The following is a 72,089-nucleotide window of genomic DNA, read 5'->3' as shown; positions in this document are numbered from 1 at the left end:
AAAATGTCCAAAAAGTATAATAAAAAATAGAATCAGCATAAAATTTTCTTCAATTTTTCTTAAGGCCATCCTAACTTTCTGTGGTATTGCTGGTACCTTAGCTCATGGAATCTATTTTACCTAGTTACTTGTTCTTAGCTAATTTTGATGAATAATGGGGGAAAGAGTCGAGGACATTGACAGAAAGTAGTAAGTGGGCTGTGATAATGAAAAGTACATTGGAGTGGAGTGGTAAAAAAGTAGGTGTTAAGGTAAGTACTTGTAAACAAAGTGTTGCAGTATGGAGAAGAATTAAGTCCAAATTAGCAATTGCAACTGTATCGTAGATGAAAAGAAAAACTTTTTTGTATTCTTTTAATGTTAGAATAAGTTGTGTTCACACAGTTGATCCTGAGTCAATCTAGTTTATTGTCTACATGTTGCACCTTAACTTTATTTAATATATCCACTCCACCATCACTTTATCAGAGTCCAGTCACACCAAGTGATAGTCATCGAGGGGTATTTGTAAATTAAACTCAATAATGCTGGCCTTGTTGTGGTGGGGCAAAGGCCTCGCTTTGCAAGCTGAAGGTCATGGGTTCAAGAACTGCCTGAGATGGTTATCCTCTCCAGTGCATGGGTAGTTGTTATTGTACATAATTAGGGTAAGCGGTAGGTGCGGGGGCCCTCCGCCAGAAAAAAATTAAGGTAAACGGTTCAAAAGGTTGAGTTTTTCTGCCCTCTGAGGGATATTTTGTTAATCATCACACTATTCTGTAAGCAATATTAATCCAATCGAGTAACATAGATTTAACCCTTAACCAGTGACGTGCAATTCTTGTTACACTACCAGTGACCGCAATAAATAAAAAATTCATAAAATATTGCTACGCCATTTTTATTGTTTTGTTCAATTTTTTTTGAATGCTTAACTATTTTAAAACTTATATTAAATTTTTTACACTCCCAATACGAACCAATTTGTCATAAAAAATTTTGATTTGAAGCAGGATCAAAAAACTGATGCCAAAAACACTTGAGTTATAATTATTGTATTTATGCTTGTTGTATTTAAGTTGGAAGGCTAAGTAGTGAGTAGCCATGAAATTTATCCCGTTTATTCCTTTTCTTGATGCATTCTTAGTAAGTGACGTGCGGTCTCACAGACCGCTAATCGAGTTCAATTGCAAATTTACAGAAATTAATAAAAGGAACGTTAAATTTAAGAGTGGGATGTCCTTGTTATGCAAGATTATGAAGCTAACGAGAATTATAGATACTTTGAAAATTATTTATTTTGAAAGTATTCATAATTTTAGAAACGCAGTGGTCTCTCAGACCGCACGTCACCGGTTAAGGGTTAACTTAAAAATTTCTCTGAGCTCTGGGTGGTGGTTTATCCCCTAACCCCCCCCCCCCCCTTAGCTGCGTTACTGGCTGGGATATCTGGCAAATATGCTTAGTTTCCCGTGAAAGAGATAGGGAAGTGGAGGAATATGCCGAGGGCAAATCACTTCATTCCGTGATTTACCATATGGGTTCGTTTCTGTATGTATTTTTGTATGTGATTTTTTTCCGCTGCTAGAATCTTTCCTGCTCCGAAAACCACTATAAAATAAAATCAATGAACTGCTTTGGTTTCATTTCGTGGATACAATTATTAATTTGGAGCAAAGCATCGTAATTACCGTACCCATTCTTCACCAATACCTTTCACCGTTAAATTTTCATCGATTACGAGTATCAGTCGTGTTTCGTTTTTGTTTAGAGAGCGTGGTAGCAGTGGGCAGAGCGCTTGACTTGTGATCGAAGGGTCTCGGGTTCGAATCTCTGGTAAATACTTCGAAAAACCTTATTGCCAAAGCAAGAGTTGGCCGAGGGAAATAAACTGCTCTCCTGCACTGAAAATGCGAAATTCATAAAACACGCTCCAAATTCAACTCTGTTTTCATTTCCGAAGTCCTTATGAGTCATAACTACAAATATTTTTCTTTTACTCCATGGGCGTACCCAGAGAGGGGCAGGAGAGGGCAGCTGCCCCCCCTAGAAGCAAAAATCCCCGATTTCTTTAAAGAAAATAATATTTTTTCAAGTAAATAATTAAAAAAAACTAATAAGGAACTGTTGCTTGGGCAGCGGTTTTGTTGTTTTTAAAATGCTGGCCAGATTTGGTGGTCTTTTAAAGACGAGGGAAGGGCATCGCGGGAAAAATCTGGAAGTGGTTGTATTGTCTGAGAGGATGGGGATCCTGCATTAGATATAATCTTGCATATTTGTCTACCTAAGCTTCCCAAAAACAAACACCAATTCGAAATCGTCGGCGTACTGCCGCCTTCACGCAGACAAAATACGGCAGGTTCAGTTTTTCCGCGAGCACGCAGCGAACTGGAGACATGAAGTCATCAATTCTCAAAGACAGGCTCTGATTGACTCGCTAGCCGCGGCGTCAACGCAACGCGTAAGTAAGTAAGGCAGTAAAGTAAGTCAGGCAGGGCACCAGCTGTTGTTTCCGCACGCGCAAATGCTAGCGATTACTCATAAAGCTTTACCCGTTGCACTGTGCCCCTAAATAACTTACTTCTTCTTGACCTAGGATGGGCACTCAAAAAAAACTTAGTGAGGTAGTAAAAAACTAAACATAGAATGAAAATATGTATCTTACGGGGTTGCTCTAATATTCGATGAGACGTAACCCATATTTCTCAAGAGAGGAGCCGCTAGAGAAACTTTTCATCTAGCATCTACTCGTCTGTAATATCACCACTAGTCCATAGGCAACCGCCCTCTGATCCTCCTTCTTACGGTATACAGATATATTCCATAATGTCGGCCAATTGCCAACGATGAATTTAACTTTAGGTTTTATTCAAGCGAAACATACTGCCAATTTAATGGCATTTTTTTGTTTCCCAAAGGAACCGGATTTCCATGTAAAAAACAGTATATGGAACGCGCATACCACACCGGCATCCCAAAGCATATTTTTGGAAAAATTTATCCGCGTTCTAGTTCGATTTGAATTTAGATCATATTATGTTTCAACATAGTATTTTAGATGGTTGAGCAATAGTCCATGCTTTTATTTTTTAAAGTATTAATAATAGAGTTCATTATGATTCTGGAAAGAAGTGATCAAGATGAGCCTCTTTTTTACTATTATCATATTTCTCCCTACATTATCAGTGCTAAATCATAATTTGTGACATAATGGATTACTCTTTCTACTCTCCTTCGTATATTTCTATTGATACTAATTCAAGTTTGGATTGAGAGTTGTAAATCATCGAATTACAAGTAAATATGTATAGAATCTGTATTTTTTCATCATTGCAATCTATGGAGGAACCATGTAAAATATTAAATATTGAGGCTTTATGAAAGAGGTTCAGATCAGGGGAAAGTCCAGGATTTTTTTCTGGAGGACAGCAAGGGTGTCTAATAGGTCTCCTCATATTTGAGATTTAAAAACAAAATACAACAATTACCGCAGAGAGTATTAATTCTCTTAATTTTGATATGAATGTTATTAATATTAAATTAAATGATTGAGTCTCCGCGATACACAAAAGAAAACGAACGTAATGATGACCGTATTAAAAATCTTGTATATATATTTTTTTAAGAGTTTGGGGGCGGGGTGGCATGTCCCCCTATGCCCCCTCCTAAATCCGCCAATGCCATCCGTCAGTCCTCTTCTCTAACATCCGTGTTTCCAAAAATACGTAGACGACCACGAGCCCCACTTAACTGATGGGGTCGGGTAGGAAGAGACTTGGAAGGTTGGCACATGAAGAACTTTTTCCTTTGCCTTCACGAAACCAACAGCCGACGAGGACGGACGCGACTGAGCTACCGAAGCTGTAGTCAAACTCCACGAGCTAAAGGCCTATCGGATTTCATATAAGCGGATAGAATGCACTGAGGCGACTCCCCTCCACGCACGCGTTGGGCCGTAGGTTTGTATACTTTCGGGCTCCGTGGCGAGGTTATTCCTCTCTTTAGATTCATATTTGGGCTCACCATTTATGTCTCACTGATACGAGGCACTGCAGCCGATTAGTTCTTTTCTGTGCGCGGTAGATGTTGTAAAGTTCTGGGAGGGTTCGAGTCCGAAGTAATCATAATTTATCCATTTTTAAATAGAATACATCTTAACATCAACATACTCTATGCAGATGGCTAAACGAAAAGATAATATCGAATTTTCTAAACGGCTTAATTATTAAAATGATGAATCTATCTACGTTACCACATTCATTTCTACACAGATTCATTCAAGCAGTGGAAATAAGGAGAAATAAATTGGTAAATGAACTCTTTACTCTACTTAATCCAACGACTATTTATATTAATTCATTAATTACCGAAATAATGATCACCTTTGTCTCCCAACCGTTTATTCAAGCTAGTCCGTGATTTTACTGTGATATATTTTTTCGGTGTAGAATTTTCACCTGGCTCTTATAGCTATTATCGTAACAGATCGTGAAATATTAAAACTAATGCGGAAAAAGTTGAGAAATTAATCAATGGGCCCTGATAATATGTCCATCGATAAATTGAAACTAGGGGACGAGGTAATATATTAGAATAATGTTTTTCGTCACCCTAATAATGGGTACTTGCCCTGCGATAGGAAAATGGCTACCGTCACACCCATTTTCAAGGGGGTGATAAAACTAAATTAGAATGTTATAAACCAATCAAGACTAATGTCAGTAGTGTGGAATTCAATTGAAAAGGTTATCGCTAGGTACTAGTGCGAATTCTAGGATTAAAATGTCAGGCTATTCTTGTATCACTATTGTTTCAGGAAGGGCTTTTTTAAGTTACCCAGTTACTGATGTTATCGCAAGACATTGCTAAAGTCCTGTATCAAGACAGTGAAATTGATGCAGCGATCATTGATTTCAAAAAAGCTTATGATACGGTGTCACATGGTCAATTGATATATAAAATAAATTGGATAGACAGATACACATACAGACAGACAGATTGATTAACTATGGATAAGAGAATTTTTGAAAGATAGATACCGGAGGGTAGGAGTAATTGTTGGATATTCCTTGGAGATAGCGATAATATCAGGGGTCCCGCAAGGAAGCATAGAAGTGGGAACAGAGTCAAAGTTATGCCAGGGTTTTTGGGATGGAAACCTCAATGGTGAGAGCCATTAATAGGTTATGTGGTGTCTTCAAAGCCTTTACAAAAGAGCGGAGTTGGACGGAAATAGGAAGGAACGATCATAAATTCAAAATTAAGTTCAAGAAGCGGAAAACAGATATTTTGTAAAAAAACCCTACAAAGAGGAATAAAGGAGTGGATTAACGTCCCTGAAGATATTTTAAAGATATTCCCCGTAAATACAACAATTTTAAGAATAAGTGCTCATCGATTCTTGTTTGATGACATTGCGGTTTATTATGGCGAGTTTGAAATAGGTTTATTTTTGGTCAATGTTCACATTTTAGTTATTTGATAGTAGAATTAATGTCTTTTTAAATAATATTTGTGTATTTTCTGTCAATTTATTCGTTATTGCATTGGTAAACGTTCATTTATTTGTTTAAATCTAATGCTGCCATCAGAAAAAAGCCTAATTGCAGTAATTAGTAATAAGTAAGTAAAATGTGGTCTCACACAGTTAGGAAAGCGTTTGTTCTTTCATTCACGTAAATTCACACAATTTTTTTCGTAATTAAGTACTAGACATTTGAAAACTATAATTATCGATTGAATTACAATTAATTTTCTTACGATACGGAATTCAAAACGATTTTACCTATGAATGTCTCTGGTTATTTACTAAGAAATGTAGTTAATATGAGTAAGAATTATTCTCAACTTAGATTGGACAGTAGTTAGGCGAAAGGACACGAAGATGCTACCTCTGCCACTTCCTCTGCTTATTTATTCTCAGTGAATTAATCTGCCTCGAAGTAAATGTATTTTAACGTAGATAGTCATTATTTTAATAAATTTGGTCGTTTAAAAAAATTCGGTATTATTTACGTATTGAGTTTACTGTGTATAATATGCTGATTTTAAGAATGATTCTTTTACAAAATGAAGAAAATATAATTACTTCGAATTCGAACCCGCCAAAAACTCAAGCGCTACTAATCCGCTTGAAATTAACCTACTCAGCTACGGAGCCACATCTATCTCACATTTAAACGTTGAGTCCAAATATGAATCTAAAATGAGGAATAACTTTGCCAGTGGGCCCTAATGAAAACACTTCGACGGCCAAAACATGAGCGATGCTAAGGTTGGTTACCTTTATAGATATTGAATCTCCCTTTTTTGCACGGAGTGCCAGCTTTACAGCACGGAGGTATCGTTTAGATTGCAACAGGTGTTCGTTGCGAAGGAAAATCAAGTTTTCATTGTTACTTATACTAAAAAAATAACAATGTTGATGCGAGTAAACGGAGAGGTGGTGAGAACTGAATCTCAGAACATTCGCAGCACTAAATTTTTGGCGCAGGGCGTATCACTATTCGAATGTATTCGTATCGACCGGCTTAACATTATGGTGTTAAACGAAGTCAAGTTAGGATGACGTTTACCGTCGTACTATGGTAGACGTGATCACGAGGCGAGAGTAAAGGAACAGACTGCAAAACGGAGAGACTTAAAATGCCATTTTACTCGTACTATTACGTATAGCAACGGTGTCTATGAATTAATAGAATTAATGGCGTTATTCGCTATGACGACTTATTGCATGTTTTCTCCATAGTTCTAACCTTGCAATGGATTTGCTATAGGAACTACAAACCACTGGAAAGTTTTGTCTTTGCATGAGGTTTCACCCATATTTTGCTATAATTCGTAATATTTCAATAACCGTGTGGTGTGCATGTTGGAGTCCAATTGCATGCTGCATGCTGAAAAATGATCATCCCCTGCCAAACACCCTAGTGGTGGCTTACAGGGTATCATGTAGGATAAATTTGAGCCAATTAGGGTTACATGCACGATAAAAGCTTGTGGAATCAGGATTTCCCATGCTCGGAATGACTCATTTTAGTCAGTTAGCACCTCACACTTCATTATTCCTCCCTTATCCAGGCCCAGAAAAGAAGTCGCTGGTCACCGAGTAGGGACTACTTTGGCTCAGTTTCCTCATGTACCCCAAGGAGAGGACACCGGTGGCAAAAAGGCCTGCTGAGCGTGGCTCGCGACTATCTTGGGAATTAGGAACGAATTGGCGGAAATGCGATGCAAACAATGACTTTTAAGTCGACGTTCTAGAACCAACAGAGAATTGAGAAAACTAACGTATGAGCTAAATATTCTTATATCTAACGTTCAATCTCAAGTAAGTGTCTCAGAGGTCTCAAGTAAGTGTATAAAATTCTCGATGTAAGTGAATTGAATAGTAAGTGCTTAATCATTTGACATTAGTAAATTGATAATATCGTTAGTCATTGCAACCCAATATTTGTGGGAAAATAACTACTGCTTAACCCTTAAACAGCGGAGTTTTTTTTTCGGAGTTTTATTTTGTTTTTCCGTTATAAACTGCTTAATTACTGCCCAAGCATTCAGAATAACGCTTAGTTTTAAAATTCTGTTGATTCGTTCTTTCTAGAGGGGGTGTGCCCATATGGGCACGATAGCCGTTCCGGCCACCGGTCTGCATTCTGAAGAAGAATCACTCGAACCATCATAATTCTCATTTTTATTGTGTAATACGCCATATATTTTTGCATTTACCTATAGTACTTGTTTTATTTGACAATTTGAAGTAATTTCATATCATTATACTTTATTTTTTTCGGTTTAAACATTTTTTTTGGCAGTCCATAGAAATTAACAGTATAAAACTCAGTTTTGAATACAGTTATTGAATGAAAAAAACATGTTATCAATGAGTTTATTAACAAAATTAGTCCTATATTGCTGGTACAGTCTTTGACAACTATAAATTGGGTTTTCAATTGCAGAGTATGATAGTCAGAATTCCATTGAAGGCAAATACCTGGGCACTTTTTGAGCATATTCTGAGCGCGCGCGGGAAGAATATTTTTCATAAGAAAATCGGCGTCTATGAAACGGGACAAATTGGTTATCTCTGTCTTAATACCTTATGTCATCAGACTTTCTATGATTAGTTGCACTTGATTGGGAATGTTAAATACGACCACCAGGTCTGGGAAAGGTACATCTTCGTTACAAAAACACTTGTGCAATCTCTCGCCTAAGGCTTCCTGCGGTATATTTGAACTAGAATTTTCCGTACAGATCCAGGCATTTACAATGACAGCATCAAGGAGATAGCTTCATGTGGACCATCACCATTTTTTCCTCTGATAACATTCCTGTATCTGTTGATATTTTGATCCGTGGGATCAGTGCCGCCCATCTAAATATTGTAGCGACTACTGCTGGCTGCCTAACTTGTACAGTTTTTGAGGTAACACGTGGAAATCTCGTGACCTTTGTGAGTGGGTGTACACATTGGCAAGGTGACTTGACAGTCACTACCGAATAGTCATTCTATCTAGCAACAACAATATTCCTTTCTTTCTCCCGTGCGAAAGCATGGGAGCAGCGGGGCTGCTTAGCTAGCTGTTTTTTCGATTAATGGGAAACTTTTGGGTATCCTTTTTCTCAGAACCCTCCCAGTGCCCTCATATCCTTGAGATTTTAACTGAATTATGAGAGGGAAGCTAGTAAACCAATTGTCAAAATAAATGGAAAACATTTATTGCTTGCTCTAGTAAATTGTCCAACATGATAAGCAAATACGAAGAGAATTTACCTACGAATTTATGGTAGTTATTTTTCTCTTCAACACTCAGTCCCTGCTATATGCTGAAGTCCACCAAGTAATCTTGAGGAGTATTCAAGCACCTAATACTATATTTTAAAGCCGAAACTTATAGGTTCACCCCGTATGAACTGTTTGCAGCCATGATTGCCAAAATTATTATCATGGATTTATGGTATTTTAGCTCGGAGGTTGGCATATAGTTTTCTGAACAAACGTACTGTATCATATTTATGAATGGCCTAAGTGTGCACATTTTTTCGCTGTTATCGTAGTGATTATCAGCTGCACAGTGAAAAACCCTCATTATATTTTGCAACCTTGTGAATGGCATTATACACCACAGTGTTTCGGACATAATCGCCACTCTCCCAAAAATTCTCTTCCTGCAGACAGCAATAACCACTCAGAAAAGAATTGAATAGAATAGAGAAAAAATAATTTCTTCCGTCATGAACATTTCGGAAACCTCAACTAGGAATTTACCGGAAATTCGGCGAAATTCATTTCGAGGAATATATTCTCAGCGGATGACACGTCATCTCGTGCTTATGTGTACGTCTCGGTCATTTTACTGTCTCCTTCATCCTTTTCAGGACTAACCCCTGACGGAGCTTGAAATGGTTGCTTGTTAACTTTCACCTTGATTGTCTCCTTGCGACTTACAACCAGGAATTGGACTAAGTTGGAAAATTTGACCACGAGTTCAATGTGGTTGATGTGATCAAGGTTCAATCTACTTTTTATTGTTACAAAGTTTTATATGCGATACAAAGCGGTTCACAATGAGCTTCATCATTGTATTTATCAAACATCCTTTCCCCTTCCACCATGCCCTTGTTTTTTGGGTATGTATACCAGTGGTAGAAAATAGCCCAATCATTATTCATATATAGTTGAGTAAAGTATAACGCAAGCACGATGAATAAAAGTGTTGAATAGTAAAAAATGTATTTTTTGTACTAAAAATTAATGGAAATATTACAAAAAAATATTGATGCCTATAAAATCAAGTGACATAAGAAAAAAATGAAAGATTGACAAAAACTTAGCGTTTTAGCGAAATTTTGTTTCGAAAGGCGATATCCGTGGAATACAAAATGAATTGTCGTCATGAAAAATTTTACAACGACAGCAGTGGTATAATAATATTCGTTTAAAGTGGGTAAGACAAATTAATTCCTGCCATCGCAAAAATATGTTCCTGCCGTCGCACGTCTCAGAAAAAAATTCTTCAGAGAGATTCGAAAAATCCGAATTCATATTGCTACATCCTCTACTTAAACACCAAGCCACCATACTCACTGATTCATATAGTGCCTCAATACGAGCTTTCCTAAGTCATGCAAGGGAACCAAACAGTTCTCTCTTGTTTATGAAGAAAACTGACTTTTAACACACAGTGGCATCATTTGCAGTTATATTGAGGCGGATATTTGATACATACGAGGGGCATATAGAAAAATAGCGTTCAAACATCGTTTTACGTTCGATGCGATATCTAATCACGAGGAGAATTCCAAATTTCGCGTATTTGTTTCCATTTAGAATGTCTACCAAACTGCATTACGATGAAGTAGTGCTATAAACAGGAGTGACATAAACAGATCTTAAGACAAGATACCGTACATCTTCGGTCAGTATCCTTTACTTCGATCTGATTTCTGAAGTCCGTAATACGAGACAAAATATCTAATTTGAGTAATCGCTACCTCTTACTACGACCGTGTTTTTCTCTCTTCTGATTTTTGAAACCACTGTTACATTTTATCCCCATTCGTTTTATTTAGTTACTTCGCGATTTTTTAAATTTAATATAAAGTTATGGATTTTAAACGAAATTCCGAATTGTGCCTTACCACACCGATTACTCAAGGGGTGTCATGTTGCGCGAAGTCTTTACAAGCGAATATCTCTCGAACCCGGGCCTATGTGGAAGCAAGCCGTGACACTTTTTCTACCTTACCTGTATAGTTTCAGAAAATAACATCCATATCCTGATCCTGAACATCACTTTGGCGACGTCTCCTAGTTAGCATACAATACGGTGGTTTCCCATTATTTTTTATTGTCTAAATCGAAAGATTATTACTCCTGGAGAACGTTCATAGGGTCCTCACTCCTGGAGAGGGTTCATAAGATAAAATGTGAAGTAAAAAATCCAAAATAGTTCATAAGATATTTTCACCTTTAATCGTCTTTGTTTCTTGAAAAATGCGACGACGGAGCTATTCTCTTGTTTGCCGTTTCATCACTCTCCGTAGCAAGAACCCATCATCGAAGGGTTCCAGTGACCTTGGTAACGGCGTTCCATGGTAAGAATGTCTTGGTGAAAGTGTTCACCATGCTCATCGCTTACGGTTCCCAAATTTTCCGGGAAGAAATCAAGATGAGAATGTAAAAAGTGAATTTTAAGCGACATTCTACACCCCATGTTCTTATAGTTGTCCAACAGATCATTCACAGTAGCAACATAGTTTATGTCTTTTCTGTTACCCAAAAAGCCCTTCACGATTGCTTTGAAAGAAGACAAAGCAGGTAATTGGATATCTGTGAGTTTGGTATCAAAGATTGGATCTTTCAGCGATTTTCTTGTTTGTGGTCCAACAAATATACCCTCTTTCAGCTTTGCCTCATAATTATAATTGTAAAACAATAACTATACAACATATCTTGTACGCTATGTACTAATAATGAATATAATTTTTTCACTGTGATTGTAGAAGATTTCTCAAGTAAAATTGAGGGTATTTCTATGGTCTATAAAACATTAAAAATTACTGTAATTAATTCATCAAATTATAGAAGGTTTGCTCGCGGCTGAGCTTTAAGGCACCGAGTGCGTCCACCGGGTTGCGGATGGTGGGTCAACCTCTAGATATAGAGGTTAGCTGCGATATAAGCAAGTTTACTTGTCGAATAAGCAGTCGTGGACAAAAAGCGGCGGGTATCCGAGGTGGTATGGGTCTATCCCTGGGTGAGATAGGCCATATAAATGATACATTAAACCTGTGAAGATACCGTGACTTGGCGATGAGAGGCCGCCAACAATTATGCCTCATATCACCCGGAGGAGAGGGCAGCAGCTCTTCTTCATATGAGTGAAGGTGGAGATCACGATGGTCAGTACAGCGACACTCATTGCACTTCAGGCGTGGTAACATTTACTTTAACGGCTGTAGTACTGCGATGTGGAAGGCAAGGGGAAACCACCACATTATTATCCCGAGGAGGCGCAGTTACTCCAACTTTAAATTGTATGACATGATGGAATTCTCTCAGGTAAAATTTTCCGGAGGTAAACTAGTCCCCCATTCGGATCTCCGGGCGGGGACTACCCGAGAGGGTACATCGGTCAATTGTGATAAAGTTATGAGGATAGGTACATGGAACGTGAGATCACTCAGGACTTGCGGTAAGCTAGAAAACCTTAAAGTGGAAATGGAGAGATTGAATATCGACGTGCTAGGAATCAGCGAAATGAAATGGCCTGAGGAGGAAGACTTTTGGAGTGAAAGCTATAGGATTATACACACAGGATCCCTGAACGGTAATGCTGGGGTTGGGATAATGCTCAGAAAGAGCGCCGGAATGCGTGTGAAAAGCTTCCTACAGTACAATGAAAGGATAGTTATGGTGAAGATAGAGAGTAAGCCAGTAGATACCGTAGTGGTACAAGTCTACATGCCCACGACAGACTACGAGGATGAAGAAGTTGAAGACGTCTACGATGATGTAAAGGAAGTAATCAAAAAGGTAAGGGGTGAAGAAAACCTTATTGTTTTAGGTGATTGGGACGCTGTCGTCGGCGAAGGCCAGGATGGAAGAATAACCGGAAAATATGGATTAGGAAATAGAAATGAAAGAGGAGAAAGGCTGTTAGAGTTCTGCACAGAACACAAATTAGTGGTTGCCATCACTCTATTTAAGAATCACATGCGAGGAAGATACACATGGAAAATGCCAGGAGACAAAAGGAGATTTCAACTAGACTATATTTTAGTGAAGCAGAGGTTTAGAAACCAGATAAAGGACTGTAAAAGCTACCCGGGGGCAGATATCGACAGTGATCATAATCTAGTGATGATGAAATTCCATCTGAAATTCAAGAAATTGAAGAAATCAGCAAAGAACACCTGGCAATTAGAGAAACTTAAGGAGCCAAAGAATCAACAGACCTTTCAAGAAGTAGTGGAGCGCAAGATAGGACTAGATCAGTCTGAAAACTCAGTTGAGAATAACTGGACTACCTTAAGAAGTGGACTTCAGGAGGCCGCTAGAGAAGTTCTAGGGATAAGAAAATGTGTTAAGAAAAAGCCATGGATCACGGATGAAATCCTAGACCTCATTGAAGAAAGGAGAAAGTATAAGAATACGAATACTGAGGAAGGACAGGCTTGCTACAAGAGAATAAGGAACGAGATTTGCCGCCAAGCGAGGAAAGCCATAGAAGCGTGGATGAGGAACATATGTGAGGACGTACAAAATAACCTCGTAAAAGGGAAAGTGGAACCGGCCTACAGAATAGTGAGGAACCATTTCAAGGAACGAAATACAAAATGTAATAGCACAAGGGACAGGAATGGAAACATTCTAATTGAAAACGAAGACAAAGCCGAGAAATGGAAGGAATACTTGGAGAAATTATACAACGGGAGCAAACTTAGCTCAAAAGTTCTCGAAGAGGAAAGTGAAGTTGAAAAGGATGACATTGGAGCAAGCATCTTAAGATCGCAATTTGACACTGCAGTAAGAGACCTGCGAAAGAATAAGGCCCCAGGAATAGATGACATTCCAGCTGAGTTAATAAAAAATGCAGGAGAAAAGGTCTTAACTCAACTGTATAACACTATATGCGATATGTACTCAACAGGAGATTTACCTAGGGACTTCGAGAAGAACATCATCATTCCCATACCCAAAAAGAAGAGAGCTGAGAAGTGCAAAGAATTTAGGACCATAAGCCTGACGACACATGCGTCGAAGATTCTGACAAGAATCATTTACAGGAGAATTGAACGAAGAGGAGAAGAATTCCTGGATGAGGACCAATTCGGATTTAGGAAAAGCAGGGGCACAAGGGAAGCAATTTTGGCTCTTAGGATGATCATAGAGAAGAGAATGGAGAAAAACAAACCAACCTTCATAGCATTTGTCGATTTAGAGAAGGCCTTTGATAACGTGGAATGGAATTCAATGCTTAGAATTTTGAAAGAAATCGGCGTACTCTGCAATGATCGTAGAATTATTCATAGTTTGTATAAAAACCAAGTAGCTGTGATCAAATGTGGACCAAACGGTGCAGAAGCGAGAATAAGAAAAGGGGTGAGACAAGGCATCAACGAAATCAAGCAGAAAGCTTCGGGTGTCAATATCCACGGAGAAAAAATTAGTATGCTGCGATTTGCTTACGACATAGCAGTCATAGCCGAGACAGAGAAGGATTTGAAGAAGACGTTGACAAACATGGAAAGGACAATGGCCAGATATCAGCTGAAAATCAACAAAAAGAAGACAAAGATATTAGTTTGCAGTAAAAGAGAGGAGGCTAAAACAAACATCAACCTAGGAAAGCATAAGCTTGAAGAGGTGAACGAGTTCTCTTACCTGGGAAGCCGAATTACCAGCGATGGACGGAGCAAGAAAGAAATACACAGTAGAATACCGCAGGCGAAGAGGGCTTTCTACAAAAAGAAGAATCTTCTTACAGCTGAAAATACCAGCATAGAAGTAAGGAAACAATTCATCAGATGCTACATATGGAGTATGTTTCTCTATGGAAGCGAGGCTTGGACGTTGACAGCAGCAGAGAAGTCAAGAGTGGAAGCATTCGAAATGTGGTGCTACCGAAGAATGATGAAGATAAAATGGATTGACCGTGTGAGTAACCAGGAAGTGCTAAGGAGAGTAGGAGAAAAGAGAAGCCTCCTAAAAACATTAAGCAGAAGAAGGGACAACTTAGTTGGCCACATTTTGAGGCACGATGGTCTGATGAAGACAATCGTTGAAGGACAAGTGGAAGGGAAAAAGGGCAAGGGACGGCCCCGAATGAGTTATATCGGACAGGTTATAAAGGATGTAAAAGAGAATAAATATGTAGCTATGAAGAGATTAGCGGATAGGAGAGAGAAATGGAGAGCTGCGTCAAACCAATCTTAGGATTGTTGACTAATGATGACGATAGAAGGTTTGTTGCAGGAGATTTTTCCGAAGAATTTTATCATTTGTGGAGCCAAGAGTGGGGTCTCGAACTTAATATGAGCAAATGCATGCCGATGCATTTTTCGCCGAGTTTGTCCAACTTAACCATGTTTATGGAGTGGATGATGTGGACAGAAGGGCAACAGTCGAAGGTAAGTACGTAGGAGTTAAGATAATCTCGATCTTCTCGTGGGGAACACATAGAAGGCATATTTGCGGCATAACCCTGAAGTGATTAGCATTCGTCAAGCGTATTGTGCGGAGATTTTCGGATGAGAAAATAAAAGAAAGGTGCTATTGCGCACTCGTCCGACCACACCTAGAATATGCAGCGATATCAAATGTTATCCGGTGCAGATATACTTAATCCGCGAACTGCATAAACTATAAAGGAAGGCTACGCGGTTCGTCAAAAAAATTGCTACGGACGTACAGACAGCGTTACTCAGCTGTTAAGCGAACTAGGCTGGGAGCCGCTGGAGACTCGGAGGCCGCGCGCTAGGCTTAGATTGCTTGAACAATAGGGTGGTTTCCTATTATTTTTTTATTGCATAAATCGAAATATTATTACTCCTGGAGTACACATTTCACACTTTTAGATTTTTAAATGACGACATCTATTTTTCGCGATTAAATGAAAAGTGAAATTGTTCAAGCGCGCGAAAACGCGACGGTTAAGTGTGAATGCTGGCAAAACTCCGTGTGACGTCGTTCTGATTCCCGCTTGCGCAATTGAGGTGACCTTGGGGCGACGGTTTGAGCGCTGAAACGACCCAGGATGCTAGTAGGTAGCAGAGTACCCTGCTAGCTAGTAGCGCTTGGCTTAAATAAGGATTATTAATACCTTATCAAACGAAGGAAACTTTTCGACCTTAGCCAGTTTTAATTGGTGATTATTAAGACATGTTTCCCTGAGCTCTGTACCTCATGCATGCATTGGTAACCTCAGACGACGTGAAACTCCTATCCACTCGTATAGAAATTAGGTCCCTGTGACGCAATCCCGTGGATTTTTTCGCATCAATTCATAACTTTTGATGAAATATGGATTTATCACTACACTTCAAAGACAAAATAACAGGTAAAACAATTGAGTTTTGAAGATGAACGGACTCCAAAGCAGGCGACGATGCAGAAATGGGCAAGTCAATTCATGGCGACGATATTTTGGAATTTGTGCTGAATTATCTTCATCGATGAATGGGAAGAGGGAAAAACATTAACAGGAAAGTATTATGCATCGTTTTTGGAACAGTTTGTGGGATAAATCAAGAACAGCGCCCTCATTTGAAGCAGAAAAATGTCTTCCTTCAACAAGAATATGCAGAGTTGCACAACTGTTCAGAGTCAATAGCCAAAATTAGAGAATTTAAGTGTCAAGTATTACACAATTCACCGTATTCACCAGATCTGACCTCTGGTGATATTAATAATTTTACAACTTGAAGAAATGACTTTGCTGACAAAAGTTTGCGTATAAAGAGGAGATCATCCCTAAAAACCAATGACTATTTTGAAGAGATCTCTAAATTATTCTTTTTAAACGGCTTAAAATGTCTGGAAAAATGTTTACAAACCTTTTTGTGGGTGAAATTAAGAAGGCTATAATGAAAAATGAGGCAATAAAATTTGTTTTTATACCTTTTTCTAAAGATTTATTGAACGACCCTTGTAACTGCCTAGAGAATGCTGACTTTTCGGAGAAAGAGAATGAGTTGTGGTTGTGATATTCCAGGATTCGCAAGAGTGAAAAGAGAAGAAGGGAAGCATCGGAAGAGATAAGGAAAGTGAGAAAGCGACGATACTGAAGTTGAATAGAACAACAATTTGACAGTCAAAGGATACCACCAACATTCTAGAGACCATAACGAATTCAACGAATAGTAGCGGGCGGACATATTCCGTAACAACCTTCGTTCTTGAAGGAAGACCTCATTTGAAATTCCCACATCTCTAAGGGCTTGTTTACACGGAACAGTGACCCAAACGAGTTAATGTATTAAAGAATGAACACGAGAATGAACACGAGAATGAACACGAAAATGCATCGTATGTATAACCACACAACTTGTGTGAATGCATTAACGGAAAATAGAGCCTCTTCTAGTTTGGCTTATTCATTCGGGGAAGTTTTTTTTTAATCAGACGAAGTGAAACATATCCTTTGTTTACCGCGTTACTATGCCAGATGCGACCACGAGAAGAAAATATAGGAAATTGACTGAAAAACAGAGAGATTTAAAATAGCATTCTTTTCTCGTACTATTAATGACAGCAACGGTGTCTCGATCAATAAAATTAATTGCGTAAATCGCTAGGACGACTCATTTAATGATTATCCATTTTTATACCCTTGAATGGATATGTTACGTGAATAAATAGCCGTTGATATGGTTTTCCCTTTGCGTGACTGCGGACTTGCATTTTGTTTTGATGCGTAATATTTTTATGACCGTGTGGTGGGCATGTGGAGATGTCTTGTATGCTGGATATTTGCGATTGGTCCAATAATCAATAACAAAAACTAATTCGGCTTGGATCGCGTGGATATTCCGTCACAACCTTGGTAAACGACAGACGGCTTCTCTTGAATGTCTTCATATCATTCCTCAGAAAGATTTACCGTCAGAAGGGAAATCTTTCGATTTTACCACGGAGCGATGATGGCGGTACGGATTTTGCAGAGATACTTTATTTTCCACAATAGTACACAGCGTATAAGGCCGCCAGGGTAGGTGATAATGAGGAAGTGTTATGATAAGTTGGAAATAAGAGAGGTCTTTCAAAAACGTTAAGGAGAAGACGGGATAATGTTATTTGCCACACCATCTACATCTGAATCTACGTACTACCCCGCAAGCCAACTAAAAAACGTGTGGCAGGGGGTGTTAGTACACCAGCCATTTGCACATAAAAAGGAAACTTTCTAACGAAAGTACGACTGGCATTTATTAAAGCCCTTTATGGTTCGGAGGAAAAACGAATTCGCATATCTATCCATTCGGCAAAATATCTCTCCTAATTTATCGCTTCTATCGGACCTGGAAATATAGTGTGGCTCTAATAATTATTATGTTCTCCGTGTCGCTCTTAAATATATATCCATTCTCAATAGCTCAAGCAATATAAGCCTAGCGCGCAGCCTCCGAGCCACCAGCGGCTTCCAGCCTAATTCGATTAAGATCTGGGTAACGTTGCCTGTACGTCCGTAGCGGTTTTTGACTAACCGCAAAGCCTCTCTTTGTATTTTATTCAGTTCGCGGATTAAGTCTTTCTGCAATAAATCCCATACGATTTCGCTGCATATTCTAGGTGCGGTCGGACGAGTGCGAAATAGCACCTTTCTTTTACTTTCTTCTCCGTAAATCTTCCCACAATATGCTTGACGAATCCTGATTTCTTCAGAGCCCTGCATATGAATCCTGAGGGATGATGGCCTGATGAAGAGAATCGTCGAAGGAAAAGTGGATGGAAAGACATGAAAATGAAGGCCCCGAATGAGTTACTTAAGACAAGTAATTAAGAGAAAGTAAAAGAAAATAAATACGTAAATATGAAGAAAAATACTAGACTAGTAAACGCAGTTGAGAAATGAGTCATCCTAATGCTTGGATCCCTAATGATTTTTCACAACGATACTCATTATATAAATGTTCATTGGTGATATTATTATGATGATCCCTGAGGTATTGAGAATATTTCTTCATCCTTCCGTATTCTATGAGAGAAATGTTTAAGAATAAATCAAAAACCACTCTGATAACATCTCGCTTCGGGGACTGTTCTATTTTATATCCAATTCTACGTTCAAATACCTGTCAAAAATCATTTCTCGTTACGACGACGCCTAAATTTTGGGATTCTATCCCTGAGGGTTTAAAACAGAAAGGTTCCAATCATGCTTCCAAATATGAATTCTTAATTAATTATAAATTATATTAACACATTGCTCTAATCAAAGCAGTGCTATATTAAACTCTACTTAACAAAACGCAGCCTACAGATCTCATGCATGTGGCTTAATTATAATTATTGTCTCTTTTTTATGTCATAATAATTTATTTATCATACTGTTACATCGTCATTACTTCTACGGGTTCTTACGAGAGTTCTTCATTAAAATAAAATATTTAAATAACAATGCCTACTTTGTTCAATGCGATGTGCACTCTAATGTCACTAAACCCCTAATGTCTGTTTATTTATGTCAAACGTAATATATCGCATAGCAACAAAGCAAAAGGAACGATATAATATACGAAAGCCTATAAAGCTACAAAATAACTAAACCAAAACAATTAAAACTGTAATTAGCACGCCACACTTGTGTCTGACTGTTCATGAATGTACCGAATGAGCTTTTTTTTAGCCTATCATTGTAAATAGAGTTTTGCTTCAAGGGTGAAGGCCGGAGCATAAATAAGATATTCTATTCTATGCTCAAAGGGACTCATCGCTATCATCTGTTTTTCGTCTTCGAAACCTTTCAGAGTCGATATATCGAAGGAGTTGGTTTGGACTAGGAGTGAATTGGCACGAAAGAAAAGAGAAAATGCGAAGCATAGAAAGATGTGAGCAGAGCGAGAAAGATATGAAATGGAAGTCGAATGGAACGAATATTTTACTAATAAATACATCGACAGCACCTGTATTGCACCGACTATAACACGAATTAAGCTTGGAGCGGGTAGCACATTCCGTCTCAACCTTAGGTGGCATTGACTGCATTTGAACTTCCTTCATCTCGTTTTAATAGAAATAAATAGCGTCCGAAGGGAAACCAATTTTCCCACACAACCGTGTTAGCGGTGGAACGAATTTTTGCGGGATACGTTTTTTCCTCAATAGTCCATAGCCTATAATAAGGCCGTCGCTGAGATCAAAGCGTAGCAATCGCTAAAGGAGATGATATTCCAAAGAAGATATAATTTATATCCTCAACTAGAGGATTAACTAGTCTATATTAATGTGACTAATGTATGTAGGAACCCTATTACAAGGTTCTGCAGTAAAAAAAAACGAGAAAAATAAAAAGGAAATAGTCTGCAAAACAGTGAGACAGTTCACAAACGGCACGTGAAGAGTTGTTTTGGAAGAAAATTGTAGAATATATATTATACTCGTATCAACAATTGGAAATCAATCGCTGTTCTCCACTCTTTTTGATTCCATTATATTTACTCGCAAAGATAAGGTAAGTGAATATTCCATTTCATTAAAATACATTTCACAGTATATGAATGCGATAGTTTATTTTAACGCAAAACGATCATGACCAAATATTTCACCAAATAGTTTTTAAAGAAATGAAGCTATAAATTTACAGGTTTTTGATATTTTTCGGAGTCACGGGCTTTTCTGGAGATCCGGACGATCATCCTATTTTTCATTGAACGGTCGCTCAACTGTTAACAAATCATCAGTACCTATCTAAAGGCTCCCGAGAAGAATCTTGTTGGTAAGTTATGCTTATACTTCTCCCCGAAAGTGAAAAAGCAATTCTTATACGTAAAACATATTGCTTCGCGGTCATCATTTTCCTTTCCTAATCCGTGTGGTGCCGAAATTTCCACTAATATCCAATCATAAAAATTAGGATGGAATTGCAAGGAATGAGTCCATATTGCAACATAAAAGTGAATGTACTACGTAAAAGTGCTTCGTGTTGCGACACCCATAATCACGTAATTGAAACTAGGCTTCCGTGTGAAAAATGGAAAAAACATCTGACGCTTCCGAATTGCAGAAAAATATTTCCACGCAGAAAAATAAAACTGTCATCGGAAATCATGGAAATAATGAAGAATTGCAGGCTTTTGTGTAACGAAAGGTGGAAACAAATGATGAAAAAAATTTGCCCCTTCCAAGAATCGAATATACGACCACCGGGCAGGACTCGAATACGGTAAACACGGAGGTACCGCTCTTAGTTAGTGAAATTTCATTGCTAAGGGAATATATAGACCTTTAAATGCTTAACTGTGCCTTTTGTTTAAACTATTAATTATATAACCGCATGATGGGGAATGATTCGTGAACAGCTCCCGAAGGACTACAGCACTACAAAGTATAATTGAAATCTGAGACCCACTTTTGCGACAATACCCTTGTAATAGAGCCATTTACTTAAATATTGTTTCATAAAATGTATAAACAGTTCTAACCCACTATTAGGAGTTGACCACTAATGCTTCTGTACCCAAGTTAGTAACTAGCGTCAATGACACAAAAACGATGCAACTTATTAAGGGTTGTTACTTTTGGTTTGAGAAAGAATAAAGTTAGAGCCTTAGACTTGCTGGTTCTTACTCATTTCGACCCTTGATAATTAAAGAATAGGTTTCGAGAAGTAGCGGACTAGTAGTAGTAGTAGTTCGCGAAGTAGAGTAGTAGTTAGGGGTATCGTATCGAGGGAGTTGATCGTTCATTGCAATGTGGAATAATATGTTCGTATATCCAATATAATCAGAAAACAACTCACTTGGGCAACTGACGAATTTAAAGAGTAGAGGAAGAAATGTCTGGAGCTTTCCTGGCGAATTTTCTGGATTAAGTTCTTTCGGGCTTTCATTCGGGTGAGGTAATTCACCTGGTCCAGCGATTAGAGAACCATTACATTCTCCTTCCTCACGGAATGATCCGTGAATACCCCAATTCATCATCAAAAGGGTGGTCTCCTATTATTATAAGTCGAATTGCCTAAATCGAAAGATTATTACTCCTGGAGTACGTATTTCACGCTTCTAGATTTTTAAATAACGATATCTATTTTTCGCAATTACACGAAAAGTGAAAATTTTCAAGCGCGCGAAAACATGACGGCTATGTATGAATGCTGTGAAAAGTTCGTGTGACGTATTTCTGAGTCCCGCTGCCGCTGTGTGAGGCCACCTTGTAGCGAGGCTATGCGCGCCGCTGCGATTCAGGTTGCAGAGTACCCTGCTAGCTGGTAGCGCTTGGCTTAAATAAGGAATAATAATGCCCTATCAAACGAAGGAGACTCTGACCATATGCAATTATAATAAGTGATTATCAAGAGAAGTTTCCCAGAGCTCTGTGCCTCATGCATCCATTGGTAATCTCAGACGATGTAAAACTCCTATCTACTCATGTAGAAACTAGGTCCCTGTGACGTCACGTGGAGTGGCATCGCATCGCACACGTAATCCCCGTTCAGTTGAACAAATCATTCCAATCTGTAAAATCTGGTATAGATAAACAGCAGAAAACTCTTAGGTTTAAATACTTCTCAGACTTCGAAATTACGATACTTCCTCCGTGTTATTAAAATATTTAAAAATTAATTTAATGTGCGTAATGTTAGTCATTAATAAAAGTGCTGTGCACATTTTGACGGATTTTATTTCTTTCCAACCAATCATCCTCTCAATATTTCGGATAAAATACAAATATTGTACGGATTCCCGAAGTTTCAAAATGGAAAACTGAGGGTTAACGAACCTCTATCTTTTAATTTTCGCCTAAATTCGAGGAATTTGCCCTTGAAATGGATGAGGAGGATTAAACCGTGATGCATCGCACGTGAAACTAATAATAGTTATAGTGGTACCGAAATAAGGGAATGAAAAATGTGAATTGTGAGTTGAAGTGCTCCAAAAAGCCATGGCGAATTCTGCGTGTCCATTTCACGCCATTCGTCCTTGAACCAAACCGCCTTGACCCACTTAAACGAACACTCACAATTTACTCTTGATTTTAAAGGATGAGCAGAGTTTTCATCTCGGGAAGTGACCATCTCATAGCAACTCATTCGAAAAGTACAATTTCTTCAGCTCAAAGAAATAATTATTATGAATAAAAAGTTTTTTAGCAGAGGAAAATAAGTTGGATAATTCGCCAGTCACGCCGGAAGATGACGAGAGACCATTTCTCACGTTATTTTATCCAACTGTCATAATTCATGCCTGTATCCCATACTGCGCTAGCATTTCGCATTGCCATTGCCAATGAACTACTATCAGCGCCAAAAAGGTAAGAGGCTGAACTCAAAGCCTTATTTTTTTCAATTCTGGCGAACCTCCACAGGGTCTTGTCATACATTGTTATACTCATTGTTTATTCGACTACAAAAATGAATGATTAAACATTGTTTAGACGCAAACGTTTAGCTTCTAGAGTCGAACATGTGAAGACGAACACGCGAAAAACGATGAGAACGGCGTAACAGTCGTCTTCATGTGGGTAAACTTTTCTCAACAGAACCCGGTGGGATTCCCGAGAAAAGTTTACCCACATTATTAAACCCGGCATAAAAGCATAAAATAATATTTTAGTCGTCTTATTCATCTCGTCACGGGCAAAATATTTCATTCGTACTAAGGGGGGAAAAAAGTATCCTGACAAAATCTGTGCCGCCGCTATCGCTCTGCGGGTTGGTGGAATTCCTTTCCAGTGGGTTACTGTTCTTTGGTCAGTGGGGGAAATTCAAAGAAGGCAAACCATTTCCTTTATTCGTTGTCATAACACGCGATTGACTACTGAGTCTCCCGCAACCCAGAGCATGCCTCGCGATGAACTCCGTAGAATAGAGACGCATTCAACGGCATCAGGTGCGCACATTGGGAACGCTCCCCTGAATATTCCTTCGCCTACCTATCTCAACGAAACTACAAAAATCACCACGGGTCACAGCAATCGTTCTCTTAAGGTAAACAAGACAGTAAACGAGAATATTCGATGGGACACGTATTTGAATGCAGTTGGTTTTGAAGAAGTTTTACCTTCTGCGGAAGGACTGCCATGCGCATTGCCAGAACGCGTTTTTCTTTCGATCGAGAAGGATATGTTCCCATCTTGATTTAAGATGCCTTTGTCAGCAGGCGAAAGAGCGAAAAGTAGTCACCTTGTTGGAGGCAGGCTTATCAGTAGCGGACACATAGCAAAGGACGAATAAAAATTGAAGTACCGTATACTACTCGGAGAAACGCAACATGGAGGGTAATGAGGCATTAAACAATCGGAGAAGCCCTCCACATGAGAAGTGACCGATTAGGACGTAGGTGTATAACCGGAGATGTTGATGCTGACATATTATAATACATGGAAGTGCTGCTGAGATTTCGAATTTAATAAAAGGAGAGATATTGTCCCAAGAGAAGTGTGAATTCACTGGAGTATATTTTTCTTTCTTCATTTCACAGTAATTTAGATATTTTATTTGACCCTAAAATACTGTCAAAAGTAATTTGACAGCAAAATGTCGCGCGTTCTTTTAATTTTACAAAACTGGTTTTCAAAGAAATTGAAAAAAGTAAGGTATCAAAATGCAGAAAATAATTTTTTTGTCACTGTCTAGGAAAAAATTTAATGTTAATTTTGTTTTATGATTTAAGGAATTTAACTCGAAAATTGTGTGTCGTCAATTAAATTTGTAGCAATAATGTCCATATCATTGACGAAATTTTCAATGGCAATTGACGCACTAAAACCTTTTAATGTGATAATTGTTTAGGTATCACTTGTCAACATAGGTTTTGTTCTAGAGACGTTGTAAAGTGATCTCAGGCGTATTTTTCGCGCTGATTCAGAATATGTGCTTAGATTCTTTCCATCACATTTAGTTTCTTTAGGACAGCTTAATGTATGTTTTTGCTTCTACGAAAGTAGTAATTTGATTCATTTATATATCGTGATAGCATGAGAGAGTAAAAAGAAAACTTTCCTGCAAAAAGATGTTGTCCTACGATGTCATGCCTTCTTATACTGTAAAAATATGTTTAAAATTGTACTATCTTATCGTTTTGTTCAAAGCAATGCTGCTTCAGCTGTCACTTCACATAAGCATGTCACCAGCTATAGGAGCGAGAAGGCGTTTGCTTTCTCTGAAGATAGTTAGAGAATAGGATGGTTTCCTATTTTTTTTAATTGGCTAAATCGAAATATTATTATTCCTGGAGTAAATACTTAACGCTTTTAGATTTTTAAATGACGACATTAATTTTTCGCGAATAAGTGAAAAGTAAAAAATTTCAATCACGCGAAAATGCGACGGGTAAGTATGAATGCCAGAAAAACTCCGTGTGACGTCGTTCTGGTTCCCCGTAAGTAAGGTGACCTTGGGGCGAAGCTCTGAGCGCTGCTACGACGCAGGGTGCTAGCAGGTAGCAGAGTACCATGCTAGCTGGTTGCGCTTGGCTTAAATAAGGATAATTAATACCTTATCAAGCGAAGAAAACTTTCCGACCTTAGGCAGTTTTAATAGGTGATTATGAAGACATGTTTCCCTCAGCTCTGTACCTCATGCATGCAATGGTAACTCAGGCCATGTAAAAAACCTATCTAGTCGTGTAGAAACTAGGTCCCTGTGACGTCAGGTGGAGTGGCATCGCATGGGCGCCAATCTGGCCTTTTCAACTGAGGATAAAATTGACCCTCGCCATTCGCCTAAACCGGCATTTCTAAAACCAAATAATTTGTATGTGATGAATACACTAATGGTGGGTAACTAATCGCAATCAATGCCTTTCGTTTTCTTTGATGAAGGAAACTACCATATTTTGTTGCTCGCAGGAAATTACAGCTTATAGCAATGTAATCGCTGAGAAGTGGCTTAAAATTCAGGGAAATATGTTTCCCTGAAGATTTAAAGAAACGTAAGAATGCTCATGTAGCGGTTTTATAGAATAAGCATGGTGCTTCTCAATTGTTTGCTTTTCTTGTTTTCTTTCGCAGGAGGCACCTGGGGAACTCTCCGGAGACAGAATGTTTACAATATTTTGCTTCGCACCACAGTTTTATCACCTCTGATCTCGGCACGGAAAGAATAATTCGAAGCAAGGTTTAGCTAACGACATAAATGTCAGTTTAGGGCTTATTCTCAAAAAGCAGTCAAGTAAAAAAAATGTAAAACGTCCTAAACGAACAAATCTGAATAAGTTGAAACAGATTACAAAAAAATGGAGGAGGTGGCAGACTGGAAAAAATTTACACTCTCCCAGTCTCGAACCCTGGTCTTTCATAACAGAAGCGCGGCACGCTACCACTCGTCCAAAGCAACGTTAATCACAGAGCAAAATTTTTAAAATTCAATTCACCGTGACCATATTTTTAATTTTTTAAATGCTTTTTCCTCTCAAACCCGGGCGTATATAGACAAAACCCTTCAACAGTTTTCCTATCTAAGTGTCTACTTTCAAATAAAAAAGGTTTCATCTTCTTTCTTGACATCCGTAAGGAAAAGTCTCCTTGTTAGCTTTAATCAGCCCTAGATAGTGCGTGAGCCATCCTGTTGACTTTTATTATGCATGCGGTGAAATTACTTTAAACGGCTCAAAGGTGGAAAATTACTCCCTTTTTCAGACAGGGTTATAAGCTTTTTTTGGCTGCCTGTTGGGTGGCCAAGATAAAGGATGGTATCCCCATGTGTTGTGTGGCACCAATGTAGAGCTTCTTACTGGTTGGTGTGGGAAAGCATCATAAGGAATTTTCCGTCCCCATGATTTGGCAGATCAATGTTCAGACTGTTATTTTTGTTAAAAATTAAAGGAATTACTAGTCAAAGCACACTGTAAAATATCCAGACAACTTCGAAACAGCGACATTACCGTTCCCTCACTCCGAAAATTTACAAGTGCCGAAACCAATGGAGTATGTTAATCTTAGCAAATATTCAGAAAGTAATCAAGAACGTGATAATGAAATGTTCGAAGATTCGAAGGACCCAAAAAGTTGGACCGAGTAAAACAGCTGGACCTCTTTTTATAACGCAAGTGGATTTTAATGATCTACTGCACGATTTAAATTTTATCAAGAAAGCAGGTTAAAATCTTAGGATCACGATTTAAAGGGTTGAAAATTGTTGGATCCAAATTCGAAACTTTTGATGTCCCGCCTTCTCCATGACGAATTTGATTTGGTTTCTTCTCTAAAAAACGATTTGCTTTTTGCAATGATGTTCTCTCTGTTATGGATACTCCTAATTTTGAATTAAACACAGGTTATTAGCGTTTGTTCATTTATTCCCCAAAGGTTATTTTTAAGGCTAATCACTTACATAATGGCAACGAGCTCCCATCAATACTGTTAACTCATGAAACTGAAATGAAATAATCTTACGAGAATATGCAGTTACTTTTAGAAGAAAATCACTACCGAAAATATAAATGGAAAATTTGTGGCCACTTAAAGTAATTGCAATGCTACTAGGATTACAGCTTGGCTATACGAAATGTTGTTGCTTCATCTGTGAATGGGATATCAGAGACAGAAAAAATTATTACTTGAAAAAGTTTGTCCGGAACTCGTCCCTGGATCCAAAAATATCCCATGTCAGCCTTTGGTCGATCAAAAAATAACCTTTTTCCACCTCTACATATTAAATAAGAACTTTTTTAATTTTCTTGAAGCCATGGACAAAAATGGTGCTGGTTTTACTTATTTAAAACAAAAAGCCCTTCAATTAAGTGAGGCAAAGATCAAATAAAGAATATGTATTGGGCCACAGATTAGGGATTAAAGGATTCAGAATTTCAACAGCAAGTGAGGTCAACGGAGAAAAGCGCGTGGAACGCATTTAGAAATGTATCTCAACATTTTTTAGGAAATATCATGGCTGAACATTATCGTGATCTGGTGGCTATATTAATATAATTAAATCGTAACAAAATATGGGCTGCAATATGAATTTAAAAATCTATCTTCTCGACTCAAACCCTGCCATTTTCCACCAAACCTCAGTCTGTTAGAGATGAACACAGTGAGCGTTTCGACAGAAATATTTTACATTTGGAAAAATAGAACCAAGGAAATTTCAGCACCACGTTAGCAGATTACTGTTTGACACTGAACAGGGACTTACCAGATGCTCAATATACGAGATAATCATATGAAAGTAACTATTTTTCACATTTTTAAAATCACGATTTATTTGCATAAATATCCTCGAACCCTTACTTAGTTCGGTTATACTAAAGAAAGTAGACGTGATATAAAATATCTGAGCCTAGATTTGGAATCAGGACGAAAAGCACCTCAAGGATCACCCAACAACATCTCTAGGATAGAAAAAAAGTTTTTTGTTGACTAGTTTATTTAGAGTAATTCCTGCTGATCAAAATCGCTCATCGCCATTGCTGCCTTGCAGATTACGTCTAGCGAATATTTATCCGACAAATTTTCAGAGAAGAGACAATGAGGAAGTGGACGCAGGCTCGCAACTTATTTCACTTTCTTTGTAGTGTCCCAGCCAAAGGCTGTCTACTACTTGTTTCAATTTTTCTTGTTTCAGAGCAGATGTGAGTCATGGCAGTTCCTTTAATTAATTTATGAGGAGGAATGGATATGGCATGGAAGGATAGCGGTTTTTGGGAGTTTATGTTTAGTTTTGTCAGGAAAGTTGTAATCCCAAAGATGAGCGATCAGTACGTTATTTGTTAGTGGCAGCGACTTAGGAAATTTATGAAGAGAGCTCCTTAGACAGTGCAGCAATGGCGTGATCTTCAGGTCCTTTCGTAGGTTCCGGTTGCTGATGAACCACGAAGCGACGATTTTCTGGATGATAACATTGATAGGCTTTCAGTGAGTTTTATTACGAGTGCCGGAGTAGGTGCGAAGAAGGAACGGAAAGGAGGGTTAGTTGGAGATAGCGGGTAAAAGGAAGGCACAATCCCTTAGGATATCAAATGCGCCAACATTCTAGAGAGGAATACGAAATACATTAGCTTCGGTTCGAGGCTAGTAAATTCACCGTTACGACCTTGGTGGCTGAAAAATGACCGTATTTGAATTTCCCTCGTCTCATTCCAAATATTCCGTACCGTTAGAAAGGGAATCCATTCTCCTGTGAAGCTATGCTGGCGGCACAAACTCTGTTGGGATATTTTTCCCCCATGGTACACCGTATTTTTTTGTAGAGAGGACGACATCTTCGCATTACATGTAGCATTTTAAAATTAAATTTTACCCATTCCTTGATTTTTTTAATGGCCGGAAGGGAGATTTCAATTTCCAAGGTTTAGAAGGGTACATGAATATTGAAGCTATGTATGCTACACGAAAAAAATATATTTCCAAACTCTTCATGCCAGGAAATGTCTGTATTGTTACTCTTAATTAAAATAAAACCCAAAAAGACGAAAATAGTCTTTTTGGTAGAAGGCATTTCCAGGGTATACGAAATATTCTCTTAATTTTAATGTGAAAGTGTTACTAACGTAGTGTACTGAGGCTCCGTAATACACAAAGCAAAAAGAATTAAATGATAACCACATTAAAATTAATGTATATTTTATAAGCGTCTTGTACTATGTGTCTAGTAAGCGAGAGCTTCTCTGATTAAGGCTAGGATGAGTGCTGCATTCCTTGGTTTGGCAATAGCGTAGTTTCCCTCATCAAAGAAAAATGAAAGGCATTGATTACGATTCGTTACCCACACTTACTTTATTCATAATATACAAGTTATTTGGTTTTAGAAATACCAAATATTGATAAGGTATTAATAATCCTTATTTAAGTCAAGCGCTACCTGCTAGCTGTGTACTCTGCTACCTGCTAGCAGCCTGCATCGTAGCGGCGTTCATAGCCTCGCACCAAGGTGGTCTCACACGGTGGCAGCCGGAACCAGAATTACGTCACGCGGGCTTTTCCCAGCATTCATACTTAGCCGGCGCGTTTTCGCGCGCTGTTTGATGTCGTCATTTAAAAATCTAAAAGCGTTAAGTATTTACTCCAGGAATAATAATCTTTCCATTCAGGCAATTAAAAATAATAGGAAACCTCCCTACTTTGTAATGTGCACTACACGCAACTTCGAAGAAAATGTCCTTCAAATGGTGGAGGAAGCAGAGGCTGTGAAACATCGCATATGAACCGTTAGTGAGACCGTAATAAGGCCTGAAGATGCAGAAAAAGGTGGTAAAAAATCACTCTACAGTCAACCGCCCGCGTGGTTATGTAAGGAAGGAGTTTAACATTTCAACGAATAAATAATCGTTTGAGAATTCAGTAGTCATGCGACATCCCCCACACCACACAACACTTTATGGTTTAGCTCTAGAATAACTTTACACGGACTAAGTAAAATATAGCCTATGCATTTACAGTTAATGACTTACTGTATTTTTCAATACTAACTATAGCTAGTATAACCAACTAGTAGCTTATGCCTATCTATTGCTAGCTATATTTGCATGCTTCTCTTGGCGTATTATAACTCATGCATAAATCTTTTACTACGCTAACATTTAATTTTCCTATTGCTGACTAGTAGATTTATTAGCATGGTATAATGGTCGTATCCTTTGCACTCTCCTTAAGTTTCCTTTCAGACCGCTGTGTTCTTTAGTGCTTGTCCTGTGTCTGGCGAGCGAGCGTGTGTCTGATTGGTGGATAGGATGGGTGCGGCATGCCTGCAGTGAAACACACAACTTGGTGCCTTAGGTGGTGACTTACACGGTACATCGCAGATGTAGATTAATACGAGGTTCCGCTAAGTTTTTTAGATTGGAAAATTGACCCCACATGGTGCGTGCAATACCTCAACCTTCGTCGCCAAGATCTGATCCTTAAAACCTTTCTTGCATGTTACTTGACCCAATCCACAAACTGTTATAGATGGAGTCATTATTTTCTTAACTTTCATCGTTTACATACAGTTTCCACACTTACATTTTTTTGAGAAATGTGAATTTTTTACGGTAATTTTTAAGAATGCCTCTTTTAAAAAACGAATAATGTGTGATTACCTCGGACTCGATCACTCCCAGAACTCTACCACATCTGCTACTCATAGCGTAGATCCAATCGCCTAAGGAACTAATTATTAGTGAGACATGAACAGCAAGACGTAATACGAATCTATAAATATAGAAAAAACCTCGCCACGGAGCCCGAAAGAAAACACTCCGACGTGAGTGTGGACGTGAGTACCTCAGTGCATTCCATCCGATAATCTTAATTCTGATTGGGCTGATGCTCCTGGAGTTTGACTCCTGCTTCGGTAGCTCTGTCGCGTCCGTCCTTGTCGGCTCTAGGTGCCGCGAAGGCTAAGGATATAAGTTGCTTCATGTGCCGACCTCCCACGTATTCACCGACCCGGCTACCTCAGTTAAGTGGGAGTCATTGCTGTCTACATATTATGGAAAACGATAGAACATTCGCATAGTACGAAAAAGGACTTGATGGAGAAGAATAACTATCAGGAAAAGTTTTACGAATTCATCTTGAAATGAGATTTTGTTTCGAATGACGTTATCCGTGGAAAACAAAATGAATTTACGCCGTTCAAAATTTGATAACGAGAGCAGTGATTAATTTGCGTTAGAGTGGATAAGAAAAAATATGGTACTGCCATCATATGCTTCGGAAAAAATTATTTTTCGCAGAGATCAGAATCCGTGACTTCAAATTGCTGCCGTGGAAAGTAATCTTCTTTGCCACTAAGCCAACTCACTCACTGATTTCAATATTGTTTCAGTACGGGCTTTCCGAAATCATGCAAGAGAACGAACCAGTCTTCTAGTGTCATGAAATCAAATTGAATTGGAACTCGCTGTGCCAATACTTGCCGTGATGTTGCGACGAATATTTTATGCGTGTGTTTTGTTCGTTATCTCTCATCTCAAAAGCTACGCAGTTAATTGTAATAAAAATTACTTCGACGGATTGGCCAATTTTACGAGATAAAGTGATTTGAAGTTATGGAGGCGGATGTATTATGAAGCATGAGCTGCATAATTTATGTAGCATTAAAGATTGCTCACATCCCGTGTGCAAAATTCTCTTTTAAGGTGTAATAATGATGAAGATATTGCGGGAGATGGGAACGTTGATCAAATTCTCTCCTATTGGTCAGTGGAGGCTTGCCCATAATGACGCCGCCCCTCCCAAAGATTTGAAAAAGGAAAAAAAAAATGAAATACCCATTCAACTTTAATTATACATATTATTAACCAAAGTATTTTATCAATCGCATACATCGAAAATGTAGAAAAAAAGGAAGAATAGCGCGAGAAGTATTAATTTGTAGCCGCGGGGCGCTGGCCAGAACGTCCCAATCCATATTAACATGCAGCTATATGATATAGTGGTAGTGTTCGGGGCTGCTGGTGCTATGACGCGTTTAAGCTTATGCCTTGTGGAAATGGAAGTTACTGACAGTGCATGGATGGTGTCTCGGATTTAAAACATTAAAATGATAAAGTCAAAAAACAAATTTAGCGAAAAACACATCAATGCCTGGATTAAGTACACCGTGATATACAAAGTTGACATAAGCGTCCAAGTAGATAGTGCGTACAGATTAAGAATTGAAAAGCTTAATGAAGAAGTGTGTAAAAACCGTTACACAAGCATTAGACTCACGAGCCGCCACTGCTACTGCTCCTATAGAAAATAATGAAACTCAATTTCCAAACTGCGGCGAAAGTGGCGCCGCTCAATTCTTTGCAATACTTTTGAATCCGACTGTGGACAGGACTTAGTTTTGTGAAGTTTCCCCGAACATAATATCTAACTATTCCTCTGAGGTCAAAAGAAGCATATATTGTCAGCCAAGAAATCGTTTCATCTAAAAAAAAATGTCTCTCAGTAAATGTCAGGGTTTACGGTACTTTGGTGGGCCTCCAAAAGGCCACAAGTATACGAGACTAAAGCCAGGTGACCAAATTAGTATGGCATTAGCTGCACGAGATATATCACGTAAGTAAATGTCTTTGGAGTGAACGCAATTCTGTTATACATGACGCACTTTTGAGGTGTGTACATTCGGCAGGTTGCTGGATAGTATTCCAATGCAAAGAAATTAGCAAAATTCGAACAAACACTATTCAAGATCTAATTAAGAAACCCAAACGTACCACTACCTTGGATGGGGATCACTATATCCTCAAATAAAAATACAGACAAATGACCGCAATGGAAGATAATTCATCGGATCACAACAATATAATAAATGCTATTCTCCGATAGATATACTATGTAATACGTCACTCATTTCTTATACGCAAGATGTTGACTCGTAACTAAGTGTTTTGAACTTAAAAGGACACAAAATTCACACGAAAAGGCACAAAATATAGATATGTGTAGAGCGTTACGCATTTTTATTCGCAAAATGTTGGTTCGCAACTGAGTCTATCGAACTTAAAATGGCACAAAATGTACATCACAAAGGTAGATGTATTAAAGTTACAAGCAAATTAACATTATTATTTCATGACCGCATTGTAGACACAAAAATCCCTCGTATGAAAAAAGTCGAGAATAAAAAATCATTTCAATCTAAAAATAGGGATTAGAAAAAAACAACAGAAAACGCTCACGGCATAATATTAATCAGATTTCCAAATAACGTACCCTCCATCATAATAATTATAGTCTTCATATGCACATATGTATACATAAAATGTATGCACTTATAATACTTATCTCCTCGCAAAAAAAACACATCACTATGATTTGTCCTGTTTCAATGAAGAATTTCCTGAATAGTTTTTCATGTAGTGTGGATGCTGATGCATGGATATGATTGCGGACAATAAGATAGAAATGGATAACATAAGTGACCAAATTTAAACTTGCAGGAATGTAATTTTGGAGGAGAAGTACAAGAACAAGGTGGACCTACAGAAAACTGATTCTGAAAATACCATATGACGTCCTATTATTGAAGTAATCGATGGAAAAACATCAAAATGAGAACGTATTTGGTTTTACGCAATCACAGCCTAAAAAAGTGGACGACGCTAAATAAGCCGGAACCGTTTTCATAACGATAGTAAAAAAACAAAGGTATCCATGGGCCAAAAGATAAATAATAAATATCTAAACAATATAATAAAGAGTATTTATGTGCGATAAATGCGGGAGAATAAACACATACCCCAACTGAAAGCACAATTCATCTGTCACTCACACAGGCAATATATCACGACAAAGAATATTATAGAAGAAAAAACTAATAGAAAAAGGCCAATGGCGATTGTGAACTTCATTCGTAATAGTCTTGGCGGTATGAATTAAGTGCTCTTCGAAATATAAAATGAAAAAGGAGACATGTTTGAAAATGAAGTTATGCAGGCTGTCATGGCCGATAAATAAGGTCGACCTTTAAAATAACAAACAAATACCAACAGCAAAGCTTCATGAAAGACCTAAAGGTCAACGAGTCTCTATCAAAGATATGTTAGTAAACAAATTAGAATAATTTGATCGTATTTTCAACCACCTTTGGCAGAAATTGTGTTTTCTTAGCTAGGCATAGATTGCTTGAACAATTGAGAATCGATATCTTCAAGAGCGACTCGGAGAACATAATATTAGAGCCCCCACTATATTTCCAAATCCCTCAGAAACGATAAAATTAGAGAAATATTTTGCCGAACGGATGGATTTGGAAATTTGCTTTCGCCCCGAATCATTACGGACTTAAATAAATGACAGGCGTAATTCTGTTTGAAGATTTACTTTTCATATATAAGCGGCTGGTGTTTTAACACCCCATGCCACACGCCTTTTTAGAATAACAACACAAATAATAACAGTCCAAGAGAGAGGAAAATTCATCGGTCAATTAATACGAAAACAAATATTAATGCAGAGTACTAAGGAAGAAATGATTCGTAGAAAAATAAAAAATGACGATGGAGGATTCCATGCGTAAAAGTGTTTGCGATGTAAATGAGATTCACGTCCAACAATGACATCAGAAAGAGAAATAAATTGTTGAAAAAGCAGTTAAATTTGAAGTCATGTCTGCAGCAACAAGGTCGACCTTCAAAAGAAGAAGAACCTAAACCAACCAGTCCTTCGAACCGGCAAAGCTTTTCGAAAGACGAAAATTCGAAGTCAACGTATCTCTATTTCGTAAAGTAGTAAGCAGCCAAGTTATCTTCATTCCCTCGTACTCTCAACCATATATTTTGCTGAACATTATGTTGCCTATTTTATTGTGGAGAAATTAACTCCAAATCTGGCAATATGCGACGAAAGATTGCCCGTTCGAAAGAATGACTTCGTAAAAATATAAAGTGACGGTAGGTTTCTCGTAGTGTAAATGAAAACAGCTAGATAGGTTGTTCAGTCGTTAAACTTGAATATCTATAGCAAGGATTTCCTCATGGCAAATAATCCTTAACTTATTTAATATCTAAATGCATTAGGAAGAAGTGAACGATTAAGTTAGGAGCCTTTGCCATGCTTTCAAACATACAGTAGAGATCAACGCAAGATCTTATCAAAATGTATATCCGTTGCAAAGAATGGAGTTCATTGAAGGCTACTGAGTATGTTTTCAGTAAATGCCAACTAGACAAGACTATTCACATCACTTCATCACGTTAAAATATGATCGAATAACAGCAAGCGAATCAATAAGTAGCATTGAGGCATAAACGTGTTGATGTTGCCAAGGAAACATAATACTATCCACAGATAATAACAGCAGCGAAATGAATAAGGCCAATCCTTCACCAAATGCAAATACAGCCGGAAAAAACCCTTATTAAGCCTATTCACAAGACGCTAATATCCATGACGAATACTCAAGTGTAGGTAAAATTTTAGAATCCACTAAGTGGTAAAATGATTAATTTTGAATCAAGTAAACTCTGCAATGGGAAATTAAAATAATCCGTCTCCTCCATCTTGAGATCCACACAAAAAAACCTAAAATAAGCATAAAAAGCTCTATCGATCTTATTTTGTATTTTCCCTGCGATTATTTCTAATAATTCCATTCACGGAGGAACAACACAAGGAAAAATAAAACCTTCAGTTCGAAGACGAAAGCATAGAATCCCGTGCATGTAAAAAAATAATTGCTTCCATTTGAAGTAAAGGTTACCATATCAATGGCAACTTTTTTGCATATAACATAATGAAAAAATGTACAATATTAATTAATGAAATCCTCTTACCATTTCTTTCCTCAGGATCTCTCTCCGGCGCAATATAATTCCCAGAAATTTCACTCGCATAACTGACACCGCACTATTTTCACACGGAAACAATTTACTGGAAATAATAAGAAATAGACACACATTAACATAATGCTATCATCAAGCAGAAACCAAAAGTACAAAATCCGAATGATTAAATACTATCGAAGCAACGACCGGCTATTGTGAACACGGAAAAGTTTATGTCGGAAATTAAAAATTAGTGAAAAATGATAGTTAATCCACTTAACTATTCAATTCAATTCTTATAATTTGCAACAGTCGTGTGATTCAACGGTAAAGACGAGAAAGTTAGCGAAGAAAACTTGAGAAGTCATTTTCGGTTGAATTCAGACGAAATATCGGAATAACTGCGATAAATTTAAGCGATCACAACTGCTTGCCGACGACAGAAAGGAGAGAGACGTCTACTTCAAATATAAACGCGAATTATATTAAGAAGTTAGTCCAGTAAGATATCCACATAACTCTCGTGACTGAAAACAACTGGGTGTATCAGTCGGTGGTCTAATGGGGCAGCCTTGCAAGTATTCCATCACCTCGGTGACAAGCCCCATTAAACTCGGAATATTCTAGCGGCAATAGCTTCGAAGACGAGAATGCTCGATAATAATAATCGCTTAAACCACACGATGGGGGACGAAATCCTTCGCGTAAGCTATTCTCAAAACCTCTTAAAGAAACCACCGGAGTAGTGAGTACGTATAGCCTTGGGGAAAAGCACTTACGTAAGCAATTCACATATTATCGTAATCGGGCCTAATCAATCAGAATCCGCCATAGTGAAAATAAGATCGCAATATGATCGCTGCAACGGACAATTTACGAACATCTGATATGCGAGACATTCTGACGACATTACTGAAACTGGATCACTAGACATCGAACTCAATTTATGAACAATTTATACTCACAATAACTCTCGAAGTCGTGAAAGCGAATAAGCGGTGAATATAAGGGAGGTATTTTAAATCTAAGAGAAAATATATCCCCAATAACGTCCTATCGTTTGGCAGGAATAATGAAAACACAGAAATCACTGGCAAATGTATCACAATTACGCTACCTTCAAACCTTTGAGGTTCTTTGCATTGGGTAATAAAAATAATTATAGGCGGGATAAATCTCAATTAAGCAGAGAAACTCGCGAATTATTATAAGCACTGATAAAATCAGATTCAATCATATCTTAAACACTAAAATGATATAGCAATGACAAATGTATGACACGATAAAAACGAAAACTTATGTATGGCTTGCTTACTTACGTCTTAACTCCACGGTGGTTAGCAGGACACTGAGAAAGATTGGGGCTCCGTGGATGCGATTCGTCACCTGAGTGAAGGACGTTTATGACGTCACGAAAATTTGAGTCTCATTTATTTCGTAAAAAAATATAAATAGAGTATCAGTGTTCAGCTAATAAGTAATATACATTTTAAATTAAATTTTAAATGTAATATTTTTAAATAAATTCGTTTAAAATAATGTTTAAAACTACAACGCTATTTTTTGATTAACGATTTCGAACACCGATTGGCTTTTGTTTCCCTGACGTCACGTCTGCTTTCCTTGTGCGCGGAACAAGTTCGTCTGTCTCAGTGTCTGGGCCCTTTTGACTCTCCGACGGTTTTTAAATGCTCTATTCAACTTCCATTTTCGTATCCTCCCCACCTCCCTGACTTTCCTCCTCCACCCACAAATCAACGGTCTTCTTAACCGTCATCACACCATATGACTCGTTATCTTTTGTGTCACTTCAAATTGCTTGCACAGTGTTACTATAGCGTAACATTGTCTACATCAACGGACAACTGTTTCTAACTCCATTGACGTCTTTAATACGACACAATGGATACACGCGTGCCGATACGTGATTATTTTTCGTGCACGCAGAGTTTGCTGGAGAAATTTAAAAACAGTGAAATATCCTGTGCATGAGAGGTCAGAGTTGGAAGAAAACCTGGTGCAAACAACGCCTTGCTTGGACGACATTAACGTGATCGGCAGTGTTTGGGTCCGTGAGTAGAATATTATTATTAATGTGTATTATCATTATAATTGGCATCGTATAATATGCATTCCATTGCTTGATTCGTCGTTTTTTGGCAAATTTCCATCAAAATACATTAATGCGAACTGTTGGCATCATATGATTCAATTTGCTGCACTTCTTATCTTGACAACTCATTATAAATCTGGCCACCCTGCGTTTTATCAGCGGGAAAATCGGTTTCCCTTCGAACGGTATTTCTTTCTTAAGGCATATTTAAGCGGTACATTAACACGTACGAGTTCGGTCGATATGAACGGAACATTCACGAATGAATGAACCAAATTACAACAGGTTCTATTTTTTATAGATGCATTCTCTTCAGTATTTTACACGGTGCTTTCCGTTGTTCATTCACGCGTTTAAATACATTCAGACATTAATTCGAAATGGTTGATGTTCCGAGTAAATAGGCCGTAAGTGTTGCAATTGTTCAATGGCGCCCTTTGTGTTGTCTTGTCAATAGGAATCCCTCATTAATAAATTCCATACACTTATCGGGTTGCATAGGATGGGTTATCGACATTGTTTTACACGGTGAATTTTGTTTATGGGATAACCTCCCATAAATTGAATGACAATCAACGTAAAAAATGTAGTCACTTTTGACATATACCTACACGCACCATTTATTTGTTTAATCATCTTATCAGTGAATTCCCTATAAGTGATGTAAATAACGATAATGATATAATATTTATTCAAACTATCGGATTCTTGCAATATATGTTTCATGCATATACTTCAAAAATCCTTTCTAATGCTGTATTTATTCTTTGGTGTGATTTTGCAGTGACGCTGTACCAATCGTTTTCCTGGGCATTGATCCCGGTGTTCGTCTGGGCTGCTGCCAAATATATGAGAAATAAGCAAGGATGGTGTCGGCATTTGGTACGAATATGGCATCGGAGCAGAAATTCTCGGGAAATAACTGTAAACACGTGAGTAAAAAAATGGAATTTTTATTTGAATTTAAGTGAAATTGCAATCTACACAGGGGTGCCAACTCCCCCAACCCCTTGGCTGTACTTCGGCTTACCCTCACTGACGACCAAATCCTGCGAAAACAGATACGACTAACCACGGATGTAAGGGGGGGAAACAGGGTTCATAACCCCCCCAAATTTTATCTAAAACAATTTATAATTATTGGTCCAACAATTTTTGCATCCTTGTAAAGAAGTACTGAGAGTTTTTATAGAGTGAGTTAGTTGGATATTACGAACGCCAACATACTACGGTAGATAAGATTATGAAAATAAAATATGAGAAATAGACTGTGTAGGACACATTGATTCAGAATGTCGGTTTTTCCACGATAGATAAGACGAGACTATAAAGGCAGCGTTAGGAATTACTTAGAAATAGCGTTAGTACACATCTTATGTAGCCTTATAACTTAACTCGGGGTTGCTGCCAAAATCCAATATGACCGTACTTTTCAACTTTCAAATGCATTTTTCCTTCAAACCCGGGCGTATACGGACAAAACCCTTCGACATCATTCGTACCTAAGTGTCTACTAACAAATAAAAATGGTTTCATTTTCTTTCTTGACATTACTTACGTAAAGTCTCCTTTTCAGGAAAAATACGTCATTTTTTTTAAATCGTTCGTTCATCTGCAATCGCTTTCTCTCGCTGTTGGGTGGTTTGGGTCCCCCAAATACTCTCCCCCCGAAAAAGGCCTCTCGCCTTTTCCGGCCACTCTTAATGATATCGTTAAGAAATAGCGCCCCCGGCTTAGCTCGAGCCACCAACCTTTGGGTTAACAGCCGAACGCGCCAGCCGATTTCGCCACGGAGGCGATGTGGGAAGATGATTTCTATTGGTCTAAGGATTTGTGTAGGTGATACCTAACTTTCACTTGATTAAAATTAGATAGAGAATATAGTGATTCTACAAATTTCAGAAGGGGTGGAACCATGATTTTTTTTCGTATTCCGGTTCGTTCACACCAAACATTATTATGAATCAGTCAATCAGAGGTGGGCAGTGGGTTTTATAGTATAAATATGCTACACCATGGCGATAAATAATTCTAAATACCTACACTCAGTGTGATTAATATACCCAATAAAATTTTATTCCCACAAGCAAAAGAATAAATAAATATAATATAATTAGTTTCAAAATATGAAAATTATCCTTACTTGATTTTTCCTTGCAATTGGAGCCGTTAGACGCTTTCCACCAGAAAGAAGCCAAATCGTAAGATCCGAAAATCGTAACTTAGTTGTGAACACAACAAGCTACACAATGCAACACAATCACCACAAGTTGCTTCCACAAGAACACCATCGAACACACTTGACACTATACGCACCATGCGCTCAACCAGTGATTTCCAAATTCGGATTATTTTATTAATCCACATTCACCAATACACTTATTCACTTTGCACCACGAAAGATTAACATCTTAGATGAGTGTAAAACACTTCCTTCATGTTGTCAGAACACGGGAATAATTTCTTCACTAGACAGAAAAGGCACACTCGGGAATAAAATTAGACACTCTCGTCACACGGTTACCCAGCAACTGAACGATATTCAGAGTCGCTTCGCATAGTCGATGCGATATTTTTTCTCCACCCTCAACTCTGAATTGAGTCATCCCAATGCCTTATAGACACGATTCCTTCCTACGGTTAGTACGTGACACAGATCACTGCATTTTAAGCAAACATTGAAGAAAATGCGGCCAGCCGAACGGCAGTAGTTCGCCATGTTCACAGCGAGAGTGAATGATATTAGCCAACATTCACGATGACTCCGTACGGGATCTACAGTTATTCTTTGGGCATGGGTAATGCTATTCTACGCTCCTCAGTGATTGTAGTCTAATCTAGGGTTAACATTTATCTCTCGCTCAATAAATTTTCGAAATATCAACCCTTAATACTTGGAAATAATAGTGAATAACGAAATTAATAGTGTTCCTCATTCCCATAAGAGCCACTCCTGCAGATTTTAGCGCGTATTTAGATGCGCATACCTATAATTTTCCCATAAACAAACACGAATTAGAAATCGCAGGCGTACTGCCGTCTTCACGAAGAGAAAAAAAAACACTATAAGAATTTTCTGCGACGACACACCGAGCTGAACAACAGAGGTTATTCACGACGTCTTCGTATTTGGAATTCAGAGAAATCTTTCCCTTTGATCGCATCGCCAAATAGGTTTTTAAAAGGGCTGAATGTGGTAGTGCACCCCATGGGAGACTGATTTTTATCAATCGACTGATTCACTAACCATAAAAACCTTCATCAATTCAATCACCGTGCATCCTTCAGTAACAGTAGATTTTTTTTTGTAGATTCTGCTGTAGAGGATAGATGTGGGAATAGGGGGGTTACCTATTATTTTTTTATTGCCTGAATTGAAAGATTATTACTCCTGGAGTACGTATTTCACGCATTTAGATTTTTAAATGACGATATCTATTTTTCGCGATTAAATGAAAAGTGAAAATTTTCACCCGCGCGAAAACGCGACGGATAAGTTTGAATGCTGGGAAAACCCCGTGTGACGTCATTCTGGTTCCCGCTGTCGCCGTGTGAGTTGACCTTGGGGTGATGCTATGAGCGCTGATACGATGCAGGATGCTAGCAGGTAGAGCTTGGCTTAAATAAGAATTGTTTATATCTTATCAAACTCTCCGACCATAGGTATTTGAATAGGTGATTTTTAAGAGACGTTTCCCTGAGCTCTGTGCCTCATGCATGCATTGGTAATCTCAGATGATGTAAAACACCTGACGACTCGTATTGAATCTAGATACCTTTGACGTCACTTGGAGTGGCATCGCATGGGCGCCAATCTGGCCTTTTAAAATGAGGATAAAATTGACCATTTACATTCGTCTAAAATTGGATACCCAATACCAAATAATTTTTTTATATTATGAAAACCCTAATGGTGGGTAACGAATAGCAATCAATGCCTTTCGTTTTCTTTGATGAAGGAAACTACCCTATTGTTGCTTGCAAGGGCGCCGACTTATAAAAAATATTGGGGGGGCCCATATCGGGGGTCTTGCCCCGGAAAGAGGTTAAATTCAAAGTGTGTATCAGCACCGTAACACTATCATAATTCACACCACTTGTTTTCAGTTAACCTGCTTTCTACCTTATAATTATTTGTTTTCACATATTGTTGAATGTATTTTAAAAGGTAACTATCTTCAAACATGGGAAAAAAAAAATACCAATATATTTTTGTGATTTCACAAAGCATAATATAACTTAATTATTATCTTGAATTATTAAGGGGGCTCCGCCCCCCCAAACGAAACTTTGAGGGGGCTCGAGCCCGCTCAGGCCCCATGGAGTCGGCGCCGTTGGTTGCTTGCATGTGCATGTGCATTGCCTTTTTGTATAATTAAAGGCTTAGATTGCCTGAACAATTGAGTACTGATATCTAAATCTACATCTGCATAATACCATGCGGGCCACCTCTAGGGTGTTTGGCAGGGGGTGATCAATCACCAGCAAGCAGCATGCAACATGCACACCACACGGTCCAATAAAAGTCACGCATACTAACAAATTACGCTACCACTTCACCAATTTCGGTGAAGCCAAGAGAGTGGTTTCCCTGCCCTAATACGTAAAACTCATACACCCCTTGCTTAGCCTGGAAGGATCTCTATCATATATACAAACGAACCAACCAACCGAGTTAAATCACTGTTTGAATGGTGGGCACACATTTTGTTAATTAAATACAATTCTATTTCATTTTGAACACACAAATAGAGAGGAACACAATAAGAAGCATGCATCACGAGATCCATCCGTTCTAAACGGTTTCGTTTTCAATCACGAGTTGTATACGAAAAGTTTATGCAAATTCATTTCAGCATTGATACTCTTTTAGATACAGCAACCTCTAGGAAAACAAATTTCAAACAATTTCGGGTACTTATACTTGCACGTTTTCTCGAATCAAAAGGGAAATATTATTAACGCTTATATCTATGAATCGATTTTGGATTTTAGACGATCTCCTCATTATAAGAACTAATGCGAAATCATGCGTTCACGGCATGAAACTCACTGGGTTTAAGAAAATATTATTCATAATTATTGTCATCACCCTCCGTTCTACATCTACGTCTACATAATAATCTATTTTAGAGCGACATAGAGAACCGTATGATATTTCCAGGTCCGAAAGAAACGATAATTTAAGAATGATATTTAGCTGAACGGATATATATATGGGAATTCATTTTTTCCTCTTAGCAATAGGCATAGCAACGGGTGATTCGTGTGTTGACAATAAGTGCTATCAAATGATAAATAAAAACATTGCGCAATTGCGTTTCAATTGACCAAACCGAACTAAAAGAAAACTATAAACAAAGCGTATAGTGAAATTACGATGCTATAATCAAATGTCATCAATAATCCTAGTCGTAATTTCGATGGAGTGCTTCTATTTTTATATGAACGGGTTGGTAGCCAAGGGGTACAAGTGATTTCTCTTTTCTACAGAGTGTTAGGAACAGAAATAAGGTATAGAAAACAAACGAGATCAATAGGATGTTTAGTAGTGCATTTGATTTTCCACTCGATGTCAGCACAGAACAGAGACTCGCTCGTTTCCCTTGGCAACCAGGATTTTGTGTATTAATCTAAGAATTAACTTTACCTAACTCTGTTGAGGAAGAAATCACTTGTACCCCTTCGCTTCCAACCCACTATTATCTGATCGGCTCGTGTCTTAACACCCCCTGCCACACGCCTTTTTGCGGCGGCTAATTCCGTGGTAGTATATAGCGGTATTGACTGATATCTCCTATGATAGGTTTTTTAAGGGACATTGAATGTGATTGCTCATCGACCTATCACTTTCTGACTCATCATTCGGTCATTCACATCGACTGCAGTGTTTTGTTAAATCGCTTATTCACTCTGTTTCTGAATTTAGCCCTGTCATTCAATTTATAGCCAATCAAATAGGTGTTACGGTCGCGGTGAGTAGCCGTGCCTTCTGATTGGTTGAAGGACCGTGCCAGCGATGGAATAAGGGGCGTGCCCAATGAAGGGATAAGGGATGGGATTGCCATCCCTATGGAGCATAGGCGGAAAATGGTGATATAAGTGAAACGGTCATTTTTCCACTATCATTGATGCGATCATCGGAGCGATCATTTCAGCCTGTCCCTCGAATAGGATGGAAAAAAATGATAGTGTCATTCAGGCTATACTAAAATAAACAATAGGAATTGTAAGAAAAACTCTGCGAAAGAAATCCCGAAATAATAAATTTTCACCTGCGAATATCAGTGGCCTCCATTCGTACACTTTTTGAGGAAGATTTTCCGTGATTCTGCCGAGTAGGCTCATTTTTGGAGGACAAAAAACTGTTTTAATGATTAATTTTACTAACCGTAAAAAACCTTCATCAATTTAATCACTGCGGAAGCCTCAGTAAAAGTTAACTCTTTGCTACGCCACAGCGAATCTTCACTTTCAAAATTGCCATAAAAAGTATTATTGGTTCTCATATCACACAATTACTATTAATAACACTTCTTTTTTTACAGAGCGCGACCCGGGTTTCAATGAATTACGATTATCTTTAGGCGCAAATTATGATTTGTTTATCTTAGGATTGTTACCAAGTTACCAGATGAATTTTATAACGGACGCCAGAACAGGGGAAAAGGATGGGTAGAGATATTCATTTATAAGAGTACTGCCCTGACTTTCAATAATTTTTAAAGTTTCCAACTGCTTTCTAGAGTCAAATTCAAAATTTAAAAAATTACGATCGATGTAAAATTTTGAAATATTCATTTTAGAATCGCTCCTATGGCAGTATTATATTAAATGTTTAGCAAAATTACTTTTTTCATCTTTGTTATTTTTGTAAGCACTTGAATGATCTTTCTGAATTGTGCAATATCCAAGAAAACTTGTATATCTTATTATTGTTACCTATCCACTATATGAATTTTAAACGGACGCCGGAATAGGGGAAAATGATGGGTAAAGATATTCTTTTATAAACCATGAATCAAACGATCATTTTTTTTCGTCGCGAAAGTGATCACTATCGCGATCACTTTTCCCGTCGCGAAAAGCGATCGCTCTAGTGAAAATTTTTCTGAATCACACGGTCACTCCCGTCGTCATCGGCTTTCGCATCACTTTCAATATCACAGCTCGTTGTCATAGGACCCGCATCACGAAAATATACATCGTGTTTGTTTATGTATGGGCGCGTTCCGTAATTCACTGGCAGTAGTGCTACTGCTGCTGCAAAACGGAACGGAAAACAGTACTGCCACTGTAAGCAAATCAGTGATTTTGGAACGGTCAACAGAAGCTGCTGTTGATAATTTCGCGGGAAATAGTGGACATAGCAACCCCTTTCAAAGAGATTAATTCTAGATATAATTCGGATTTTATGGATTTCAAAATACGGGTTTAATACGTATTTAATACTTTCTGTGTTTGCAGAGAATGAATCGTGCAAATACCACTTTCAAAGTAAATTGAATATATACGTTGTTAGCATGAAATTTCGAAATTGATGGATTGCAGCCTAAATAAATATTTTGAAAAATATCCATTGCAATTGAGGATAGACAAGTAATACCTTTAAAATTAAAAGTACTTCAATCTCAGGTAGACAAATGCCTTCAAACAGTGCGTAAACATAATCAAGAACAATTTACAAGGCGCCAATACAGGAATTAATTAGGTGTACCTCAATATTCATGTTTGAAGAAAATTTAAACGCAATACACTTCACATATTCGTACTTCATGCAATGAATTATATGCATTTTTCGATCGAGTCTCGTCGCTCTCATAAAAAAATATTTTTTCACTTTATGAAAAAATAGTAAAAAAATAGTAAAACTTTCAATTTTTAATTATTTTTTTCATGAAAAAATTATTATAGAATCAATATATTTTTACAGATAATTCTTAGAAAATGTCAATTTTTCAGAAATGATGCTTACAAATCTATAAAAAAAAGCTTATTGACTCACGAGCGAAAGTAAAGACTTGCTATTCGCGAAAATTCCAATTTGAAACTTTTTATTATTTTTTTTCTCATTTTTAAAGGCTTTCTGGTGGCTTTATGGATGAAATAAATATTTAAATGACTATAGTTCTTTAATCCTTAGACATTATATTATCACACTGTTCAATTTTTGCTTTCCAAAAAAGTTGTGAAAAGTTAGGGTTTTGTGAATGTTTTTTTTTAAATTTCCGCCCACTGTGCTCCGTAGAAGAGTGGATTGGCATGAAATATGGTAAAAATTAGTATTTTGGCCAAAAGTTATAATTTTATTTCGTATTAGGGCGATAGTAACTCGACTTCTCTGCTGCTGCCCACACAGCAGAAATACGTCTCGGATACGTCTCTGAGACGTCTCGAATATCGCATGTTACGTCTCAGAGACATACTGAGAGCTTCAGAGACATCTCTGAGACGTCACTATGTCCAAAAAAATGGTCTATGAGATGTCTCAAGAGACGTCTCAGATAAGTCTCTGAGATGTCTCGTAAGAGTTTGTACTCTGGTATGCTTAAAAATGTAAGCAAAAATTAATTAAATGCAAATTATACAGTTGTGACCTACTTATCTCGATCATTTTTAGCGACGAAGTTTTGATGAATGACCTTTTGAAAATAAGAAACCCATATTAAATGTCGTGATTTTAATAATCAAAACTGCGCAATTGCACCGAAAAATAATTTGGAAGGCATTGATGGCGTTTAAATAAGTTTTTTTTTATTTCCTGAACGGCTCACGATTACATCTCTGAGACATTTGCGATATTCGAGACATTCGAGATCATAGTGAGACGTCTCTGAGAGGTTCGTTGCTATGTGGGTGTCAACGTGCAAGATTCGCTTCCATAGAGAAACATTCTCCATATTTAGCTTCTGATAAATTGCTTCCGTAATTCTATTAAGCATCGCCGTGAATAAAAATAACTTCTTTTGATTCCTGTAAACGCTTCGCAAATATCCCTTCATACCTTCTAGGTTTACCTTTCCTTGACATATCGTAGCAAAGGAACGCTTTGATCAGAATCGAGGGCCGTTTCTTTTTTCAACCTGCGATAGCCCATCAAAAACAGAATACAAGCGACGTGCGGGCACTGCGCGAATAGGGCAACTGCATGTCCTCCACTCCACACGCTCAAGTCATTTCTGACCGTAAGTTGTTATTTTAAGGTTACTATAGCAATCTAATTAACTGCACTACATCAATTGATTCTCCCGCCAAGGGTACACTGCGGAGAAACAGACAGTAAAACTCGACGAATGGCTTCAGCATTGACATGTCTTCACCTTTATGCCGATAAAAGAGAATTTCAACGTTAATGCAGCTGCTCATGTTAAAAAAATTACGTCCATTCCCATTCAAAACAAAAGAGGAGACGTGTTGACTTCTGGAAGTGTTCGGATCCATGACAATGTCCGTCATTTCAGCGCTGATGCAGCCCAACTACTCCTTGAGCAATTTCAAAGGGAAATTTTCGATCACCCGCAGTAAAATTCCGATCTATTGCCGCGTGACTTTCGTCTTTACGCTGAATTGAAGAATTGGCTAGGAGGGATTCATTTTAAAACGGGAGATGATTTTCAGGACAAAGGCGTAATTCAATCGAAGTAATTGGCGGCAACCTATCATATAATAATAAACTTGTCCACGGACACAACCTATTCCTCAACCGCCGATGCGATTATGTCGAAATGACACCACAAGTGTACTCAGTATTTAAATAAATGCTCAAAATCGTATTAAAAAAATTAAATCTCGTTTATAAGATTCAGAATAGCGTCAAAATCCATTTTTCGGGCATTTAAAATGATAAAATTTCGCGGGGGGGGGGGGGGGTTGGCGAATCCGCCGCCCCTGGGTGCAACGTGATGCTTAGAAGAGAACGGCATAATTACGTAGAGAAGAGATGTAAGTGTTTGTAGCCAACGAAAAGCGGCGATAATACGTGTTTCATACATGTGAGTACATTTTTTCTTGTGAACAAACAGGCCCTACTTAATGCCTCGTATTTAGGAGAGACACGGAGACTACCATCATATATATTTCCAAGTCCGACATAATAAGGTAGTTTCCTTCATCAAAGAAAACGAAAGGCATTGCTTGCGATTCCTTACCCAACATTAGTGTATTCATAATATACAAATTATTTGGTTTTAGAAATGCCGCGGTTTAGACGAATGGCGATGGTCAATTTTATCCTCATTTGAAAAAAGCCAGATTGGCGCCCATGCGATGCCACTCCACATGACGTCACAGGGACCTAGTTTCTATACGAGTAGATAGGAGTTTTACATCGTCTGAGATTGCCAATGCATTCGTGAGGCACAGAGCTCAGGGAAACGTGTCTTAATAATCACCTATTAAAACTGGCTAAGGTCAGAAAGTTTTCTTCGTTTGATAAGGTATTAATAATCCTTATTTAAGCCAAGCACTACATGCTAGTAGCCAGCATCGCAGCGGCGCACAATATCCTCACCCCAAGGTCACCTCACACGGCGAAAGCGGGATCCAAAATGACGTCAGACGGGCTTTTCCCGGAATTCATACTTAGCCGTCGCGTTTTCGCGCGCTTGAAAATTTTCACTTTTCATTTATTCGCGAAAAATATTTATCGTAATTAAAAAATGTGAAAGCTTGAAATGCGTACTCAATGAGCAATAATCTTTCGATTTAGGCAGTATAAAAATGTAAGGAAACCACCCTATTAAGAGATATTTTCAGCCGAACGCATAGATATGGGAATTCGTTTTCCCCCCTTAGAACAATGTAGGACTTTAATAAATTCTAATCGTACTCTTGTTTGAGTATTTGTTTTTATTACGTGTAAACATCTGGTGTCCTTACACCCCCTGCCACACGCCTTTTCCAGGCTGCTTGCGGCTTAGTTTGTAAATGTGATGATAGAAGAGTTTTCAAAACTAATCCCTCAATCGCCTTCTTCAAAATCGATGGTAATTTTATTATCTCAAAAAGAAAAATCGACTGCTACGATCAGCGTTTAGGTTCCATTCAAATCACAAAACAGACAAATTCGAATTCACTTACAAATTACAATTCAATCCCCATGATATAGAGCGTTCCACATTTAGTTGACAGTATGGGCTCTTATGTAGAATCGTTTCCCATCTTCATAATCTCCGTAAGGCCGGGAGGGCGGTGTTGTCAATAACAACACGAAAATTAATGTTGCGCTATGCACTGATTAACAATTTCATTCTAATGTAGAAAGAGATGCTGAATTCATTGGTGGCAATAGTTTTTCGATGAATATTATAACAAAAGCTATAGAAAGCATTTCCTTAAATTTCCGTTAGACACGTGTATTCTTCTACTTTATCTTCTTCTCGCAATTGTTGCCTGGCCGTGGTCTGTATTGATTTGAATCTGCTTCATAAAATTCTTCATAATACTTTCTCTTTGAAGGTGTACACCAATTTTATCGTGATTGAGTTAAATGATGTAATGCCGACGTAACACCCTCTAGGACACGAAAATTTTGATTTTTGGAAGTTAAAAAGTAGTCGCTTACTAACTTACGTTTCTTGCATTGTATGTCCCTATATGCTGCGTATAAAATTGGAGAAAACTATAAAGTTGTTTTTAGTCCAATAATCATTAGCTTACCTCAATTCTGAAGGGAGCTACAAGGTTTTGATCTTAAGAAAAAATATTACGGCGCCGCTGCGCCGGGCTTCTTGCTTTTTCTTGCGCGCAGAGGGAAAATTCTCGGGCGGAGGTTTTTGTCAATTCATACTATGAAATATATATCTATTCCTTTGATAGTCTGAGCAGAGAATACTCATACATCGTAACAGCAGTGTTTTTATTTCAATATATTGATACGCGAAAGCAAGCAAATTTTAACGGCTGGAAACAAGACGCAAATTTCGCCTTGGGTGTTCCGGTCCCGCCGCAGGAATCAAGAAAGAGAATATCTCATAATCTGTACGAAAAACTACCCCATCCAGTGCACGCCTTTTACAAAAGGGGGCTTGGGCTTTTTCTGAGTTCCTTTCATAGGGTACCATAAAACATCTGCACTAGAAGCGACCCTAGCCGAAGGGGCCGGGGGAAGAATTTACGAAAGCATTTCAGTTTGTCGTTGCATTTTTTGGACTGAACTTGTGTTGTGTGGTCTGCTGAATTTGAGAATTGTGAAGCGTGCTTTACACTTATCTCTGCTGTAACATGCCCAATCACCATGTCCGATACAAAGAAGAGAAGAAAAATGTTGAGAAGCTCAGAAGCCGCGAAAGACAGTTGGTGCTCAAAGTCTTTTCGTACTTCAGGGAATCTCTCAGCTTTAGTGAGGCCTGCCGAGAAACTTCGAAGGTTACTGGGTGCTCGGAGTCCACTATTTACAGAGTGAGAAAGGAAAGCTCCCGTTGTCCATTGGTAACTCCTTCAAAAACTAAAGAAATTAGACAGCCTTACAAAAATTCGAGAGCAGAGATTTTCGACGATTTTGTGAGATCGGGAATTAGAAGGAAGGTACATGAATCCTTCGCGAAAAGTATTCCTCCGACTTTAAAATTCATCTTTATATCGATAAGTATGGATAGTGAACTCCCAGATTACAAAAGGACTACACTATAACGTCTTCTTTTGAACATAGGCTTCCTGTACGAACGCAGGGGGAAAAGAAGCATTCTTATTGAAAGGGATGAAATTATTCGTTGGCGGCACAATTATTTAAGGCAGCTAAAAAATATCGTCGCCAACACAGGACGATTGTATTCACAAACGAAACTTGGTTTAATGTTGGACAAACAGTGAACATGACTTGGCGAGACAAACAAATAGAAAATCCGCGTCAAGCTTTCCTTGCTGGACCAAGTACAGGGCTTAAGGCCCCCACTTCCCGAGGAGGACGATTTGCAATTACACATGCAGGGGCGGAAAAAGAGTTCATAAAAGGAGCATAGCATGTGTTTCTGTACAAAAAGAACTCGATGGATGAGCATGACGAAGTGGATGGCGAGTGTTACGTGAGATGGTTTGAGCACTCACTTCTTGCAAACCTACCCGAAGGATCAATTATAGTGGTAGATAATGCCTCTTATCACTCAAGGAAATTGGAATCCTTGCGGACTACAAGCTGGAGGAAAGATAATATTAAGGAATTAGGATTCCTTAATCCCTGAAGACGATGGGCGAGTTGTCCAGCGAAACGTTGGAAGGAGAAATGGAGGACCTGACCCGGTGTGAAACCCGAGAAAACTTCACTGCATATTAAGGAATGGTTGGCTGGTAAAGAAATTAGCTTTGATGATGACAGCTTCAAAAAGAGATCTTTTATTTACAGTAAACCAAGTACGAGAAAATTTTGAAAATTTGAAGATTGATGAATTAGCCAAGGAGCACGGCTGTACAGTTCTGAGATTACGACCATATATATCATTGCGAATTAAATCCAATTGAGATGGTTTGGGCTCAAGTGAAACATTACGTCGGCATGAATAATTCAACGTTCAAGAAGACTGAAGTGGAAAACTGAGAGCAGAAAGCTTTGATACTATTACTCAGGAGAACTGGAAACACTATGTTGAACACGTCAAGAAAGTGGAAGAAGACATGTGGCATGCAGACAATTTGCAGGATGATATAGAGGAGTTGATTATTCGTCTTCAACATCTCAGTCGACATCGTCTTCAACCGAGGAGCCAGGGCCACAGCCGAGCTCATCCCGCTACATGGAGGGTGTAACGTTACGTCGTAAATCTAGTTGATTTTTCACGTAAGTCCAGACAAGGGAAATACTCCAACCGTCGGTCACATGCTGGATCAGGGAAAAACTCCACAAACAAGAAAAACAGCTCACAAGAAAAAGGTAGCCAAAAATAATTTACGAGTTATTACCGTTCGATATCTATTCAAAAGTAGAGTATTCAAAATCACAAGTATTACAGAAAACAATGATAGTAATTCATGATGCCAAAGGAAACATTACCAGCTAAATACCAGCCGAATAATTGCTCAAAATTTGCCATGTCTCACTAGACATGTGTACCCGACCAGCCCACGAGCAGAAGAGACTTGCCTATTGCGAGACGAGACAGGATTTGAGGGGAGGGGTCTTTCCAAGCGGCGGAGGGGGGTACTCAAGGCGAATTCAACCACTGCGCCACTGCTCCCGTTGACCGGCCGCTCCGCAAAACATCATCCCCTGGGTTCGAGTCAACAGCATACCACCCAGAATCCTCCCCTCAAACTTCTGGGGGGGGGGGGAACACTAAAAAATGCCACATCCTCTGTGGGAAAATGACCACAAAATTTGCTTGAACTTGTGGACCAAGACACCTCCACCAAGAAATCATTAATTAATTAACATTTTCAAGACATCACAGTTCCACTGGTTTTTCACTGGATGAACCCCCACTGTTTAACCCCCATAAATGTCACACAAAAAACATGATTCAGTTGTTAGAATTGAACTGAATATAAAAATGTTCATTGATTTAAACAACAGTTTAGATGAAATATCACTCAAACAATAGTTTTGACAAGAATATACATTTCATCACTCTGTAAACGAAAATTTTAAGACTGAGGTTAGAATTCAACAGAATTCTTAAGTGAGTAACATGGCATAATTACAAGAGTGAGACAAGAAATATTGCTGATTGATATAGAGTAAAATTATTTACTTTTATATATCAAGACAAAGTTAACAATCAATTTCTTATAATTTGATGCTTGTTCGGTGTACCAGAGAAAAAAATTACAAGTAATTACCAACAGTAATAGAAGGAACTGGGAAGATTTTAGTGGAATAACACCAGGAAATCTTTACCAAACACAAATTGTTCCTTCTCTCATCAGAGATATTTTGTGATTTTTAAAACCAAGTAAAGCAATACCATAACCAACCACTTAAAAAATGGGCAACCTTGGGTTGGCAAAACAGTTGGGTTCATGAGAACCCTGGGTTGACCAAACAGTTGGGTTCAACCACCTAATCAAAAAACAACGATTGACAAAAATGGGTTTTTAACTTCTACCCATATTCATATTGCAACCCAAGAGAAAGTTAGGGTCGACCAACAAAATATATGCCCCGTTTTAAATAATCGTTAAGTACAAGTTTATTCAAATATACGGTTATTCACTAAATAATTATTAGTTATCAAAATAGCAGCAGAAATATTCAGCATAATATGTGTCTCACTCAAATGATATACATTGGCATTATTAATTCTCCCTTTAAACCCTCCATGTTTGCAAATATTATCAGTCCATAATTAATTATCAATAAAGAATCCTCCAAACTTCAACAAGATTTACATAAATAACAATAGATTGCACTAATTTCCTCGATTTTCCAATAATTATTAACAATTTACAAGGCAAATGGTATTCATGTAAGATATTGATCAAGTACTGACTAAAAGTAATCAAGATGTGTATATATATCTCTCAGTATTAATTAAACAAGTCAAAAAAGAATCATAGGCGATGCTAACAAAATGAGAACTGCATATTGCATCAACAAAAAAATCACTAAATTTCACTCTTCAATTAACAATAGAAATAGCTTGAAGAGCTACGTGCTGTTTGCGACAGTATGAAAGTTCATATTTGTCGGGCGATGAAGGTCGCAACTCAACGCCAAAAGCCACACTAAAACTCAGTAGGCAGTCTTAAGATCAACTGATCAATTCAATCACTCAGCCATCGATAGAATATCGAACACAGCAAAATCACGACACTTATCACTGTCAAGGATCACTAATTGTGAGAATGTCCATAAAGTCTTGGTGGAGGAAAGGTGACACAAAACACAATTGAATCTTAATAACTGGGGCCACCTCCACAGCTTAACTGGAAACGAGCCATCTCGGGGATTTCCCCCCAAGTTATTCTCCCGTCCTCTCCCTCCAAGCACCCATAAATCCTCCACCTTACCCCATCTCACAACCACTGTAGACCAACACTAAATAACATGAGTGATTAAAGCAGTGAGAATAAGCATGTACAATACAATATTTCAGAACAAAATTTCAATTACAAGCATAGAAATAGACTTATTATTCATTATTCAAAACAATATTATTAGGAATCAATAGAAATACAACGCCGAATCAAGCATCAAATAGTATTTGAGAAGGCAAACATTAGCATTCATAGAAGAAAAAAAAATTAAATAAAAAAAATTCAATGATATTTCTCTCCTTTAATTACTGGAATTAGCAATGCCACCATGATATGCCTTTAAATGAGAAACATGACAGATTTTCTCTTTCCCAGGAGAAACTTCCAGAATAACTGTTACAGGAGAGAGATACTTTTTAAGGACAAAAGGTCCGTTCCACAGAGGTTCCAGTTTTGCCATTTTCTGTTCACCTTTAGAACTGACAGGATGGTTTTTGCAGAGAACAAGATCTCCCACACAGAAAGTGATTTGGGAGTGAGATTTATCATAGGATTCTTTATGCCTATTTCTGGCCTTTTTTAAATTAGCAATAACATGATTCAGGCAGGTTTGTCTGTCATTATCGCTGAGATCATTCTCGAATAAAGATTTTGGAATGTCCCACTGATTAATTAAAGGATGCTTAAGTTCTCTGCCGAAAATTATTTTGGCAGGAGAATATCCACTGCTCTCATGTGAGGCAGTGTTCAGGGCAAAATTTAAGTCAGCCAGCATAGTGTCCCACATATGGTGAGCATTATTGCACAAAATAGCAAGTGCAGATTTTAGATTTCTATGCAATCTCTCTACCTGATTAGAACAGGGATAGTATGGAGAAACAAAAATTTGCTTAACCCCCAGTTGCAAACACATCTCCTTTACAGCATGAGATTTAAAAACTTGTGCATTATCAGAAACCAAATATTTTGGAAAACCGAATTTTGGGAACACTCTTTGAGTGAGTATTGAAACAACCGAACCAGCCGTAGCCTTACGAACTGGCTCAAGAAAACAAAATTTAGAAAAACCATCAATAAGAGAAAGTACATATTGGTGTCCACCTTTAGTCAGAGGTAAAGGTCCCACAAAGTCAATATAAAGTCTTTCCCAAACTTCAGAAGGATTTTTCGATGATAGCATGCCAGGAGGTGGAGCATTTCTGGGTTTACAAGTTTGACACAGATGGCATTTTCTGACCATGTCATAAACCTCTCTTTTCATGTCCTTCCACCAAAAGTGTCTGCTAATCTTATCATAAGTTTAGCCATGCCCAAGTGATCAGACAGACTAGAGCAGTGAAAATATTGAAAAATCATAGGCCTCAAGACTGTAGGCAAAACAGCTCTTCCTCGCTTAATTTTAGAATTCCCATAACATAATAGCTGTCCCTTCAGAAAATAGTTTTTGTCGTTCAAGGAATTATTATTAATCTGATTGAAAATATCCTTTAGAACGAGATCAGTTTCTTGGTGTTTTCGAATGTCGACAAATGACAAAGGCAATTTATGTAACACACAAGAATAAGGAACAGCTGACTCCTTATGAGTGTTAGATTCCACATCTGATTGACTATTTGTAGATGAGGATGGCTGAATGCGAGAAAGACAATCTGCGACAGAATTAGATGATCCTCGAACATGATGCACAGTGAATTTATAAGAGGATAATTTAAGAACCATCCTGCCTAATTTGCCCAACTGCTTAGGATGAGAGAAAAGCCATGTCAAGGCACCATTATCAGTGTACAAGTGAAATGGTTTTACTTGTAAGTAAACACTGAATTTTTGAATTCCAAAATGAATTGCGTGACACTCCAATTCATAAGAAGAAAATTTACGTTCATGTTCCAAGAGTGCCTTACTAGCGAAAGCCACAGGGGCAAAATCACCATTTACTTTGTGATTCAGAACGGCACCAACCGCCAAATTACTGGCATCGACAAATAAATGAAATTCCTCGTCAAATCGAGGGAAAGATAATACTGGTGGATTGGTGAGAGCTTTCTTCAACTGGCAGAAAGCCTCATTTTCAACGGCTGTCCATTGAAAAGGAACATTTTTACGTTTCAAGCGATTCAGTGGCATAGAAATTTCAGAATACCTTGGAATAAACTTGCAGTAAAACCCACAAAGTCCAATGAATCTGGCTACTTCCTTCACATTTCTGGGAACTGGGAATTGATCAATTGGTCTCACTCTCTCAGGATCAACTTGCAAGGTTCCATTTGTGATGAGATGGCCCAGAAAAGTGAGTGATTCCACACCAAGCTTAACCTTGTCCTCGCACACCGTCAAACCGGCACTGCGTAGTTTGTTGAGGACAGCATTAACATGAGATACATGGTCTTCAGCAGATTTTAAGAGGAGAAACAACCAGAAACTGCAAAAAGTGGAGAAATAGTGGAGAATTGTCACCATTGTCCAGCACTCGGAGACCTCGACGAGAGGACAGGAAATCGAACCACAACTCTGCTACCAATGTGTAACGTTACGTCGTAAATCTAGTTGATTTTTCACGTAAGTCCAGACAAGGGAAATACTCCAACCGTCGGTCACATGCTAGATCAGGGAAAAACTCCACAAACAAGAAAAACAGCTCACAAGAAAAAGGTAGCCAAAAATAATTTACGAGTTATTACCGTTCGATATCTATTCAAAAGTAGAGTATTCAAAATCACAAGTATTACAGAAAACAATGATAGTAATTCATGATGCCAAAGGAAACATTACCAGCTAAATACCAGCCGAATAATTGCTCAAAATTTGCCATGTCTCACTAGACATGTGTACCCGACCAGCCCACGAGCAGAAGAGACTTGCCTATTGCGAGACGAGACAGGATTTGAGGGGAGGGGTCTTTCCAAGCGGCGGAGGGGGGTACTCAAGGCGAATTCAACCACTGCGCCACTGCTCCCGTTGACCGGCCGCTCCGCAAATTTTCATATATTCAATTTTCAAAATTCATAATTTATCTGCGTCACGAATTGCATCATAACGCTGCCCAAGCGATAGTCAATAAACTGAAGAAGAGAACTAAGCTTTAAAAAACATGAGCAATAGCCCCAATAGGTGCGTGTGTGGGCAATGCGTTAAAATACTTGTATTCAATGTTGTCAGTAATGTTCTTTACTTACCTCGTCCTAAACGTGCTGGGTGAAAGTAATACTGGTGATAGCGAATTATTTTACTGACATAATTACGCAAACAATTATTATCGTTTCGTTTTCATCGAGGTTATTGCGTTTTATCTCATTGCATGAGTCGATTATGTTTGGATCCACACTCATATGAGAGAAAATTTTAAATAGATTATGGATGGTTTTTCAAGTTGGACGTTCCATGGTTGATCTTTGGAGTAAAGGAGAAGAGTAGTAACAAGAATCGGCTACTACTTATTCCTGACGGTCTATTCGATTTCCTTGGGTTTTTATTGACGCTCTCCGCAAAGTTAAGGCACGTGTATAAGCAAGGTATCAATGAGGTCATCTTTCTTACGGCACTCGTCTTACAGTTACGTCAGTGGAAATAGACGTTTCGCTTACGGTAAATTTTCATGATAACATAGAAAAGCCAATTGTCCGTCTGATATAACCATCGTTGTCTTATACAACATCGCCTTTCGTCTAATACTATCCAGAGCCAAAAAACATTCCATAATATGTAAGGAGTAGAAATTTTGTCGCATTCAGAAGTGGCGATAAATTTTATTAACCTTCACTTTATTGTTATTTTTTACATTATATATTATTCATAAGTACATACATAAAATAACGAAAGACTTTTCCTTCTAAATGGCAGCAAAGGTATTTTAGTTTACGCTAAGGCATTTATTAATTTGCGCCGTCTTTCGTGCGATCCCAAACTCCTTTTTAAATTACACCATTTTAGCGCACTTTTATGGGTGGTTGCATACGCTGTCAGGATACCTGCCGGCGGAGCGGAAGCTTGGCAACACTGTTCTCCATAAGGCCCGTACTGTCCTGAATGTGGAACGCTATATATCACACCACTTTCCCATGTCCCCGACCCAGAAGAGATAGAGGAGAGGAAGGAAACCCGGCGGTACGCTGTTCTCCCCCAACCCCTGCTTGCACGACGAGAAGTGGTCCAGAGTTTTCCTGTCAACACGGGTGCTTCCCGGGACATTTGGACCAATGGGAGCTGATAAGGACATCGAAGTAACCCCCCCCCTTACGTCGTTAAATCCCCCCTCCACTCTGCCTTAAAAAGGCCTTCGATGCAGAACGATAGCTCGATCTTTGACGGCGAATCTCGAATTAATTTTGGTGCTGGCAGAATCACCTTTTTGTACTTTCTGCATTGGCTGAGGTTCGCTATTGGCATTATTACTTATTAATGGTTATTATCTAAATACAGTACACTCACGTACTTTGACGAAGGAGGATCGCTCAACATATTCCCCTACGGAACCCCTTTTCCGAAGAAGTCCGTTATTTTTAATTCTAAAATTGTGTTTAAAAATTGCTTACACACAGAAAAAAAGCCAAAGAATTCATTTCCAAGCATTAGAAATTGTAGAATTCATTAAAATTTATCATGGAAAAAACTATCGACGATTTAACCACTGCGAAACGGATTCCTGCAGAGACGATGATCATAAATGAGTTGGAGGGTTGGGATTAATTGTCGAGGAGTGACCCTTAATAAAGGACTCGCTAAGCTGAGTGTCCCATGCTGGGCCTGAATGCATCAGACAATAGGGTAGTTTCCTTCATCAAAGAAAACGAAATAAAGGCATTGATCGCCATTCGTTACCCACCATTAGGGTATTCATAATAAACAAATTATTTGGTTTTAGAAATCCCAGTTTAGACGAATGGCAATGGTCAATTTTATCCTCATTTGAAAAGGCCAGATTGGCACCCATGCGATGCCACTCCACGTGATGTCACAGGGACCTATTTTCTATACGAGTAGATAGGAGTTTTACATCGTCTGATATTGCCAATGTATGCATGAGGCACAGAGCTCAGGGAAAAATCTCTTAACTATCACCTATCAAAACTGGCTAAGGTCGGAAAGTTTTCTTTGTTTGATAAGGTATTTATAATCATATTATTTAAGCCAAGCGCTACCTGCTAGCAAGGTACTCTGCTACCTGCTATCAGGGTACTCTGCTACCTGCTAGCATCCTGCGTATTACCAGCGCTCAAAAGCCTCGCCCCAAGGTCACCTCACTTGCGGCAGCAGGAACCAGAACAACGTCACACGGAGATTTCCCAGCATTCATACTTAGCCGTTGCATTTTCGCATGCTTGAAAATTTACACTTTTCATTTAATTGCGATAAATAGATATCATCATTAAAAAATCTAAAAGCGTAAAATACGCACTCCAGGAGTAATAATCTTTCGGATTAGGCAATAAAAATATAATAGGAAACCACCCTATTGCTACCTCATAGGTCAATTCCACGATCTTAGAAAAAGAGACTTTGCTACCTCAGCGGTCACTTCCGTTCCCTCTCGACAGCCAGACACAACCTTCGATCGTTTACATCGAAAACATCCGCGACACAACTATACCCGATGCCATTGGTCTTCTGCATGTGAAAATGTCCATCGGCTTAACCCGACGTTCGTTGCGAAAAGGCTACGACATAGGTTACGACGTCTGGTACAGATGCATAGAAGACAGAGAATAAACAGTCACACACAAAATTATTTTTTTAAATCTCAAAAACACAACGGTCTGATAGAGAAAGGGTCAAGGGGTGGAATTATTCCCAGGCAGTGGTGCAGCGAGGGGTGTTTTGGGTAATAAACCCCCCCCCCATAGCTCAGAGAAGTTTTAAGTGTAATCCAGTTTACTTGGTTGGATTGATATTACTTATGGAATAGTGTAAGGATTAATAAATTATCCCTCAGAAAGCCATAAAAATCATAATTTTGAACCATTTATCTTAATATTCTGATATTTAATAATCTCGCACCTACCGCTTATCCTGGTGGGTATTCCATACCCCTACACACCCCAGTATTATTTGCACCTAAACCTCCCCCCCAGCCTTAATTCCTAGCTGCGCCCCTGTTCCCAGCCTGGTGGATTTTCGCCAAAGAGTGAGAACGCAAGGTAATATAAGGCTATAAGTCCCGAAGGACTTCATTTATTTTTTTTGAAACTTTTCACTGCTTCTTATACTGAAACCAAACACGTAAAATTGGTTCTCCATGTATACTTATAACAACAAGCGGTGGATCCAGAATCTATTACCTCTCAGCATTAGTGGGGGTTCAAAGAAAATGACCATTCTATCTATTGTATACATACATTGGATACCCAAGGGGAGGGCTGTGGCCCTTTACGGATCATATAACACTCGATTGCAACATAATAAAAAAGCACGTAAAATAGAGCCTATAGGCTAACATATATGTTTAGATCTAGTTTGTATATCAATTCGTTAAAGTAGGTATATATATACATGTATCAGAAAGTATATTCAAATACTATTCTAAAAAGTGGCAAACCCTTATCTAAAGCATTCATGAACGGGAAAAAGTTTATGAGAGGATCATTACATAAGAGTTTTAACATTTCCGTGATTGTGCTGTGTGAATAACTGATAGTTACCCCAAATTACGCTAATCTTGTAATTTTTTTACTATTTTGTCCCTTTGATGATTTTTGCATTTGAGCTCTACCACATTGTCATTATTTCGGCGATGAATGATTTTTTACATTTAAATTGTTTTTGAAAACTTCAATTTTTATTTTGAAAACTTTGAATTTTACCCCACAGCTGTTAGTGGGAAGAAAAAAACTTGCGAAAGATCCACAGAGAAAAAATCATTCGCCTTGACCGGGATTCGAACTCAGATCCCCCGATTACCGGTTGAGTGCTTTAGCCAGTTAAGCTACCGAGGCATCATTCTTCTCTGTGGAAATTTAGAATGGAAAAGAAAAAAACTTGTTTATTCATATGAGTGCAGGGATAAAAGTTGAATGCAATAAATTTTATTAACTTATAACTTCAACAGTGATAACATTCTACATGATGGCACCTTTTGTAGTTGTTTTTCCATAAAATGATAGTCAATGCACAGTTAAAATTGCAAATAATATGAAATATTCCTGCCATTTTGGACAAAAGAAATGTAAAAACCTAAATTTAGCCTCCTATGTATTTATAAATTATGCAAAACAAGATATTACATCATATAAAAAGGAGCCACGGTGTTGAATTACAGGAAACATTTATATTGTTCATGTGTTACTTAGCTTCGCATACATTCATGGAATGACTTGCTGAAAACACACACTATTTGTTTCATTAATTGGCTTGAAAAAAAGCAATTATCATTATCGTTAATAGTACTAGCAGGCCACCCTCACATTGATAGGGAAGGAGAGGACCAATACAAGTGGGAAACTTTGAATTCATTGTCAAACATCGAGAAGAAGACCGACTATCCCCCAAGGATCCCCTCAGACCATTGTATGTGTCCTGGAATCCTGGGTAATATTTCTCTGTACTGATGATTCATGTCATAATAAATCAATAAAAAATAACACTTAATAATCCCACGCCATCATAAGAGCAGCCATTAGAAAAACCAGTGCTTTTAAATTTGAAGGAGGCAAACGACATCTTATAGCATACATTTACAGTGGATAAGTTAACGTAAATTGTTTCGTTGCTGGTAAGTGAAGGCGTTGCATTACTTGAGAATTGCTAACCTTAATTATAACTGGAGCAATGGCAAAGTGTGGTTAATTAAGTGAATATGATCTCCATGTAAACCTGACTGAGTATTCTCCTATTAAAAATTACTCTGATGTACCCCAAAGGAACCATCTTGTACCTGGCAAGACATTTTTTAATGAATACCTTAAAATTTGTTTTTCCACAGAATTTTTTATTAAATCACCACCATGATGATGTTGTTGGGACATAAGTCACTCTTGGCTGAATTGCCGCCTGATAGATCTGCCTAGGATAAACTGCTACGAGGGACAAACTGTTGCATCGGAGACGGTCAACCTGCTGTCTTGAGGAATGACTGGCACCAGCCATAAGGGTATATAAACGCCGCAAATCCTCAATATTACCGCATTCCCCATGTCACTGCCACACAACGCAAAACCGACGGCCGACCTGAGAGGCCCAGCCCTCAGTGTATGTGTGCCGGAATCCTGGGTAATATTTCTCTGTACTGATGATTCTTGTAATACCAAATCAATAAAAAATAACACTCTTTGATCCAATGCCGTAAAGAGAGCAGTAATAGGAAAAAACCAGAGCTTATAAGGTAACTTATAATGACTGGAAAATGTCCGTATGGTCCACAGAAGTTTATTATTGACTGACAACTTAAAGACTTCTACTCCCATTTTTAAGGTGAAAATCCTTTAAAAAAATGACAAAAGTTGCTAAAAATTAGGTTGGTTAAAACAATAAATTTCTGTGGATCACACATAAATTTTTATATCATCATTTAAATAAATTATGCGAGATTTAAGTTGATTAAAGCGAGAGATAATACACTACAAAAAATCTTGCTCGTTCAGCCATTCTCTCATAATTTAAAAATAAAATGAAAAAACACAAAACAAAAATGATTCCTACAATAATCATGCGTTGCTGCCATCATGAGTGGTACGATGTATTAACTTGTTCCACGATAAACTTTAATTGAGGGAAGGGATCTCACATGCAAGTGTAGATAACAATCAACCACAACTAGTACAAGGAGTAGCTGACGAACAGTGACCAATTCGGAGTGAGGTCATCAATGTTTCCTCAAAAAAAGATCAAGGTCATCAACTTTCCATCGTAAATAGCTCAAGATGAAGGCGACAGATCGTAAAACATGATCGTAAATGTAATGACCCAGAGGCAAATGGCAATAGAAAGCAGATAATGTAATGAGAACTACGCTAAAAAACTGCGACACAAATTATTTCAAATTTGCAATAATGATAATTTATAGGGATGGATGGACCCAGGATTTTTTTCCGATCCTTGACTTTTGGAGGCGGATCTTTCGGATGGGATATTTTCGGATCCAAATGCATTTTCATATTTCTACTATTAAACGAAGTAATTATTCAAGTACAGTTGAGGACCTCAAATACGGAATCCTGAAATCCGGAAAACCAGAAATCCGGAATGGCTCATGGCTTACTTAGCTACATAATTGCATCTACGTATGTGTGTCGTGAGTGACCACTCGTACACCCTTCGCTATGTAAAAATACGACTGATGAAACAAGTCGTCAGCTTCACTCTCCTAGATTATATGACTTAGAGAAATGGAGAATTCGCCTGTCCTACTTTAAATCAATGAGGAGTTGAGAAAAATGGTAAATATCTTTGGGAAGGCCCTCAAGACCAGAAATCCAGAAAAACCGGAAACCCAGAAACCCTTTGGTCCCAGGTTTTCCGGAATTGAGGTCCTCAACTGTACTTTCCTACATAAAATGAAACAAAACAATGAAAAATCATGAATTTACAATAGATTTCTTCGAAAAATGAAGTTTTTTTTTATTATGAAGGGGGTTAAAATTAGTTTGAAACACTCAACTTTGTACCCTGTTTTTAAAAATTCCCTCCCCCTTGGTTTTGGACCCCCTCCTCTAACGAAGACAATTATTTATGGTCCGTGTGATTTCGGAAAAGAAACAACAGAGGCAAGGGCTGATGGACGGCCGAGGGTGGTTTTCTGAAATCTGCGACATAGCTACTTATGACGTAGTTATTATCATACGACGCTGAGATACCCCCGATGATTGTTCAATCTCTTGGGAAGAGTTACACTGTCCGTCAGTCGTATTTTGCCTTTTTTTATTTTCCACGACTGAAATTCTGCTGCGTAACTTCGGATCCAGATCTGATGTCTTCCGTGACTTTGGATCCGATGGAGGGCAATATCCGTGGATATTTGGATCCGAGGTATTCGATCCGACCATCCCTAATAATTTAGCAAACCAATGGTAAATGAAATTAGCACCTAACAACTTCCAGAGCAGTAATTATTCATTTTCTAGGCTTCCAAGTCCTGGATGAACGCCCAGAAGTCTAATAGCGTATTCTCTCCATTTAATCTTATGCATTTCAAAGATTCAAAACAAGAAAGGCAACAACGCAAGGCAACGTGAGGAAAGGCAACACAGCTGAGAAGCAGTGATCCTTTTGCAGGAGGGAGAGATGTCTACAACATATCTTAGAAAGATTTAAAGACTGGATTATAGGAAGAATTAGCAGTATTTAAAACTTTAAAATAACAAAAGAATTAGCTTCACAGCCTCAGAGAGGAAATGATTGAAGGAATTAAGTAGCATGAAATGAAGGCCATCTATTACTTCTTCTGCTGAATTATGACAGCAATTTGCAGCAACTACGGATTAAAATTGTGTTCAGCTGTTTCTTGGCCACATCGATGTCTTTCACTGAGTTTAGGTAATTGCCGATTCCATATTATATCTACGTTATATTTAATTCCGAGGAGTTTTCTTCCTCAACAAAACGTGGTTGCTAAGCAAAGGAAGCAAATTGATGACAACACTTCCAAAGCTAAATGCTGATTACTAACCCTTTACGCTAATAAGACGTGCAAAGCTCGTCATGAACGCACGATGTGTAATCACACAATGACGAGAGCTAAATGATGAGATTTTTATAATTCTAGCGCTATTTATGGGAACAATATAAATATTTTAAAGGGTTAACAGTGTTACAACATCAATAATGTATACATAGAGAACTTATATTTCATGGAATATTATGCATTGGAAAGTACAAAATGATTTTATATGAACAATGCATAGTTGTGTTTCTAGATTACCTTATAGGGAGAGGGTTTGTTTGTGAACGATATGGAATAATAATACCTTTTTATTTCACATTTCTACGTTGATTAATAACAACTAAATATCATTCTGTTTAAAAAGAACAACATAAAAATATATAAAGAGGGTAGGAGCACAAGCTTTAAGAAAATAAATTGAATTGGAATCGGTTAATTCAAAAACCCCTAATTTGCACGTTAATTTCACAAGGTTCTAGTCTAATTTTTTACCATGAATGCCGTCATTGAGGTATGGGTTCTGGAATCTCATGCTAAAAGCTTCGTATGAATAATTTATTTATGATTCATTCTATAATCTGGCCTTCGACGGCTGCCGATCTTTCTTTGCCAATTCCATGTGAACTACAGGCAGAAGATGTAAGAATGGCAAACCATGTAGTAGACAAAAACCCAGTAGAAAATGACAAAAGAAAGCCGACAATGTAATGAGAACTACGCTTAGAAATCACGACACAACTTATTCCAAATTTGCAATAATATTAATAATAAATTTTCAAACCAACGATATATATGAATTGACTGAACAGAAACTTCCAGACCAGAGTAATTATTCACTTTATTAACTAAAAAATCCTGTACCAGAGCCCAGATGGCTAATGGCACCTTCACTCCGTCTAATATTCGGCATTTTCTCATCTTCTTTGGCATCAGTTAGACTAAACACTCAACTGCAATTCACCTGGAATGAAAAGAAAATTTTGATCATCTAACAGTCCAAGAGGATTATCATGAGTGCGTGAAATATATTAGGCAATAAAAATTTGTAATCAGTAACTACAACCAATTATTATTTTATAAATTTATTGGTCAGCATTACAAGTATATTAAAAATAACTATCCTGAGAATTTTCAAAAATCTTTTTAGAGATGACAACACGTGTGTACTCGTATCCCCACTGGTCCATATAAGACCTGGAAATATGAGACACTTGGAAAGAGGAACACGGAGCTCCCATGAAAGCAGCTAGCACACGATCGCATCCGTTTCACGAAGAGGATAATATGTTTCCCAACATCGAAATGCAAAGTCATTCTGGAGATTTTGCATCCGACTTTATATTTTTATGAAGATTGCGGAAACCATCGAACGAGATTGAAAATCATGCATTGATAATTAATATGGGACACGGATACGCCGCAACGTGATAATGGGGAGTCTGCTGTATTTGAAAAGGGATTATAAGCAAAAAAAGAGTAGAGAAAAATCACCACGAAATTCAGCTTCCAAAACGGCAAAATGTAAAGTCATACCACGCACAGCCAAACATTTTAAACAGCACGTGGGAGGCATACCACCTAAATTTGTTATTCCTTCTCACCAATTTTTAAACCATAAAACTCTTTTGATAAACTTTAAACTGTCAAAATAACCTTGAATGCCATATAAATTGATCATTAATTACGCTAGGGAACAGCCATTTTGCTGTCTTAGATCTGTGACTTTTTTTTCTGACTAACTTTTGGTCTCTGAAAGATTCTCCTGGTTCATTTTCGGGGTATTACTCTAAATAATATCATACGACCATTATTGTAATTCTCTCTCCTGCATGTTCCATGCATTGAGAAATAAAAATGCTGGAAGATGCTCATGTAAAAGTTTTCGGCAAAAGCAAATTTATGAAAATAACATCTGCAAGAAAAAATGAAAATTTGTTCCAACACAAACAACTAAGATTAATCGAGGAAATTAATTATGAATTGTTAACATGATCACGTAGTTACGGAGAAAAATATTTTGTGGAAACAGAAATTTTTAATTTGTCCTCATCTCCAAGCAAAGGAGACGGAATACATTTTCCATCTTCCATGAAAGATAGAACGTAGTATCGCCAGAAATGGTTCATCAATTATATCACTAATTAAACATTTTGACTATGCAATACATGATCGATTTTAACTGCCAGCCTATTTCAGGAGGGAAGTACAAAGACTGCCAAGGCTATTTTCCAGAATAAGCAACATTTCAGGTTTAAAAATTTTTCAGCTATTTCATATTAATTAATACTTCTGGATTTTTTTCTCATTTTTAAAGATATATTTATATCTTTTATCCATATACAGATTATGGGGGCTTACTTAAATTACAGCCGATCAAAAGGCCACAATTACAAAAAAAGTGAAATAATTAGGGCCGATAAGTCGGCCCCTGGCAGTTTTCGCTCAACCAGTGAGGGCCGATATATCGATTTGGTGGCAGTAAAAGTGTTAAATCAATTTTTCAAATTGTTATCTCGGAAATGTTTAAATGTTTGTTCAGAAATACCCCCCCCCCACCACCTTACCATCTTCCTCCTACCCCCCACCTTATCAAACATCTTTACGCTAGGTCTTTTTGTATCACCCCTTGCGAAATATGGAATCAATAGGGTAGTTACCTTCATCTAAGGAAACGAAAGGCATTGATTGCGATTCCTAACCCACCATTAGTGTATTCATAATATACTAATTATTTGGTTTTAGATTTCTCAGTTTAGACAAATGGCAATGGTCAATTTTATCCTCAATTGAAAAAGGCCAGATTGGTGCCCATGCGATTCCACTCCACGTGACGTCACTGGGACCTACTTTCTATACGAGTAGATAGGAGTTTTACACCGTCTGAGATTACCAATGCATGAATGAGGCACAGAGCTCAGGGAAACGTCTCTTAATAATCACCTATTAAAATTACTTAAGGTCGGAAAGTTTCCTTCGTTTGATAGGGTATTAATAATCCTTATTTAAGCCAAGCGCTACCTGCTAGCAGGGTGCTCTGCCACCTGCTAGCAGCCTGCATCGCAGCGGCGCACATACCCTCACCCCAAGGTCACCTCACATGGCGACAGCGGGAACCATAATGACGTCACACAGGCTTTTCCCGGCATTCAGCCTTAGCCGTCGCGTTTTTGCAGGCTTGAAATTTTCACTTTTCATTTAATCGCATAAAATAGATATCGTCATTTAAAAAACTAAAAGCATGAAACGCATACTCCAGGAGTAATTATCTTTTGATTTAGGCAATAAAGAAATAATAGGAAACCACCCTATTGTCATACAATTAAAAAAAATCTAAAAATGCAAGTCAATTCAAAAGGAAATACTATGAAACATTGCTAAACATATGACGAACGGTTGTGTGATGCATTTTCTCATTAGGCTGGACTTCTGGGTGTTTACAATTTGTATGTTTACCTTGTAATCTCCTGTTATTTTTCGGAGGGGAATCCATCATGATTGCATAAATCGTTAGAAATCTACTCTGTAATTATAGAATCCACATTCGAGATTTTAAGAATTGCGACTAAAAATCTTGAACATGAAGACGAGAAGGTCGTTTGTATGGTAAGGATGAGCCTGTAAAAGAGGCGCTAACTTCTTTACCAGAGCATGTTGTAAGCAGCAATACCGATAGTCCCTCAATCATAATGAAACTTGGATCACCTCGAACACAGGGACAGAACAACACCTCCATCTTTTTTGTACCTCATTAACTATGTTGTATTTTACATGTAACATGACATTAGCTTTCACTCAGTAGGTTTTCGCAGGTTTTTCACGCCCCCCTTCTTGTGTGGGCATTTTCCTGCAGTGGGTTTTTTTTGCTGAAGGATATTAAACCCTTATCCTCACATTTTCTCCCACAAACAGAAATCTTTTTTACACAAAAATTTCACACATACTTTTTTATCTTTTTTGACATTTCACAAATGGGGAATATTGTGTATCATTTGAATTGTAAAGGTTTACATACCATTTTTAAATATGTTCGCATTGACGCTATCGAGGGGTAAGGTGGAAAAGGGGACTTTTCACTCTCAACCTCGTACGAATAAAGTCATATATTTATTATTATTTTTATCATTCTTCTCTCACCCAACGAACAGCGTTCAGTGCATTTTTGCGTGGTGGTTGAGCATCTGCGAGAAGCGCTTGTGGCACACGCCACACGCAAAGGGCTTCTCCCCCGTCTGCACCCACAAGAGAGTGTGCAGGCGCCGCAGGATCTCGTTTGGGGTCGATACCCGTGATGCTGTTTCCCACCCATGGGTGGCGGCGATGGCAAGGATCCTAGTACGGTTGTACCCAATATTCCTCGTAGTGGTCGAAAGAGTCGGCCATTCAGACCCCAATGTGAGTAAGAGGTGGAGCTCGTGTCCGTCCCACCTGGTGAGCTTCGGGGAGTCCTTGTTGTTTGCCGGGAGCACAAGCAGCCCTAGAACATCCTGGTCTGCCGGTGTGGGCAGCATTCCGGGCGCGGTGGCCGGGAGAAGCTGTCAAAAGCCTTGTTCCAGGGACAGGGTCTGGGAAGCTGGCTGCGATGCCGAAGGCTGTGACCCAAGGTATTGCGATGGTTCTTGTGTGAAAGGCAGCAATGGTTTTGTAATGATAGGAGAAACATCGGCGTAAAAATTTAAATGTCACGCTGAGCAAACAGAAACTACATGACAGAAATAATGAATTCTTAAGGCCGTTTTACACGGGGCATGGAATTGCGCAGATTAGAGGTGCATTAATTTCTAAAATGGCGTGGAATTGCACGAATGCATGAACGAAATTAGAACAGGGGCTATTCTGCCATCTCGCATCCACGCATTCTCGCATGTGTTCTAGCAATTCACTGCTTTACACGACGCAATTCTGATTGCGCCTTCGGACGTACGTCAGATTGCACAATTCCATGTACCGTGTAAAACGGCCTTTAAAATAGTAAAAGAAGAGATTTCTTAATATTGTCAAGCCTATAGTTTTTCCAAAGCCCTTGAAAGAGTTCTGATGCCCTGAAATATTATAATCACCTGGAAAGCATAAACAATCTCAATTACAATATCAACATATTACCCCGCAAGCCGTCCCAATATGCATATGGCAGAGGGTGAAATCCAATTATTCAGGCTGTGTAACTGATTAAATTTGTATATGAGAGCGGAGGGGTTGGAAAACAAGGTGATGTCTTTGCCAAATTTGACCCAGAAATATGAATATGAAATATCAAACCAAGTCATCGCACAAACTCAATAAAGCTGACTAGATTTTGCAGATTGCTGCGTGGAACAAAAGCAGACTTTTTTCAGGCCTTACTTCATCAAATTCACAGAGTATTCTGAAAAGAAAAAAAGGCCCACATGATTCCACGATATCACAGCTTCACAGGTAAACAGACATCCGTAGTGGAGGGAAAGATCTAAGAAACTCTCACGAATTGGACAAGAGTAAATTTAAAATTCCTTTCACCTCTAATTCAAAGCATTTTCCACAAGAGGAGACTTTCAGTTCATGACTTTACCTGTGCGGTTTGACGGCACTGTGGCTCTTTGCGTACTGGGTCAGGTCACTGGCCTTGACGTACTATCGTCGCAATCCCCGCACGCAAAGGGGAGCTCCCCCGAGTGGTGCGTCCTTGCATGGCACAACAGCTGACTGCTCTTGCCAAATCCCTGGCCGCAATGCGAGCACACGCAATGTCTGCCACTATCCCCAGCCGCCACATCCCCGAGCCCTGTTCTCGGACGACAATGAACGCACATCAAAGAAGAGTGAAGAAACAGGCCAAACTCCAATACAAGCATACCAAAATAGTATGTATAAATGTAACATACACTAACTCAAAGTACATCTTTCAAAGTGTACAACCAAATCAGAACATGTATACGCACAAACAAAGCGCCTCCAAGTCAAAGAAATTTTACAACAATCCCGGTTGATGCCACGTTATTACTGCGATGGATTAGAATTTTAACACACCCAAAATTACTCACATACTTTTAAATAATATTATATTTATGTGCAGTAGAATCCTGATTTAAGGTTTTTCAGCGGGGATACAATTTAAAACACGAAATGCAGAAAAACACTAAATGAGGACCTGCCAATTTTTTTCAGTTTTGAGGGTCTGTAATTATTGGAAAGGCTTTTTATGAATAAAAAATATTATTTTAAGTAACTAAAAGTTGCTGCATGCAGCAACAAATTCATTGATTAAATGTTATTTGCCGAATTAAGGTTGGATAATACTTTTCAGGAATCAGCTAAATAAATAGGTAGTAAAAATAAATAATGAGAAGATGACAATTGTTTCAATGAAATATTTTAAGAAATTTATAATATTCATCAACTTAAAAGCATTCCCACACGGGATATTATTATGGAAATTAGTGATTCCATTTTACGCATATGTCAGTGCCCTCGAAGAAAATTTAAAATTTTTTCTGTAAAAGTGACATGTAGGTGACTATAGCATTTCTAATATAATAAAAAAGGTGTAAGAAGGTACTCGAAAAAATCGTCATTGCATCAATGAAGATGAGTGAAACAAAGGGACAGCAGAAGATCGCTAATCACGAATTCTAAACTACCGAATATCTAGGAAAAGGGAGATTTACTGGAATTTTGCCAATTTAACGTTTTCTGTTTCCTCGGCGAAACGAGCGATTTATGAGCATCCTGTGCGCACATTTTGGATTTCAAGGTCATCAAAAAATGGAGAATCTTTTTTCTAGTATGCGTACAAGTCGATGGTGATTCAACTCGACGATAACACCAGATTCGTTGTCATATCCGCGGCCTCATACAGGACGAATGGAGCCGGGAGAAGTTGCTTAGGTACGCGGCGCGCTGATCACCTTGACTCCGACTCACCGTTTCTCGGAAGCTTTTAATAAAATTTGGTTGGAACTTTGATAATGATTAGCTAAACTCTGTTAAGTGAAAAGTTTTAATCTTCAATAGAACTGGATTTCATCTGAAAAATTGTCAGTGCCTCCGGAGTTAGGCAAGGAATTGCAAGTAATGCTTTCGTTTTCTTTGATGAAGGAAACTACTCTATTATGTCGGACCTGGAAATCAAGATGATGATAATCTCCATGTAGCTCCTATAAATACGAGGCATAAGTAGGGCCTGTTTGTTCACAAGAAAAAATATACTCACATGTATGACGTATTATCGCCGCTTTTATTTGGCTACAAACACTTACATCTCTTCTCTACGTAATTATGCCGTTCTCTTCTAAGCATCTCGTTGCACCTAGGGGCGGAAGATTCGCCAACCCCCCCCCCCCCCCCCGCGAAATTTTATCATTTTAAATGCCCGAAAAATGGATTTAGACGCAATTCTGACTCTTAAAAACGAGATTTAATTTTTTTAATACGATTTTGAGCATTTTTTTAAATACTAAGTACACTTGTGGTGTCATTTCGACATAATCGCATCGGCGGTTGAGGAATAGGTTGTGTCCGTGGACAAGTTTATTATTATAGGATAGGTTGCCGCCAATTACTTCGAATGAATTACGTCTTTGTCCTGAAAATCACCTCCCGTTTTAAAATGAATCCCTCCTAGCCAATTCTTCAATTCAGCGTAAAGATGAAAGTCACGCGGCAATAGATCGGAATTTT

General features: G+C 38.2%; 1 long non-coding RNA gene across 1 annotated transcript; it reads left to right on the top strand.

Annotated features, from left to right (window-relative positions):
• Positions 1 to 38,773: 38,773 nt before the first annotated feature.
• Positions 38,774 to 62,115, top strand: LOC124154928. The gene is made up of 2 exons (XR_006864045.1): positions 38,774 to 38,874; positions 61,761 to 62,115. It is a non-coding gene; the product is annotated as an uncharacterized LOC124154928 (long non-coding RNA).
• The last annotated feature ends 9,974 nt before the right edge of the window (positions 62,116 to 72,089 follow it).

This window comes from Ischnura elegans, chromosome 3 (assembly GCF_921293095.1).
Source record: "Ischnura elegans chromosome 3, ioIscEleg1.1, whole genome shotgun sequence".
Lineage (NCBI taxonomy): Eukaryota > Metazoa > Arthropoda > Insecta > Odonata > Coenagrionidae > Ischnura > Ischnura elegans.
This window is presented reverse-complemented; position numbering and strand designations above follow the sequence as displayed.